Source organism: Oncorhynchus clarkii, chromosome 4 (genome assembly GCF_045791955.1).
Source record: "Oncorhynchus clarkii lewisi isolate Uvic-CL-2024 chromosome 4, UVic_Ocla_1.0, whole genome shotgun sequence".
Classification (NCBI taxonomy): Eukaryota; Metazoa; Chordata; class Actinopteri; order Salmoniformes; family Salmonidae; genus Oncorhynchus; species Oncorhynchus clarkii.
In genome coordinates this window covers 16,981,712-17,045,187 of record NC_092150.1, presented here as the reverse complement: position 1 = coordinate 17,045,187, position 63,476 = coordinate 16,981,712, and the positions used below count along the sequence as shown (strand labels likewise).

Sequence of the window (63,476 nt, the reverse complement as noted above, 5' to 3'; positions counted from 1 at the left end):
TCAGTAATACAGAGGTGGAGCAGAGGTACAGGACAGAGGGCAGGCTCAGGCAGAGTTCAATCCAGAGTAAGAGCAAAGGTACAGGACAGAGGGCAGGCTCAGGCAGAGTTCAGTAATCCAGAGTAAGAGCAAAGGTACAGGACAGAGGGCAGGCTCAGGCAGAGTTCAGTAATCCAGAGTAAGAGCAAAGGTACAGGACAGAGGGCACGCTCAAGCAGAGTTCAGTAATACAGAGGTGGAGCAGAGGTACAGGACAGAGGGCAGGCTCAGGCAGAGTTCAGTAATCCAGAGTAAGAGGAAAGGTACAGGACAGAGGGCAGGCTCAGGCAGAGTTCAGTAATCCAGAGGTGGAGAAGAGGTACAGGACGACAGGCAGTGTGGTCAGGCATGCAAGGGTCAAAAACCAGGAGGACGAGAAAAAGAGAGGCTGGTAAAAGACATGCGCTGACAGGACAAAGACAAACTGGCACAGACAGACATAAAACACAGGTATAAATACCCAGAGGATAAGTGGGGAAGATGGGCGACACCTGGAGGAGGAGGAGGGAGACAAGCACAAGGACAGGTGAAACAGATCAGGGCGTGACACCTTTTCCCTATATAGTGTGCTACTTTTGAGCAGGGCCCATAGGGCTCGGTTCAAAAGTAGCGCACTATAGACCTATAGGATGTAACCATGGATGTAACCATGTAACCATGCACTTCAAGGAGATCGATGCTTCAGAGTTCAGAGATATTTTTTTCAGATTCACCAAGAGCACAATGTGAAATTGCAGTTTAGAAATGATTACTTATTCATTTTATTTGGTGTTTTGTAACCGTGAAGTTAAAGAAGGTATTTTATAAATATATTTTATAACTTTTTGGTTGAGTACATTGCAGAGAAAAAGGAAATGGACATTTGGAACAGGACAAGTGTCCTTGTGTTAAGTGTCATAGCTTACTATTATTGAACACACCGGCATGGAAACTTAAGACTTCTTTATCATGTTCCAGTGTTATGAAAATGATCTATAGTGACATCTGTTTTAGAATATTCTTTGTAAAATATGATATAATGGTACATATGTTCCAAGAGGCGGCTGCGACAAATACAAGAATATTAACATCTCTATTTTTTTTATGTAGAAGCCATTACATTTATTTCCACAGGTGCTGCCCAGAATATATTTTTATGGTCGTTTGGCAGCCATGCTCGTCTGTCTGATGGTTAATTCATTGAGTTCTGACAGTCTGGGAACTCTAAAATCATACATTTGTAAATCAAAAACCCTAGTGGAGAGGAATATATATTTATTTGGAACTGCTGATATTGTTTTGAATGAAATTGCGTCAGGAGAAAAATATGACCATTAGTTATGTAAAGACTGGACCTCTTGGTTGACTTTGGGAAATGTTGAGATGAGATTATGGGACGTCTCCATACCTCTCCACAGTAGAGGGCAGTATTTACATTATATTTGTCCAAGAACATATTGTCTGAGAGTGCAAATAAGGCCGTCTTTGCATCATATCAGATACACATCTCTGACTGAGTCCGTGTTGCTATAAATGGATACTCCGATGACCATGTTTAGAGAGAGAAAAATACCACTAATGTTTTAAATGTATAAATCTATTGTAGAGATCAAAGTAAAAGGGGTCACTCTAATCAGATGCTGTTTGACATAAACTTCCCCTCTCTCTGTATAAATTACACCATACACAACACAGCTATAACAAGAGCCATTACAGTAAACCCAATGAGATGATTCAGTGAGGAGGCTGCAGGCTCCATCAGGTCATTTCCTGGTAACCTCTGGGAGTCTCGGTCTAGATTAGGACCAGAAGTGAGTTGAGGAGCTCTGGGCATAGTAGGTCTGTTCAGGGGTGTGCAACACTTGGATATAACAGTCGGCTATATATGTATTGTGTAGAACTATGATCACCTGTCAAGTAGAATTGAAGGTAGATTTCATTTCTAGCTGCAACATTGTGAATGTTGAATACACTCCCAGTGGACTGGTGGTGAGGCTCCTGAGGCAGATTGACACTGGTCCATCTAATGCTGCAGTTGGCTGGAGGATGAGGGACCCGGGGAGAGAAGTAGCCTATTATTGGCAAAGAGACATTACAGTAACATGTTTTCTATAATAAAGGTAGTAGGGAAATTTGAAATAGTTAATACATTTGAAATGTAATAGTGAATAAAAAAATGTAGAAATATAATATGTGTTAGTTGTATTTAAATAGGCAAAAACCACTCCTCCGTTTGACCTCAGCTACTTAATTGATTTGATTTAATACAATGTATCTCCACTAAGTGGCCATGTAATAACAATATATACTCTTGCATGCAGTGCTCAGTAGTATTATCCAACATAGCCTTCAGCAAAATGGTCTATTAATTAGATAATCTCTTCTGAGATTCTGTTACATTCCATTCTAAGAACCAGATGTAACAAAAATCTAATTCATTGTGCATGATGACATAATACTAAGTTGTTCCCAGGGACAGACAGGAACACTGAGCCAGATTCTGAATTCTGAATTCTGCAGAGCCAGATTCTCAATGTGTCTCACTGCCTGTCTTCCATCAATGTCATCAGAGAGGATGAATGCACTTATGCAACATTTATTTAGTGATAACATTGCATTGGACTACCTGTTCTTGTTTTTCCTTATGGATTTGTTGTTATAGCTGCTGACTCTGGACTGACTGACCCACAGTACATGGCACAGTTGTTATATTATTGATGAAAAAAATCTGCCAGTCAGAGTTTGCACTTGCAGGATTCATTTCATAAGTCTTCATTAAGGTTTCAGCAATATTAATAATTAAACGAATATATTAAACTTTGACTCTGTCTGAGTTGCCCTTAAAAACTGAACTCTAATGTTTAGGCTATAGTAAAATGACTGTAGCTTGCCAGAGAGAGGGCTATACTTCCACAGCCTCAGGGTGAAAAGCAGTCAAGTCAGTCAGCAGCAGTCGCTAACGGAGGGGAGAGGTAGGGAGCACAAAGAGAGGGACAGAGGGGAGGAGGACTGTAACTCCGCCTCCGGACTCGATCATCTCACATTCCTTATTCACAGCCCCTCACGTTAGAGAATAAAGAGAAAGAGAGACGAAGGGCACACGATTAAGGAGTGCAAAACGACCATGGCAATATTCAAAACGTCTGAGCTTGACATATCTGATCATAGCGCATCTCTAAAGTCGACTTGGGCATGGAGCACTCGCACCATACACAGAGTTCAGCAGCTGAATGACGTTGCACCTGAGGACAAAATGAGGGTGATCTTCATCCAGAACGCCGGTTTCGTCGCTGCTTTCTCGGGAGGCAATGACGCTGAAGGTTTCGCCTGTTAGTTTAGAGTTAGCAACGTTGGCAGCACTTTCACGGTAGATTATGTGAACGACCCAGAATAAACGAAAGACTGCGAGATAGATAATGCCAGTTACTATACGGATAACGAGAATGGAATAGCCCGATGTTTTAATTAACCTAAACATGTTTTCTTTTTGGATTGCTCAATTTTGAGCACCATTGTCCATACCCGAGGAGACATCAATCGAAAGTGGATTCAGCTTCTGACATGCATTGGTCTGTCGAATTCTGAATACATATTCAGAGGACGGTTGCCCTAGAATATACCTTTTATAGTTAGACATACATAATATACATTACATTATGTATCAGACGCGTCAAGATAGATGATGTCTCCGTTGTAATATTTAGCTTTTTTATTTAATCATATAATAATGACTCACTCTTATAAGGCGACAAATGGATGAATAGATGTGGAGTGAATTCTTTGATCAGAAAAAAATGAACAAAGGCAGTGATCATTAGACAATCGGAATAATGTATATGTTTATTAATATAATATTTACGCATTGTTCCTTGTAATTTATTGTATTTATTACGACTATTATTAGGCCTATAATAAAGTATTACTATAATATCAATATTTGTAAAATATAGCTTAGTTTGAGATCTTTATCTTCGGGAAGTTAGTTTTAATACTTCCCTAGAGAAGATGGATACAGCTTTTCTCTCGGCCCACCGAGGGCTGACCCGTCCTGAGTCCAAACAAACCCTCACCTCATCGGGTAAACCATCTGGCGGTGACCTGTCCCCTCCACCGCTACCTGTCGGTCATTCAATGGCAGAGACACCGGCAGCTGGCGATGGCAGCAGGAGAAATTCAGGCTTCAAGAAACACCACCACAAGCATAACCTGAAACATCGCTACGAATTGCTCGAGACTTTAGGAAGAGGGACCTATGGCAAAGTAAAGAAGGCAATTGAACGGCACTCAGGGAGAGAGGTGAGACACGTTACAACTCTCTTTATGGATAGGGGTAGGGGTTAAAAACGCTCTTTCCGCATAGGGGTTTGAAGCACCCTGTACATAACCTCTGTTCAGGTTCTTAGAATGCGGCTCATATAATTTAGGCCTACAGACTGCAGGCTACTGTTGAGGCCCAATCCGGAGTCATAGAAAACATAGCTACAACAAAGAGGCCCTAAATACCCAAATAGCTTCTTTGTTGCCCTCTAGGCTTGTGAGTCTTTTTCCCTCTCTGGGAATTCCCCCGTGCTCATAGGGCTCTAGAGGCCCTGGGAATCTCTGCAGCACGCGTGCTGTGCAGCACGCGTGCTGTCCCCAGCAGTGCCTCGCGACCGGATGCTTAAGTGCAGATGTTCAACTAGCTACTGATTTATTGATGCAGCTTAAATGAACCCAACCATGTGCACCATTGAAACCGGCCAACAGTCCTCCAAGATACTTCCCCCTACTCACGTTGAATGGGCTGGAATTGTGCAAGGTATTGCTGTAAGTTGAAGAGGTTCCTAGTTTGGCAAACTCAGACGTGAGACCTGGCCTAGAACAACAACTATGTTTCTTCATTTGACTGCATATTAAAATAATAGCGTCCTGAATGACCTGTCATTTTGACCAATGTCCCTTAACTGTTTGGTTTTTGTTTGTGTCTTGGTGCTGTTTTTATCAATATGTTCTTCATGTTTCTCTATGACTTTTTTTTGTCATTGAATGCTCGCCATCTGCCCTCATGCACCATACTTGGAGACCAGATTTTTTCTCGTGCTGCAGAATTTGACCCATGTGCCCCATTGGCAGAACGAGATGAACTTTCCATATGTGTGTTCAGATTCAGAATGCCAGTAGGAAAACTCAGTAGGCTCAACATGTCCAACGCTCCTGACACACACATGCATGCTTGGTGGGGGCACCATAAACCCATAGCTCAAATAGCTCCTTCAGATGGCCTGCCTGGCTGGTGACTGGTGCTTTATGGCAGCCAGTGCTTTATGACACATTTCTCCACTCATTAAACACACAGGGTGCTTGGATGTTTTGAAAATTAAGGGTGTGTTTGGGTCTGCTTGAGTAGCCTAATCACATCTTGTGAAATTTTTAAGGCTATTATGTTATATCCCTTAATAACCTCTGCAATACCACTTTGTATGTCATTGCCATCTCCACATGCCCTGACATCATTCTAGAAATGTATGGAGTGATGGTATTCCCTGATCCCCATGCAGTCCTCCTCTATCAGTGAGCCTGGCCTAGCTTAGTTCTCCAGCCCTTAATGGTTCCACTTCAAATGGCAGGCAGCAGAGCTGATCCTGGAACAGTGTGTAGCTAATAATAAATCAACCTGAACCATTTCCATTGAATGTGTCACAACATTATTAGCAGTACAAGTGGCCATGTGCCCTTTGTAAATCAACACTTGAGTGCATTCGGTTAAGCATCACCCAGACAGAGACAGAGAGAGAGAGTGTACAGACAGACTGTGGCCCCAGAGTGTGTGTGTCTGGCCTGGTGTTTAGAGAGCGCTGTAAAATATCTTTACATGGAAGGGACTGTCCCTGGCCTAAGGAGCCCCTGGTGTCCATATGATAGAGATTAAAACTGGGTGACAGACCGTTATGCAATCCCTCTGCTCTGGCTCTGCCTGTTTTACTTTCCCTGGTTGGCGTGCTGGCTTCTTTAACAGCTAGACAAAATGAGAAGAGCAGAAGGGGAAAGAGATTGAGAAGAGAGAGAGTGTGTGTGTGTGTGTGTGTGTGTGTGTGTGTGTGTGTGTGTGTGTGTGTGTGCGTGTGTGTGTGAGAGAGAAGCTTGGAAGGGACTGTCATTAAAGAGAGATTGATTAGATGTGTGGGTGCATGAGCATATATGTTAGTGAAAGTGACTGAGCCTGTAGACATAGGATCTGCAAACCCTTCTCTTGTGTGTGTTGGCTGCTTGGTTTGGATGGAAAGTCAGACTGTCTGTCCTCATACTGTATGTCTGGTCTGATTGGACTACTGTATGTCTGGTCTGATTGGACTACTGTATGTCTGGTCTGATTGGACTACTGTATGTCTGGTCTGATTGGACTACTGTATGTATTTTCTGATTGGACTACTGTATGTCTGGTCTGATTGGACTACTGTATATCTGGTCTGATTGGACTACTGTATGTATTTTCTGATTGGACTACTGTATGTCTTTTCTGATTGGACTACTGTATGTCTGGTCTGATTGGACTACTGTATGTCTTTTCTGATTGGACTACTGTATGTCTGGTCTGATTGGACTACTGTATGTCTGGTCTGATTGGACTACTGTATGTCTGGTCTGATTGGACTACTGTATGTCTTTTCTGATTGGACTACTGTATGTCTGGTCTGATTGGACTACTGTATGTCTTTTCTGATTGGACTACTGTATGTCTGGTCTGATTGGACTACTGTATGTCTGGTCTGATTGGACTACTGTATGTGGGCATGAGCTTGGATGTGCAAATGTAAATGTGTATGCAATTCTGACTCTTGCACGTGCCCATGTGCGTTTGTAATGCTGTAGATGTTGCCAGTACGGAGGGGTGTGTGTGCTTGTGTGTGTGTGTGTGTGTGTGTGTGTGTGTGTGTGTGTGCGCGCTTGCATGTATGGGTGTGCGCACGTTTGTACTGTGTGTTCGTGAAAAGGTTGTGGTGACAGCAGGGCCCAGAGGGAGCAGTGACACATGAAAGGCCATCCCCAGCAGGAAATGAGACTGGGATGGAAAGTTAATATCCTGTGGGGGTCCAAAGCAGAGGGAGGGGAGGAAGGAGGGAGGGAGAAAGGGGAAGAGGGAGGGTTTGGTGGGTGAGGTAGGGAGAGGTAGGGAGATAGGGGTGATGCAGGGAGAAAGGAGGAGGGAGTAGGGGAAGGATGGAGGGAGGGATGGTAGGGGTGGGCTTCACTTAAGGGGTTACAAAGTCACATTAATATGAGTTTAAAGCATTAGATTACATCACCCCAAACAGTGGATTCAGTGAGGATTAACTGGGAGGAGAAAAATACATAGATTCACTGTTATTGACTGTAGTCGTGCAGTTATCAGCATTCTTTCTTCTTCTCTCTGGCTCTGTGGTAAACATACTACACTGAGAGATGGCTCTGCTTTCGTAATCAGTCATAGGGTCCTCCCTGCTATTGTCAACTCCCCTAATACACACACACTATCTCTTTCTCCATCCACACACATGAACATGATCTTCAGAGAGAAAGGGGGAACTTGTGATGTATACCTCATCTATTTTAATGGTCTGAGAAAACACCGGCTGCTGTCAGGCTCTAGTGGAGCGGAGCGTGGCCTCTCACATCAAACACACTGCAGCATACAGCCTAGCAGGAGGAGTGTACCTGGCAGAGGCTGGCTGGGCCAGGCCGGCAGGGCAGCGATCTGTTTGACTGACAGTAATAGCCCACCACTTAAAGACAGGCGAAGGGCTGCACTATACTGTGACAGCCAGCTGGCAAATGGATGATTCACAGTAGAGCTGGGACGATAAACCGAAAATGATCGACACCAACCATGCTGATCACTTATCGCAGGCATTTTGCTGATAACGTTCATTACGATAAGTAGCCTATACTAGATAAATAGTTTAAAGGATAATACAAAATAAACTGTGGTGCACATTCATGTCATAAAATTATAGCGTAGCACCCCAAATTATCAAATTATCGGCATTTTCAACAGCATTTAAGAAACATATTACCTTCAACAGTGTTATCTTGTGATCAAGACATCAATGTTTTGTGATTATTAATGTCATAAAAATGTTAGCTAATGGATTAGCAATTAGCATGTCTGACATTTCAGTGGAAATACTACTACTATCAGCTTTTTTGATACGCGGTTTAGCAAAAGAAATACGTCCTGTATTATCGGCATACGTTTGGTCCCCAGTTATTTGCCACCTTACTATTTTGTTCAATTACAGTTATGTTGTTCAAAAAAGAGACACCAACCTCGTATCCAAAGTGTTTACTAGGTAGTTGACTAGTTGGCTAGCCTTCCTGTAAAAAGAAAATACTTGCCTGTCAACTTTTCATTGCGTAGCCCGGTGCGCCCTCCTGTAGACTATTATAAATGGTTTTCCACCAACACCTTCTTCAGTGTTGTAACCAAATAATGTCTCATTATTTAGTTTTACAGATTAATATTATGTTTTGAGAAAGTAGATAATAGTTTAATACTAAGATAAACATGAATATTAATAATTTAGGTACAAAGTTGGATATTAAATTACGTGGTCTGTCGGCAGTAAAATTTTACAATATACAGCGTGTCCCACAATGTGTATATATATTACTTTTTTGAAACAATCAAAATCTAACTTCATTTACATAAACTGCAATGAAAATCGGTGGTCAGCTAGCAAAATGTACCGTTATTTTCTAGGCCTTTTAAATGTTGAACTCGAGGTGATTTAATCTTCCAACCGCTGGAGAGAGTCTGAAGTTAGGGGGTGTCCGATGTTGGGGGAAAATGAGCTAGTTCTGTTTATCATTATCGTATCAATCCAGGCAATTTACCACTATATGGATTTTGTCCATATCGCCCAGCTCTAATCTACAGGCCCGCATGTTTAGTGACCCACTACAAAACAGGATCCCGGGGAATAAAAGGTGGATGGAGGGATGGATATCTGTCTGCTCTCTGTGTTGTTGGGATGCTGTCTCTCTAAGCTAATGAGTTTACAAACAGTCTAATTTGAGGGTCAAAGAGCAGGGTCTGTTGATACTGTACTCTACTGTACTATCAGCCATGAGAAAGTGCATCCCATCCACATATCTCTGTAGAAATTAAACCCCCCACACACACCACTGTACCCATGACTTTAGGGCAGGTGTGTCCAACTCATTCCATGGAGGGCTTGCGGGTTTGAGTTTTTTCCTTTTAATTATGACCTAGACAACCAGGTGAGGGGTTTTCCTTACTAATCAGTGACCTTATTACATCAATCAAGTACAAGGGTGGAGCGATAACCGCAGACACTCAGCACGCCGTGGAATGAGTTTGACATGTGCTTTAGGGTCATGTCAGACCTTTTATAGGAACTTAGACCACGTCCTCTTAATTTAAAAAAAAAGAATGCAAATGCGAAAAAAGTGACCTGCGGTGCAGACAGTGTGCTGCTTCACATGGAGACAAACTGTGGGCTTACAGTCCTACTAGTTTAGGATTTGGCGTGACGTGAATACAGTACTATTGCTGTTGATGACCCCATGAGGTAATGGAAAACACAAAACAATGGAGGTACAACACTTACAATAAAGACCGGTGAATAATTAACAGACTAAAGACGACCACTCGGCATGTGAAAACTAAACAGGGCCTTTACTTGTTAATACGTCTTTTTTAATTCTATGTAATCAAGTCATGCTCTGGATGAGGACTTTTTCCGGCCTGGGTTATTTTTATTAAGGTACACCGTAATTAGCTTGGAACAGTGACTGTATGTGGTTTCTACTCCTGCCTTGCCCTGGAGTAGACCTGGCCTTCACTGTAATGGACCTTTCTCTTAGTAAGGAAAGTGTTTGTCCTCCCTAGCTAACAGAGGCAGTCTAAATTAATATACAGTACAAGTATACAGTAGTAAGAATAATCCATGGGGCTCAAACCTGAATGTTTCGTATTAGTGAATTCTAGGGCTGTCTGCGACTAAAACAAATATTGGTTGACCAAGAGTCGTATGTTCTTTCGACCAATCCACTGGTTGAAATTTTAAAACGTATATTTTTCCATATATAGACACACCTTATGTGTTTTAATAAAATCAACTATATGTAGGCTACTGAGCTTGTCTGATGCTTTGAGCATAGTGTGATTAAATAATTAAGACACACAAATGACTCAAGAAAGCCTAGCCAGAAGAAAGAAACGTATTCTCTAAACTCTTCCTCCTGCTGCTGCTGGCCTTTGCAGATTCTGCCATTACGCTCCCGAAGTTGTCAGTAATAGTGGTCGGCAACCTTTTCCATTTTCAAATTTATCTAAATCTAAATGAAAATTATACAAATCTAAAAGTAACTTATATTGCCATTGCCAACAATGTAAAAATAGCCTACATAAAGCCAACAAATAGGTACATTGCAGCCTGTAGTTAAAAAATATCACATTGGCTACGCATGGCTTGTCTGCAAGGAACTTGAAACATTGTATGAACTATCAACTTGGTCCAGACTGAAACTTGCAACATTGTATAAAGTATTCTGGGCCCTCAAATTTTCCTGTGCCAGTGAGCTCCGGACAGATATACGAAGTAATCAGGTAGACCTATTTTATGTCGTTTCCACCAGATCAGAGCATGACATTTTTTTCCCCTTTCATGCTGAGTGGTTATCGAAAGGGAGAGAGCTGGAAAGATTTTTCAAATAGGCTACATTGAGGAACTATTGTCATTCTGAAATGATGTAAAAACAGACTTTGTTTACTTGCTGTTTGAGGTGAAGAAGAAATGACTGAGAATCTCCACCGCTCATTAGTGGTGTTGAGTTAGGACAATCAAAAATACTATCAGATCCCCAAATGGGCACAATTTATAAGACTACAATTGTGCACAGGCCAGATAGCCTAGGCCTACTTCTAGGCGTAATCAGTTGCACATCCTTACTGAACAATTCTTAATTGGAATGAAATAAACCATCACTTTTTTCTCACAAGTGTAGCCCGGGTTGTGCGCTCTGCAAACAAGATGTCCACTTCGACAATGACAACGGTAAGACTGTAATAATAATAGATTGAATGCATTAACGCAAATTACGGTAAACAAACAATGTAGATTAGAAATGATGGTAATTACCTACCGGTAGATGTACTATTGGTGATACTGTTGTGTTATCCCCGTGTCCTCCACAATGGATTAGTCCACAAAATTTGGCCTGTGGACTAAATGGGGTCAGCCCTAGTGGAGTTTATATTATATGATGATATTAATATTATTAGCTCTCTGATGTAGATGTAGGCCTACACACTGTACGATGTGTGTAAGTGTTTGTGAGAGGTATGGTATAAATCAACACCATCTGTTTGCCAGAATCACTCGTAGTGTCTTCATGGACAAGTTAAGAAGGTTCAGCTCGCTCATCAATCCAATTCCCCTGCTGGGACACACACATACATTGCCAGGAGTTGCAGTTGCCATGGAAACCCACAGCACAGAAACCCCCTATTCTTCTTGATGTGCTACCTGATATATCCATAAGACTGGGGTCAGGTTAGGGGGAGTTGCCCCCGCCCCGCCCCGCTCCACACACACACACACACACACACACACACACACACACACACACACACACACACACACACATCACAGACTTGAGAGACCAAGCTGTCTGATAATACCAGGGTGAACACACTACAAAGGAGTCCTCCATTACTGCACCACGTGCCAAGTTGTTTTTCCTCAGAGAGCACCTTCATTTTCTCCTCTAAAGAGACAGTAAATTACACAGCAAGAGCCTGTAATGACTGAGTCTCGGTGTCTCTCAGTCAATTGACCCCCGCCTGTCTGTGTGGACTGGATAAATGGGAGAATAGAGGTCAGAGGTCACAGTGGGCAGGTCACTATAGGGCTCTGGGGAGGAGGGTTATGTGGTTGAGGAGGTTCAGGGGGTATTCATTTAGATTATGTTATGTAAGACATTTTGCAATGGTCAACAGAGTGTCTTCATTCCCTGGCTGTCCAAACGTGTTTGCTGATGTGCGATCACTGTGATTCGTTGTCTGTGATTTGTTGTGTGGGTGTGTTGACTCACCTGAGTTGTTTCATCATCACAATCAGTTTGGAGGTGTTGCTGATTTTGATTGACTTACCCCACTAGTCATTTTGTCATACTTGTATCCATGTGATTGTTAGTCCACTTTAACTGACCAGAACACGTGTCTGTCCTCTCTGTCCTTAGGTGGCTATCAAGTCCATCCGGAAGGAGAAGATCAAGGATGATCAGGATATGGTTCACATCCGCAGGGAGATAGAGATCATGTCATCCCTAAAACACCCCCACATCATCTCTATTAATGAAGGTGGGTCTCTGTCCACACACGCGCACACACACACACACACACACACACACACACACACACACACACACACACACACACACACACACACACACACACACACACCAATTCACTCTCTCTTGCCTCGTCCCGCTGTAGGACTGTCATGTTATGACAAGCGGATATCATAATAAGATCGGACCTCAGCTTTTGGATGTTACTTATCTTTTCTTCTTTGTCTGAGCCCAGTCAGAGAGTGGATCCATTGTGTGTGTGTGTCTGTGTGTGTTTGTGTGTGGCTGCACGTGTGCGTTTCTGGATGTCTTTCATAGAGTGTATGTGTGTGTGTGTGTGTGTCAGGGGGGTGTCCGTGAGGTTTGCCTCTCTCTCCCACATGAGAGGCCTCTTCTTATGTCTTCCCTGGTCTTGATCTCAGGGCCAGACATATGCTGGTACTTAGAGAGATCTCCAGCTGGGAGCCAGACTGAGGCTGAGGGCAGTAGAGGGAGAGAGAGGAGACTAACTCTACCCTGCTAACCTTAAATCTGACTCCACAGTTATGGACAGGGAGAGAGGAGGCTAACCCTGAGTCTAACTCCACAGATATGCACAGGGAGGAGAGGGGGAGAGAGAGGGAGAGAGAGAGGAGGCTAACCCCACCCCACTAACCCTGAGCCAGACTCCACAGATATGCACAGGGAGGAGAGGGGGAGAGAGAGGGAGAGAGAGAGGAGGCTAACCCCACCCCACTAACCCTGAGCCAGACTCCACAGATATGCACAGGGAGGAGAGGGGGAGAGAGAGAGGAGGCTAACCCCACCCCACTAACCCTGAGCCAGACTCCATAGATATGGACAGGGAGGAGAGGCCCTTAGCTCACGCTAAAGCCTCCTCCGCATATAGTATATCTGTCCCACTAGACCAGTGGTTCCCAAACTGTTCCCAAACTGTAATTATTATTATTATTTTATATATGTTTTCAGGAACTCAGTCCGGCTTTCAACATACTCTTGAAAGTAGTGATAGTAGAATGCACAAGGTGCAATTTCTAAATTGGGTAGTGCATCATCAGTTCCTCTTGTCATGTCAGTCATTGCAGACCTTAGAGAGCTATTTATAACTTGTCAGAAATGTCCAGATCAACTAGCCCATGTCAGCTAGCGTTTTTTCGCTAGGTTTTTTAACCCATAGATTTTGTTTTAATGTTTGAGTCACTCAAATATCACATGAATACACATTAGCATTAGACATTGCAAAATGTATAGAATTGCAAGAAACATCTGCCAACAAGAGGGGTGTGAACAGTTTGTGTCATGAACAGTTTGTGTCATGAACAGTGCTTGTGCCCATAGAAAAAGACGTTGCGCGCACGAGCAATGAGGGCACGATATTTTCCCCAATATTGGAAGGGGGACCTGAGTCAAAAATGTAGGAAACCCTGCACTAGACAACCCTCCAAAAGTCAAAGGCTTCACTCATATTGTGTGTTGCATATCTGCTCTTTTGGTTCGACCCCACATCTCAGTTTGAGAGGGGAAGTGTGATTTACAGAGGATGTTGATGGAGGTGGGTTACCTTACAATTTCCATCACCAGTTTGACCCACAAATGAACCTCCATCTCAAAGGGCAGTTGAACCTAAAGCACATAGATGCGGTAAATCAGATCTAGTGTCTGTTTTTATATCCCACGTCATCAGAACTGTTGATCTAACAACACTACTTAAACAGGCTGACTTATGACACTGCTTCGATTGGGTTCAAAGTCTGTCAATCTTTATTGACCCAACAAACAGTCAAACAGTGCTATTTGTCATGGCAACTTGCCGGTCTTCAGTGAGTGATGTGGTTGATATGGTTCAACTTAGTTTGTACAGTGCCTTGCGAAAGTATTCGGCCCCCTTGAACTTTGTGACCTTTTGCCACATTTCAGGCTTCAAACATAAAGATATAAAACTGTTTTTTTTTGTGAAGAATCAACAACAAGTGGTACACAATCATGAAGTGGAACAACATTTATTGGATATTTCAAACTTTTTTAACAAATCAAATACTGAAAAATTGGGTGTGCAAAATGATTCAGCCCCTTTACTTTCAGTGCAGCAAACTCTCTCCAGAAGTTCAGTGAGGATCTCTGAATGATCCAATGTTGACCTAAATGACTAATGATGATAAATACAATCCACCTGTGTGTAATCAATAAATGCACCTGCACTGTGATAGTCTCAGAGGTCCGTTAAAAGTGCAGAGAGCATCATGAAGAACAAGGAACACACCAGGCAGGTCCGAGATACTGTTGTGAAGAAGTTTAAAGCCGGATTTGGATACAAAAAGATTTCCCAAGCTTTAAACATCCCAAGGAGCACTGTGCAAGCGATAATATTGAAATGGAAGGAGTATCAGACCACTGCAAATCTACCAAGACCTGGCCGTCCCTCTAAACTTTCAGCTCATACAAGGAGAAGACTGATCAGAGATGCAGCCAAGAGGCCCATGATCACTCTGGATGAACTGCAGAGATCTACAGCTGAGGTGGGAGACTCTGTCCATAGGACAACAATCAGTCGTATATTGCACAAATCTGGCCTTTATGGAAGAGTGGCAAGAAGAAAGCCATTTCTTAAAGATATCCATAAAAAGTGTTGTTTAAAGTTTGCCACAAGCCACCTGGGAGACACACCAAACATGTGGAAGAAGGTGCTCTGGTCAGATGAAACCAAAATTTTACTTTTTGGCAACAATGCAAAACGTTATGTTTGGCGTAAAAGCAACACAGCTCATCACCCTGAACACACCATCCCCACTGTCAAACATGGTGGTGGCAGCATCATGGTTTGGGCCTGCTTTTCTTCAGCAGGGACAGGGAAGATGGTTAAAATTGATGGGGAGATGGATGGAGCCAAAATACAGGACCATTCTGGAAGAAAACCTGATGGTCTGCAAAAGACCTGAGACTGGGACGGAGATTTGTCTTCCAACAAGACAATGATCCAAAACATAAAGCATCTACAATGGAATGGTTCAAAAATAAACATATCCAGGTGTTAGAATGGCCAAGTCAAAGTCCAGGCCTGAATCCAATCGAGAATCTGTGGAAAGAACTGAAAACTGCTGTTCACAAATGCTCTCCATCCAACCTCACTGAGCTCGAGCTGTTTTGCAAGGAGGAATGGGAAAAAATGTCAGTCTCTCGGTGTGCAAAACTGATAGAGACATACCCCAAGCGACTTACAGCTGTAATCGCAGCAAAAGGTGGCACTACAAAGTATTAACTTAAGGGGGCTGAATAATTTTGCACGCCCAATTTTTCAGTTTTTGATTTGTTAAAAAAGTTTGAAATATCCAATAAATGTCGTTCCACTTCATGATTGTGTCCCACTTGTTGTTGATTCTTCACAAAAAAATACAGTTTTATATCTTTATGTTTGAAGCCTGAAATGTGGCAAAAGGTCGCAAAGTTCAAGGGGGCCGAATACTTTCGCAAGGCACTGTATGTGTCTGAAAGGCTGATTAGGAGAACACTCCTATAAACTAGCCTATAAGGAGTTGGGATGTTGCTCCCTTTTACATACTAGCCTATAAGGAGTTGGGGTGCTGCGCCTTCTTATAAACTAGCCTATAAGGAGTTGGGGTGCTGTTCCCTCTTATAAACTAGCCTATAAGGAGTTGGGGTGCTGTTCCTTCTTATAAACTGGCCTTTAAGGAGTTGGGGTTCTGCTCCCTCTTATAAACTAGCCTATAAGGAGTTGGGGTGCTGCTCCCTTTTACATACTAGCCTATAAGGAGTTGGGATGCTGCTCCCTTTTACATACTAGCCTATAAGGAGTTGGGGTGCTGCTTCCTCTTATAACTAGCCTATAAGGAGTTGGGGTGCTGCTCCCTTTTACATACTAGCCTATAAGGAGTTGGGGTGCTGCGCCTTCTTATAAACTAGCCTTTAAGGAGTTGGGGTGCTGCCCCCTCCTATGCGTTAAGTGCAGCCAGCCCTCTGTCTGCTACCAACCATTGCTGGTCGATTTTTTTGCAGAGGTTGCCTGATTTCTGGTGTTTCTCTTTAACCAGTGGTTACTGTTGTGGGCTGGCCCCTGCCCAGAAAGTGTTGCAAATGTATAGGCCCATACAGTATGTGTATCCGGCAACACCCGTGTCAACAGATAACTGCTTGTGTGGAACAAAGCTGAACCAGATGTGCAACGCTGAGATTTTCTTGCTCTGCATCCATTCTGCATCGATCAGCAGACCTGTGAGCATTTAAAGCACATTTGCTTTCACTTCCAGCACAATTCAAAACCTCATAACTGGATTTTAAATGAACATTTTCCAGAGAGGTCTTCCTGAAAGTCAATTTGGTTCATTCAGTTTAAATGGTATTCACGTCATCTATTTGTGTAGTGTATTGTGTAATGCTATTTGCCCCCAGCACACTTATAGGCTGTAAAACAAGCCTGGCATGACAGGGATAAGGACCCCCCTCTGGTTTAGAGAAGACAAGACTTTGAGAAAGGATAGATTTTAGAGGGGGTACCCTTCCTCCCACTCATTTTCTGGTTTGAATGGAAAAAGCACTGCATTATGAGTGCTGTCACTATCCCTCCATGTAAACTATAAGACAAAACACTAATGGGGGAATTCTGACCTGAATTAAGCACTCGTAGTTAGAATGTAATTCCTTTTTTAATGCACTTTTCTCTCTACACGTATTCTGAACTTGAACTTAAGCATGTAAGTGGAAAAAGCGTCTACTTAATTTTTCCCCATATAAATAACACCATTCTCCATGCACTGTAATTTACAACATGATAAGAGGTAAATTAGTAATCTGTTTGGATAAGGGAATTGTACATATATATGACACTTGTTTATATCTATTTTACCTTATCACTGGAGACAAATGTGAAACTAGGCATAGGGCAGTAAACTGAAGCATATCAACATATCAACTTTCCCACATTAAGGTTTATGAAATGCTGTGCCATTATGCCGAATTAAAATTGTAAGTCCTTTTAACTTGCAAGGATGGGCACTCTCGAATGTCTTAATTATAGGTTACCCCAACTTACTCAGTTTCCTATTTTTATCATGTTAAATAAACTCAGCAAAAAATAAACACCCTTTTTCAGGACCCTGTCTTTCAAAGATAATTTGTCAAAATTATCCAAATAACTTCTCAAATCTTCATTGTAAAGGGTTTAAACACTGTTTCCCGGATTACACCCGGAACGCACAATCCATTCATCAGTGCTCAGACTGTCTGCAATAGGCTGAGAGAGGCTGGACTGAGGGCTTGTAGGCCTGTTGTAAGGCAGGTCCTCACCAGACATCACCGGCAACAACGTCGCTTATGGGCACAAACCCACCGTCGCTGGACCAGAAAGGACTGGCAAAAAGTGCTCTTCGCTGATGATTTGCGGTTTTGTCTCACCAGGGGTGATGGTCGGATTCGCGTTTATCGTCGAAGGAATGAGCGTTACACCGAGGCCTGTACTCTGGAGTGGGATTTATTTGGAGGTGGAAGGTCCGTCATGGTCTGGGGCGGTGTGTCACAGCATCATCAAGCTGAGCTTGTTGTCATTGCAGGCAATCTCAATGCTGTGCGTTACGGGGAAGACATCCTCCTCCCTGATGTGGTACCCTTCCTGCAGGCTCATCCTGACATGACCCTTCAGCATGACAATGTCACCAGCCATACTGCTCGTTCTGTGCGTGATTTCCTGCAAGACAGGAATGTCAGTGTTCTGCCATGGCCAGCGAAGAGCCCGGATCTCAATCCCATTGAGCACGTCTGGGACCTGTTGGATAGGAGGGTGAGGGCTAGGGCCATCCCCCCAGAAATGTCTAGGAACTTGTAGGTGCCTTGGTGGAAGAGTGGGGCTTACAGGCGGTAGGCAATTAAGGTCACAGTTATTAAAACTTAGGACACTAAAGAGGCCTTTCTACTGACTCTGAAAGCATCAAAAGAAAGATGCCCGGGGTCCCTGCTCATCTGCGTGAACGTGCCTTAGGCATGCTGCAAGGAGGCATGAGGACTGCAGATGTGGCCAGGGCAATAAATTGCAATATCCATACTGTGAGATGCCTAAGACAGCGCTACAGGGAGACAGGACGGACAGCTGATTGTCCTCGCAGTGGCGAGTCCCTGCTCATCTGCGTGAACGTGCCTTAGGCATGCTGCAAGGAGGCGCTGTCTTAGGCGTCTCACAGTACTTAATGCAGCTGGTGGTTACTTTTGATTTTGACCCTCCCTTTGTTCAGGGACACATTATTCAATTTCTGTTAGTCACATGTCTGTGTAACTTGTTCACTTTATGTCTCAGTTGTTGAATCTTGTTATGTTCATACAAATATTTACACATGTTAAGTTTGCTGAAAATAAACGCAGTTGACATTGAGAGGACGTTTATTAGCCACTATCAGTATCGACTGCCAGTAGACCTAATAACCACACATATTCAACTGACAATTTACTGTTAGTTCCTATAGTTGGTATTGCCTAAATTATCTTTCCATTTAATTATATTGTTTAGTTTACCTTCATTTGCTTTCTCTCTAAACGCTGTCATGGTTGTTGCTGAGGATTATTAGTAACAGTTCATCATATTTTTTTGAAGATGTAGGTGTAAAGGACGTCACACTGCTTGCTTTGTGAGTACCTCTTCCTCCCGATTCGGCCCATACCTGACACAAACTCGGGATCTCTGCCTTGCTAGCACACATGACCGCCCTCCTGAAGCGTCTTACCAGTCGACGCCACCCGAAAAGCTAGCTATTCGCTGGTGCAAGTGGTGACATTTTGTGCTGAGGCGTAAGCTTCACACATCTCCATGTGCTACATAAGCTAATTCAATCATTATGGGGCAGACCAAGCCGTAATAGTTTGAACCCGACGCACGGCGCAATACTTGACCATTTCATCACACAGTTTCATGCTTAGTGCGATCAATAGTATAGCCTACTGTTGTACACTATTCTTTCTATTATAATTCTATGTACACTAATCTTCCAACATTAACATGGGTTGAAGAACTGAATGTGGCAGTTTTCAGAATGATTCAAATCACTGTTTTCTTTCTGTCTAGTGTAAATGCTCTCCAAACCTGTTTTTTTTATCATTAATAAACACTTTCCTAACCCTAAATAATCTACAAGATCAGAGTATTTTTTATCTACAAATTGGTTCTGAAACAGAGACAAATATGGATCTATTTAGATGGTTTCTTTCATTGATTCCTAATATTCTCAACGTTCTCTCCATATACAGTGGCTGACAAAAGTATTCACCCCATTGGCATTTTTCCTATTTTGTTGCCTTACAACCTGGAATTAAAATAGATTTTGGGGGGGTTTGTATCATTTGATTTACACAACATGCTTACCACTTTGAAGATGCAAAATATGTTTTATTGTGAAACAAACAAGAAATAACACAAAAAACAGAAAACTTGAGCGTTCAGAACTATTCACCCCCCCCCCCCCAAAGTCAATATTTTGTAGAGCCACCTTTAGCAGCAATTACAGCTGGGGCATGTCTCTATAAGCTTGGGACATCTAGCCACTGGGATTTTTTGCCCATTCTTCAAGGCAAAACTGCTCCAGCTCCTTCAAGTTGGACGGGTTCCGCTGGTGTACAGCAATCTTTAAGTCATACTACAGATTCTCAATTGGAGAATCAACATATCAACATATCATATCAACATATCAACTTTCCCACAGTAAGGTTTATGAAATGCTGTGCCATTATGCCGAATTAAAATTGTAAATCCTTTTAACTTGCAAGGATTGGCACTCTCGAATGTCTTAATTATAGGTTACCCCAACTTACTCAGTTTCCTATTTTTATCATGTTAAATAAACTCAGCAAAAAATAAACACCCTTTTTCAGGACCCTGTCTTTCAAAGATAATTTGTCAAAATTATCCAAATAACTTCTCAAATCTTCATTGTAAAGGGTTTAAACACTGTTTCCCATGCTTGTTCAATGAACCATGAACAATTAATGAACATGCACCTGTGGAATGGTCGTTAAGATACTAACAGCTTACAGACGGTAGGCAATTAAGGTCACAGTTATTAAAACTTAGGACACTAAAGAGGCCTTTCTTCTGACTCTGAAAAACACCAAAAGAAAGATGCCCAGGGTCCTTGATCATCTGCGTGAACGTGCCTTAGGCATGCTGCAAGGAGGCATGAGGACTGCAGATGTGGCCAGGGCAATAAATTGCAATGTCCGTAATGTTAGACGCCAAAGACAGCGCTACAGGGAGACATGACGGACAGCTGATTGCCCTCGCAGTGGCAGACCACGTGTAACAACACCTGCACAGGATCAGTGCATCCGAACATCACACCTGTGGGACAAGTACAGGATGGCAACAACAACTGCCCGGATTACACCCGGAACGCACAATCCATCCATCAGTGCTCAGACTGTCTGCAATAGGCTGAGAGAGGCTGGACTGAGGGCTTGTAGGCCTGTTGTAAGGCAGGTCCTCACCAGACATCACCGGCAACAACGTCGCTTATGGGCACAAACCCACCGTCGCTGGACCAGAAAGGACTGGCAAAAAGTGCTCTTCGCTGATGATTTGCGGTTTTGTCTCACCAGGGGTGATGGTCGGATTCGCGTTTATCGTCGAAGGAGTGAGCTTTACACCGAGGCCTGTACTCTGGAGCGGGATCGATTTGGAGGTGGAAGGTCCGTCATGGTCTGGGGCGGTGTGTCACAGCATCATCAAGCTGAGCTTGTTGTCATTGCAGGCAATCTCAATGCTGTGCGTTACAGGGAAGACATCCTCCTCCCTGATGTGGTACCCTTCATGCAGGCTCATCCTGACATGACCCTTCAGCATGACAATGTCACCAGCCATACTGCTCGTTCTGTGCGTGATTTCCTGCAAGACAGGAATGTCAGTGTTCTGCCATGGCCAGCGAAGAGCCCGGATCTCAATCCCATTGAGCACGTCTGGGACCTGTTGGATAGGAGGGTGAGGGCTAGGGCCATCCCCCCAGAAATGTCTAGGAACTTGCAGGTGCCTTGGTGGAAGAGTGGGGCTTACAGGCGGTAGGCAATTAAGGTCACAGTTATTAAAACTTAGGACACTAAAGAGGCCTTTCTACTGACTCTGAAAGCATCAAAAGAAAGATGCCCGGGGTCCCTGCTCATCTGCATGAACGTGCCTTAGGCATGCTGCAAGGAGGCATGAGGACTGCAGATGTGGCCAGGGCAATAAATTGCAATATCCATACTGTGAGATGCCTAAGACAGCGCTACAGGGAGACAGGACGGACAGCTGATTGTCCTCGCAGTGGCGAGTCCCTGCTCATCTGCGTGAACGTGCCTTAGGCATGCTGCAAGGAGGCGCTGTCTTAGGCGTCTCACAGTACTTAATGCAGCTGGTGGTTACTTTTGATTTTGACCCTCCCTTTGTTCAGGGACACATTATTCAATTTCTGTTAGTCACATGTCTGTGTAACTTGTTCACTTTATGTCTCAGTTGTTGAACCTTGTTATGTTCATACAAATATTTACACATGTTAAGTTTGCTGAAAATAAACGCAGTTGACATTGAGAGGACGTTTATTAGCCACTATCAGTATCGACTGCCAGTAGACCTAATAACCACACATATTCAACTGACAATTTACTGTTAGTTCCTATAGTTGGTATTGCCTAAATTATCTTTCCATTTAATTATATTGTTTAGTTTACCTTCATTTGCTTTCTCTCTAAACGCTGTCATGGTTGTTGCTGAGGATTATTAGTAACAGTTCATCATATTTTTTTGAAGATGTAGGTGTAAAGGACGTCACACTGCTTGCTTTGTGAGTACCTCTTCCTCCCGATTCGGCCCATACCTGACACAAACTCGGGATCTCTGCCTTGCTAGCACACATGACCGCCCTCCTGAAGCGTCTTACCAGTCGACGCCACCCGAAAAGCTAGCTATTCGCTGGTGCAAGTGGTGACATTTTGTGCTGAGGCGTAAGCTTCACACATCTCCATGTGCTACATAAGCTAATTCAATCATTATGGAGCAGACCAAGCCGTAATAGTTTGAACCCGACGCATGGCGCAATACTTGACCATTTCATCACACAGTTTCATGCTTAGTGCGATCAATAGTATAGCCTACTCTTGTACACTATTCTTTCTATTATAATTCTATGTACACTAATCTTCCAACATTAACATGGGTTGAAGAACTGAATGTGGCAGTTTTCAGAATGATTCAAATCACTGTTTTCTTTCTGTCTAGTGTAAATGCTCTCCAAACCTGTTTTTTTTTTATCATTAATAAACACTTTCCTAACCGTAAATAATCTACAAGATCAGAGTATTTTTTATCTACAAATTGGTTCTGAAACAGAGACAAATATGGATCTATTTAGATGGTTTCTTTCATTGATTCCTAATATTCTCAACGTTCTCTCCATATACAGTGGCTGACAAAAGTATTCACCCCATTGGCATTTTTCCTATTTTGTTGCCTTACAACCTGGAATTAAAATAGATTTTGGGGGGGTTTGTATCATTTGATTTACACAACATGCTTACCACTTTGAAGATGCAAAATATGTTTTATTGTGAAACAAACAAGAAATAACACAAAAAACAGAAAACTTGAGCGTTCAGAACTATTCACCCCCCCCCCCCAAAGTCAATATTTTGTAGAGCCACCTTTAGCAGCAATTACAGCTGGGGCATGTCTCTATAAGCTTGGGACATCTAGCCACTGGGATTTTTTGCCCATTCTTCAAGGCAAAACTGCTCCAGCTCCTTCAAGTTGGACGGGTTCCGCTGGTGTACAGCAATCTTTAAGTCATACTACAGATTCTCAATTGGATTGAGGTCTGGGATTTGACTAGGCCATTCCAAGACATTTAAATGTTTCCCATTAAACCACTTGAGTGTTGCTTTAGCAGTATGCTTAGGGTCATTGTCCTGCTGGAAGGTGAACCTCTGTCCCAGTCTCAAATCTCTTTTTGGAGTTATTTTTTAAATTTCACTTCACCAATTTGGACTATTTTGTGTATGTCCATTACATGGAATCCAAATTAAAAATCAATTTAAATTTCAGGTTGTAATGCAACAAAATAGGAAAAACGTCAAGGGGGATGAATACTTTTGCAAGGCACTGTATTCTAGTGAGTCTGACAAAATTCAAACTAAAATGTACACCGTATTTAAAGGGATGTCTTAAGATAAATGGACTGAAAACCCTATTGAATGAAAACTCCACAAGAAAATCTGTTGGCCAGCAAGTGGGGGGGGTTTCAGCAGTTTAATGCAATTTATTCAGTGCGTGCAAGGTAGCCACACCTGCATTACGCAACTGAATCAGGTAAGTACTGATAAGTGCGTAGGAAAGGCGTAAAAATGGCTCCTAAATGTTTATGTTAAAGACCTCAATTCAGACATTAACACACTATCAGGGTGTTTTTTTAGCTTTTATGTTAAAATATAGTAATTTTTTTTTTTTTTTTACATAAAAGCTGCTTCTTAATAACTTCATTGTCCTCTATCTAACTCTGCTAAGACAGTGATTAGCAACCCCCTCCCCATGTTAACAGCTCAGAGGCCTAGCCTAGTGGACCCAGCGGATAGCAGAGCAGGGCATTGGGACAATGGGTGCTAATTAGTGTGATCTGAGGCCTGCTGGCCCATTGAACAAAGACCGAAAGAGTGATGGACAGAGAGGGCACCCCATTATGTAAGCCAGGTAATTACCCCAGTGAATCATGGGGGAGGGTGGCACGAGGGGCAGGGGTCAGAGATAACGAGTGCCCACACTGGGCTCTCAAACGGACCCCCACCACGGATCGCCGGAAGGGTCGTCCTGGGTCACGGCTCCGTCGGCCAATCAGAACCAACCCCCAGGTCGGCTGGCCCGGTTCCCGTGCTGCCTGCCCTGCCCAGCGGAGCAGTCACAATCAGGGAGGGTTGCCATCAATCAACATCAACATGTTTCTACCACAGGATTATTCTCTGAAAGGGAGGGGAGGGTGGGAGGAGAGGAGAGGGGATGGGTGGGCCTGTGGAGGTGCTCACTCATGGGTGCAGAGAGTTGGCCTTCACCCCTGGAGCCCCTGTAGTGTGGGAAAATACACTGACAATAAGAAGAACATGGCCAATGGTTGTGTCATCATCCCCTCTCTCTCCGCCTGACTAACAGTTCTCATTTCCCCCATATGATGCACTGCTGATGGGTCAGCAACATGCCCTGGCAGTAGGCGAAATGATACATTGGAGGCTAGATAGATAGTGGAACAGTACAGGACAGGTTGTCCTGTGTCTAGTCTATAAGGCGTTCCTATCTCTTACCCAAGTAATGCACGCGTAAATGGAACTTAATTCAATTTGTATGTACTTTTCTCTCTATGCGTACTCTGACCTTGAACTTAGGCATGAAGTAATAAATGTTTCAGCCAGCTATTATTTTAGGGTGGAGATAACAGAAAGGAAGGTGGGGCAGAGGTGTGTCTACAGATAGGCCGTATTCTGACCTTAACTTAATTCCCTCGTAATTCCACCACCTTAATGCACGATGAAACAATGAATAAGGTCCAACGAATGGTCGGTTCCAAGTGAAACAGAAACTACTTTCTTTGTTCCGATAGAAATAACACCATTCTCCATGCACTGTAATTTACAAGTTAATAAGAGCTATTGATAGGAGCTAGCTAAATGAGTAAGACGTTTGGATTTGGGAATTGTAAATATAAATGACAATTGTTTGAATTATTTTACCTTATGATCGCTGGAGACAAATGTGAAACCAGTCATATGGCAGCAAACTGAAGCATATCAACATACAGTGCCTTGCAAAAGTATTCATCCCCCTTGACGTTTTCCCTATTTTGCTGCATTACAACTTGTAATTTAAATGAGACTGGTGAAAGTTAGTGACATGATGAGATGTTGATTTACTGTCCAGTTCAGGATGACACTATGGACCTTCTGTTAACCATGCTTTTCTCTTCTCTTCTGTTCCCTCACTCTCTCCCTCCCTCTCTCCCTCTCGCTCTCTCTTTGCCTTCTCCTCTCCAAGGGGTTTGGTACTACAACACCCCCCCCCCCCCACCCCCTCCCTCCCAGTTGTGTTGCTAAGACTCAAGCCAGACACATGAGGTGGGATTGGTGATGTAATGTAATCATAGAAGCAGTGCAGAGAGAGTGTGAATACAGCCAGTTGGCTCTGAAACTGGGAGGGGTACTCTTCTCATTTATTCAACATGATACTGTCCACTGAAACTATGAAGTTAGTTGTTTCTCTTCCTGAATGGTTTATGATGAAACCTCTGCTGTGAAACAAATGGTTGCTAACTGTTTGTCCACACTAATTGTTTGTCCATCCTAACTGTGTGTCCATTCTCCTCCAGTGTTTGAGAACAAGGACAAGATCGTGATCGTGATGGAGTATGCCAGTAAGGGTGAGCTGTATGACTATATCAGTGAGCGCCGGCGCCTGAGCGAGAGAGAGACGCGACACTTCTTCAGGCAGATAGTCTCTGCCGTGCACCACTGTCACAAGGTAAAATTCTCCAGAGAAACGTGCACACGTGCACGAAAAACACACCCACACATTTCTGCTAATCAGATGCAGCGCAAAATATCGTAACCGTATGACTATAACTGTATATATTCTTCACATAGAGAAGAAGTCTGCAGTATGAGCTATGCTTTTAGTGGCCTCTTGGTGTTAAGGAGGACTGTAAGGGACTTAACACAAACCAGTGTTGTCCATCGTGCACACAGTCCCTGCTCATCTGTTGTCATGACTCCATATCCCTGGATCCCCTCATAGCTCCCCCAGGACACCCCCCCCTCCCTCCATAACATGGATCCTAGCCCACCCCTCTCTTCTCCCTCATTAAACCATGGTCTCCCAGGGATGGGGGATGTTTGGGTGGGCTCCCCACTAGTCATCATCTCTACAGCTGGGATGGGATGATGTCATCGTCCCAGCATAAGGGGGAGCACCAGACACACAGCCAGCGCGTAGGGATGAGCCTCTAGGGGCAACCGCACTGAGGGGTGGAGTACCATGGTGTAGGGTAGTGGGGTGATATAGTGTGGTTGACTGACATAGGAAGCAGGTGTACTGTGAGAGTGCTGATTAGACCCACCTCATTTTATAACCTCCATTTATAAGCATGTGAACATGTGTTCCCTATCACATCCTAACCAATTGGAGACGCACAGTACAGTGTAGGCCCGGCGGTTACAGCTGTAGTGAAGTCACCCCATCACTTCCAGACCTGAAATGGCTGCTTGTGTTTCCTGTTGCTGTGTGTATACCACATGTTAATGCATGCATTGAAAGTGCCACTAAACAACATAGTTGCTTTTTTTGTGAGAAGATACAGTACCAGTCAAACGTTTGGACACACCTACTCATTCAAGGGTTTTTCTTAATTTTTAACAATTTTATACATTGTAGAATAACAGTGAAGACATCAGAACTATGAAATAACACATATGGAATGATGTAGTAACTAAAAAAGTGTTAAATAAATCAAAATAGATTTTATATTTTAGATTCTTCAATGTAGCCACTTTTTGCATTGATGACAGCTTTGCACACTCTTGGCATTCTCTCAACCAGCTTCATGAGGAATTATTTTCCAACAGTCTTGAATGAGTTCCCACATGTGCTGAACACTTGTTGGCTGCTTTTCCTTCACTGTGCAGTCCAACTCATCCCAATCCATCTCATTTGGGTTGAGGTCGGGTGATTGTGGAGGCCAGGTCATCTGATGCAGCACTCCGTCACTCTCCTTGGTCAAATAGCCCTTACACAGCCTGGAGCTGTGTTTTGGGTCATTGTCCTGTTGAAAAAGTGTCCAGTGTCATCAGCAAAGCACCCCCACACTATCACACCTCCTCCTCCATGCTTCATGGTGGGAGCCACACATGCGGAGATCATACTTTCACAAAGACACTGCGGTTGGAACCAAAAATCTCAAATGTGGACTCATCAGACCAAAAGACCGATTTTCACCGGTCTAATGTCCATTGCTTTTTTTCTTGGCCCAATCAAGTCTCTTCTTATTGGTGTCCTTTAGTGTTTTTTTGCAGCAATTCGACCATGAAGGCCTGATTCACGCAGTCTCCTCTGAACAGTTGATGTTGAGATGTCTGCTACTTGAACTCTGTGAAGCATTTATTCGGGCTGCAATCTGAGGTGCAGTTAATTCAATTGAACTCATCCTCTTATCCTCTGCAGCAGAGGTAACTCTTGGTCTTCCTTTCCTGTGGCAGTCCTCATGAGAGCCAATTTCATCATAGTGCATGGTGGTTTTTGCGACTGCACTTGAAGAAACGTTAAAAGTTCTTGACATTTTCTGGATTGACTGACCTTGATGTCTTAAAATAAGGATGTACTGTCATTTCTCTTTGCTTATTTGAACTGTTCTTGCTTGGTCTTTTAGCAAATACGGCTATCTTCTGTATACCACACCTACCTTAACACAACTGATTGGCTCAAACGCATTAAGAAGGAAAGAAATTACACAAATTAACTTTGAACCAGGCACCCCTGTTCATTGAAATGCATTCCAAGTGACTACCTCATGAAGTTGGTTGAGAGAATGCCAAGAGTGTGCAAAGCTGGCATAAAGGCAAAGGATGGCTACTTTGAATAATCTCATATAAAATATATTTTGATTTGTTTAACACTTTTATGGTTACATGATTCCATTCCATGTTTTATTTCATAGTTCTGATGTCTTCACTATTATTCTACAATGTAGAAAATAGTCAAAATTGAGAAAAACCCTTGAATGAGTAGGTATGTCCAAACTTTTGACTGGCACTAAATTATCCTGGTCCATCATTATAGGCTCTTGTTTATGTGAGTTGAGTTAGAGGGAAAATCTCTACAGATGTCAACACGCAGACGATAGAGGGCCAGGCAGGGCAATTAAACCTACTAGACCAATTGGCCCACTCTAACTATATCCCCTGAGAACAACACTGGAGTTTGGTCTCACCTCACCGCCATCAAGCGAACGAACGAATAGCGAATGAACGCTCCCCTACTGTACAGCCCGGCAATCATCGGTCTGGTGATTTTTCTTCTAGAGCCAACGGATGGACTGTTTGTCTTTTACAGAATGGGGTGGTGCACAGGGATTTGAAACTGGAAAATGTGCTACTGGATGAAAACTGTAACATTAAGGTAAGAAATAGTCACTTTTATTCAACTCTACAGACTCTTGTTCATACATTGTAACCTTTGAATCTGTAATTGTGAAACAGTCTGTTACTTTGAGTGCTATTTAGATATGGAGGCACTACTAGACAACTTTATTTTTTAGAATCTGTAACCATGTTAATGCCATGATACTTTTAATGACATTTGTTATGATGTTTTACCAAACCTCGATGTGTCCCTGTCTCCCGCCAGATTGCTGACTTTGGACTGTCCAACCTCTACCACAAGGACAAACTGCTGCAGACTTTCTGTGGCAGCCCACTCTATGCATCACCGGAGATAGTCAATGGAAGACCTTACTGCGGTCCAGAGGTAGGCACTAGGCAGGCACCACAGAGGTCAGGGGCCACAGACAGACACAATGAGACCGACTGGTTTTCTTTTGTCCCTGGGAGAAGTTATTAATAATCCCCAGGACCTGGCACTGTTGGTTGGGAGTCCCAAAGCAGATATAGAGAGGGAGGGAGAGAGATAGAGAAGGTTGGTGGTAGAGGGAGGGAGAGAGATAGAGAAGGTTGGTGGTAGAGGGAGGGAGAGAGATAGAGAAGGTTGGTGGTAAAGGGAGGGAGTGAGATAGACAAGGTTGGTGGTAGAGGGAGGGAGTGAGATAGACAAGGTTGGTGGTAGAGGGAGGGAGAGAGATAGAGAAGGTTGGTGGTAGAGGGAGGGAGAGAGATAGAGAAGGTTGGTGGTAAAGGGAGGGAGTGAGATAGACAAGGTTGGTGGTAGAGGGAGGGAGTGAGATAGACAAGGTTGGTGGTAAAGGGAGGGAGAGAGATAGAGAAGGTTGGTGGTAGAGGGAGGGAGAGAGATAGAGAAGGTTGGTGGTAGAGGGAGGGAGAGAGATAGAGAAGGTTGGTGGTAGAGGGAGGGAGAGAGATAGAGAAGGTTGGTGGTAGAGGGAGGGAGAGAGATAGACAAGGTTGGTGGTAGAGGGAGGGAGTGAGATAGACAAGGTTGGTGGTAGAGGGAGGGAGTGAGATAGACAAGGTTGGTGGTAGAGGGAGGGAGTGGAGGGAATGGAGGAGGTGTAACAGCATTGTTTCTGTCCTTCTACTCGCCCCAATCTGGGCTTGAACCAGAGACCCTCTGCATACATCGACAACAGTCACCTTCGAAGCATCGTTACCTATCGCTCCACAAAAGCCTTGCAGAGCAAGGGAAACAACTACTTCCAGGTCTCAGAGCGAGTGATGTCACCGATTGAAACGCTCCTAACTAGCTAGCAATTTCACACCGGTTATAGAGGCATGAGGTATCCTCTTTGATGGGATTCTCCCTATTCAGTTACTACTCCCAACAACTCTCACGTCCTTAGTGGAAGGCCACAGATGGTGGCTTGGCTCCCTTTTGAAGACTATAGTGCTGTTGTTGCTCATAGTATCCTGGCGCCGAAGATCATGGCTGACATTTTACATTCTCCAAACCGATTGTGCTATTTTTTATTTTTTTTACGTATTTTTTAAATTATTGTGTACATAATGTTGCTGCTACCATTTCTTATGACCGAAAATAACTTTTAACCAGATCCACGCCTTTTGAGTGAAGAAAAAAGGCCAGAAAAGGGGCCGCAGATCGGGCAGCCTTCTGAGAACCCGGAGGCTAGCGAGTAAACTCCCACTGCCATCCTTTCTTCTTGCTAACTTGCAATCATTGGAAAATAAAATTCATGACCTACAATGAAGATTATTCTACCAACGGGACATTAAAAACTGTAACATCTAACATCTTATGTTTCACCGAGATGTGGCTGAACGGAGATACAGACAATATAGAGCTAGTGGGATTTTCCATGCACTGGCAGAACAGAGACGCTACCTCTGGTGGGGTGAGGGTGTGTGTCTATTTGTCAATTACAGCTAGTGCGCGATGTCTAATATTAAAGAAGTCTCGAGGTATTGCTCACCTGAGGTAGAGTACCTTATGATAAGCTGTAGACCACACTATCAACAAAGAGAGTTCTCATCTGTATTATTCGTAGCCGTCTATTTACCACCACAGAACGAAGCTGGCACTAAGACCGCTCTCAACCAACTCTATAAGGCCATAAGCAAAGAAAATGCTCTCCCAGAAGTGGTGCTCCTGGTGGCCAGGGACTTTAATGCAAATTTTTACCAGCATGTCACATGTGCAACCAGAGGGGAAAAAAATCCTAGACCACCTTTACTCCACACACAGAGATGCATACAAAGCTCTCCCCCGCACTCCATTTGGCAAATCTGACCACAATTCTATCCTCCTGATTCCTGCTTACAAGCAAAAACTAAAGCAGGAAGTACCAGCTCAATACGGAAGTGGCCAGATGACGGGAATGCTACACTAAAGGACTGTTTTGCTAGCACAGACTGGAATATGTTCCGGGATTCATCCAGTGGCATTGAGGAGTACACCACCTCAGTCATCGGCTTCATCAATAAGTGCATCGATGATGTTGTCCCCACAGTGACTGTACGTAAATATCCAAACCAGAAGCCATGGATTACAGGCAACATCCGCATCGAGCTAAATGCTTGAGCTGCCGTTTTCAAGGAGCGGGAGACTAATCCAAACGCTTATAAGAAATCCCGCTATGCCCTCAGACGAACCATCTAACAAGCAAAACGTCAATACAGGATTAAGATGGATTCCTATTACACCGGCTCTGATGCTCGTCGGATGTGGCAGGGCTTGAAAACTGTTACGGAAAGGGAAACTCAGACGCAAGCTTCCCAGTGACGCCAGCCTACCAGACAAGTTAAATGCCTTTTATGCTCGCTTCGAGGCATGCACGAGACCACCAGCTGTCCTTGATGACTGTGTGATAACGCTCTCGGTAGCCGATGTGAGCAAAACCTTTAAACAGGTCAACATTCACATTCACAGCTGGGCCAGACGGATTACCAGGACGTGTTCTCAAAGCATGCACGGACCAACTGTCAAGTGTCTTCACTGACATTTTCAACCTCTCCCTGACCGAGTCTGTAATACCTACATGTTTCAAGCAGACCACCATAGTCCTTGTGCCCAAGGAAGTGAAGTTAACCTGCCTAAATGATTACTGCCCCGTGGCGCTCACGTCAGTAGCCATGAAGTGCTTTGAAAGGCTGGTCATGGCTCACATCAACAGCATCCTCCCGGACACCCTAGACTCACTCCAATTTGCATACTGCCCCAACAGATCCACAGATGACGCCATCTCAATTGCACTCCACACTGCCCTTTCTCACCTGGACAAAAGGAACACCTATGACTACAGCTCAGCGTTCAACACCATAGTGCCCACGAAGCTCATCACTAAGCTAAGGACTGGGACTAAACACCTCCCTCTGCAACTGGATCCTGGACTTCCTGAAGGGCCGCACCCAGGTGGTAAGAGTAGGCAACACCACATCTGCCACGCTGATCCTTAACACTGGGACCCTCAAGGGGTGTGTACTTAGTACCCTCCTGTATTCCCTGTTCACCCACGACTGCGTGGCCAAAAACGACTCCAACACCATCATTAAGTTTGCTGACAACACAACAGTGGTAGGCCTGATCACCGACAAATATGAGACGGCCTATAGGGAGGAGGTCAGAGAACTGTCAGTGTGGTGCTAGGACAACAACATCTCCCTCAATGTGAGCAAGACAAACGAGCTGATCGTGGACTACAGGAAAAGGCCCCCATTAACATTGACGGGGCTGTAGTGGGGCGGGTTGAGAATTTCAAGTTCCTTGGTGTCCACATCACCAACAAACTATCATAGTCCAAACATACCAAGACAGTCGTGAAGAGGGCATGGGCCCCCAGATTCTCAAATGGTTTTACAGCTGCACCATCGAGAGCATCCTGACCGGTTGCATCACCGCCTGGTATGGCAACTGCTCGGCATCTGACCATATGGCGCTACAGAGGGTAGTGCGAACGGCCCAGTACATCACTGGGGCCAAGCTTCCTGCCATCCAGGACCTATATAATAGGCGGTGTCAGAGGAAAGCACATAAATAAAATGGTCAGAGATTCCAGTCAGCCAAGTTATAGACTGTTTTCTCTGCTACCGCATGGGAAGCGGTACCGGAGCACCAAGTCTAGGACCAAAAGGCAGCTTTTACGCCAAAGCCATGATGCCATAAGACTGCTGAACATTTTATAAAATCGCTACAGGACAATTTACATTGACCCTCCCATCTCTTTTGTGCACTGCTGCTACTCGCTGTTTGTTTGTTATCTATGCATTGTCACTTCACCCGCAACTACATGTACAGATAACCTCAACTAGCCTGTACCCCCGCACACTGACTCGGTTCTGGTGCCCCCTGTATATAGCCTCGTTATTGGTATTGTTATTGTGTTACTTTTTATTACTACTTTTTTATTTTAGTCTACTGTTGGTTAAGTGCTTGTAAGTAAGCATTTCACAGTAAAGTCTACACTTGTTGTATTCGGTGCATGTGACAAATGAAGTTTGATTTGAATAGAATATGAATGAGTTACACAGACAGGCTCAGCAACTTCACTTCCAAGGATGGGTGGGATTGAGAAATTGTTTGGTTAAGAAAAAGGGAGAGAGAATGTGACAAAACATCACCAAAACTATTTATTGACTAATTTGAAAGTAATTCTTTAGGGCGTTTTCCAAATTGCAAGAAAACTTGTGCATTATAAAGCAAAGTAAAAGTCGTATTTTAAGACTGAAATGTCCAACGATTCAATTTAGTATAATTCACTGTCATTTTCTTCAGTGTGCTAAAAAAAACAACTGTAATGAAAATTACAGAATCCAGTTGGGGAAAATACGCAAATTACAGCTAACACTGGAAACAAAAACAGAACACAACAATGGCATTCACCCCGTCTCGCCCTCCCTGCAGCCCTGCCAGTCGACCAATCACAGAGGAGCGCTCTCAGTCATTGAACCAATGACAGAGCGGCTCCAGTGTGAGACATTCCAAGCATGGGCCCTAAAGGAAGTCCAGTCTGCCCAATCGCAGACCCCAGTCCCAGAACTCAGTCCCAGACATGGGCTGGCTATATTCCACTGACCATCGACAAGCAGCCACATTCCTCCAGAAGTCCTCCTCTTCCAAAGCCTGACGTCTGGCTAATCAGTGACCGGCATTGTGTCTCCTGAGATCTGTCAGGGCCTCACAGCTCTGCCACCTCTGCTGAATTCATTACACCCCTCTCCACATCTCTGTCCCCCTCCTGCCCCCTCCATTCCCCAGACACTGGTCTTGCATAACCCATTTACTGAGACAGTCACATTGCATTAGATTAGTGGTCACAAAGCGCAGGTTGACACATAGAGAAAGACAGAGGGAGAAATAGAGTTCTATGTTCATGGAAACAAACTGACACACTCCAGACTCTGGTTCTATGGCTGAGAGGATGGAAGTGGAAATCAGGGCTTAGAGCACAGCCCATTATCAGCCTGAAAACGTCATCCTGGCACATTTTTGCAAAAAGGTCAAATGTCACAGCAGCTGACGTTTTTCTTAATACATTGCAGTCAAGGGGAAAATATGTGTCACAGGGTTGATGTTTTTCTCAATACATAGCCATCAAAGGGAAAAGATGAGCTTTAACCAATTTTATCTTATGTCAATAAATTGCAGTCAATGGGAAAAAATGAGTGTCACAGGGTTGAGACCTAAGTGAATAAATTGCTTTCAATGGGGGAAGACCTTCAACACAATATGGAGATATAAGGAAGGCATCACAGGCATGACACCTCCCTCGTTCTGTTAAGGCTGTGTAAGGCAGGCGAAGTCAGGTGCAGGAGAGCAGAGTAGAGTAAACAGGCACACTTTTATTCCAGTCAAAAAATAGTCACAACATGACATCTAAGTGCCCAAAAAACACGGAACATGAATACAAAAGCTTGCGCGTGAACATACACCATTCACAATAAACAATTACACACAAAGACATGGAAGGGAACAGAGGACTAAGTACATGCAGTGTGATTATGGAATGAAAACCAGGTGTGTATGAAACAAGACAAAACAAATGGATATATGAGAAATAGAGCGGCGATGGCTCTCTCCCTCCCTCTCTCTCTTCTCTCTTTCTCCCTTCTTCACCTTCTCTTACTCTCCCCCTTCTCCCCCTCCATTCTATGTCCCTACCCCCCTCTATACTATTTATCTTACTCCTCTCTCTACCTCCTTTTTCTCCTACCTCCATCTCTCTCAACTTTCCCACCTCCACAGACAGGATATTGATGATATGCATCAAGGTTATTGGCACATACTAAGTCTATACATTGCAGTCAAGGCAAAAACATTGGTGATAAAGCTACAATGGGTAAATTGGTGAAAGACACGGGCAGACGGACGGACAGACAGACCTATAAACATGCCCACATCCCAGCTCAACCCTAGCCATAACCCTAACCCTATTAATAGCCCTCCACTTCTTGGCTCTTGGAGTTAGGGTTGAGCTGGGAGTTGATATGAAGCTAGGGTTAGGGCCTCAACCCTTGACATAATCCAAACCTGAATCCAATTAACAATGATTTAATTTGCCCCTCCCTCCACTACATTGCAGAAAGTATACTAGACCTATCTACTTCCGGCGCCGACAGAGATGGCCGCCTCGCTTCGCGTTCCTAGGAAACTATGCAGTTTTTTGTTTTTTTACGTGTTATTTCTTACATTAGTACCCCAGGTCATCTTAGGTTTCATTACATACAGTCGAGAAGAACTACTGAATATAAGATCAGCATCAACTCACCATCAGTACGACCAAGAATATGTTTTTCGCGACGCGGATCCTGTGTTCTGCCTTACAAACAGGACAACGGAGTGGATCCTATGCAGCGACCCAAAAAAACGACTCCGAAAGAGAGGGAAACGAGGCGGTCTTCTGGTCAGACTCCGGAGACGGGCACAGCGCGCACCACTCCCTAGCATTCTTCTTGCCAATGTCCAGTCTCTTGACAACAAGGTTGATGAAATCCGAGCAAGGGTAGCATTCCAGAGGGACATCAGAGACTGTAACGTTCTTTGCTTCACGGAAACGTGGCTTACTGGAGAGACGCAATCCGAAGCGGTGCAGCCAACAGGTTTCTCCACGCATCGCGCAGACAGGAAAAAACATCTTTCTGGTAAAAAGAGGGGCGGGGGCGTATGCCTTATGACTAACGTGACATGGTGCGATGAAAGAAACATACAGGAACTCAAATCCTTCTGTTCACCTGATTTTAGAATTCCTCACAATCAAATGTAGACCGCATTATCTACCAAGAGAATTCTCTTCGATTATAATCACAGCCGTATATATCCCCCCCCAAGCAGACACATCGATGGCTCTGAACGAACTTTATTTAACTCTCTGCAAACTGGAAACAATTTATCCGGAGGCTGCATTCATTGTAGCTGGGGATTTTAACAAGGCTAATCTGAAAACAAGACTCCCCAAATTTTATCAGCATATCGATTGCGCAACCAGGGGAGGAAAGACCTTGGACCATTGTTACTCTAACTTCCGCGACGCATATAAGGCCCTGCCCCGCCCCCCTTTCGGAAAAGCTGACCACGACTCCATTTTGTTGATCCCTGCCTACAGACAGAAACTAAAACAAGAGGCTCCCACGCTGAGGTCTGTCCAACGCTGGTCCGACCAAGCTGACTCCACACTCCAAGACTGCTTCCATCACGTGGACTGGGAGATGTTTCGTATTGCGTCAGATAACAACATTGACGAATACGCTGATTCGGTGTGCGAGTTCATTAGAACGTGCGTTGAAGATGTCGTTCCCATAGCAACGATTAAAACATTCCCTAACCAGAAACCGTGGATTGATGGCAGCATTCGTGTGAAACTGAAAGCGCGAACCACTGCTTTTAATCAGGGCAAGGTGTCTGGTAACATGACCGAATACAAACAGTGCAGCTATTCCCTCCGCAAGGCTATCAAACAAGCTAAGCGCCAGTACAGAGACAAAGTAGAATCTCAATTCAACGGCTCAGACACAAGAGGCATGTGGCAGGGTCTACAGTCAATCACGGACTACAGGAAGAAACCCAGCCCAGTCACGGACCAGGATGTCTTGCTCCCAGGCAGACTAAATAACTTTTTTGCCCGCTTTGAGGACAATACAGTGCCACTGACACGGCCTGCAACGAAAACATGCGGTCTCTCCTTCACTGCAGCCGAGGTGAGTAAGACATTTAAACGTGTTAACCCTCGCAAGGCTGCAGGCCCAGATGGCATCCCCAGCCGCGCCCTCAGAGCATGCGCAGACCAGCTGGCCGGTGTGTTTACGGACATATTCAATCAATCCCTATACCAGTCTGCTGTTCCCACATGCTTCAAGAGGGCCACCATTGTTCCTGTTCCCAAGAAAGCTAAGGTAACTGAGCTAAATGACTACCGCCCCGTAGCACTCACATCCGTCATCATGAAGTGCTTTGAGAGACTAGTCAAGGACCATATCACCTCCACCCTACCTGACACCCTAGACCCACTCCAATTTGCTTACCGCCCAAATAGGTCCACAGACGATGCAATCTCAACCACACTGCACACTGCCCTAACCCATCTGGACAAGAGGAATACCTATGTGAGAATGCTGTTCATCGACTACAGCTCGGCATTCAACACCATAGTACCCTCCAAGCTCGTCATCAAGCTCGAGACCCTGGGTCTCGACCCCGCCCTGTGCAACTGGGTACTGGACTTCCTGACGGGCCGCCCCCCAGGTGGTGAGGGTAGGCAACAACATCTCCTCCCCGCTGATCCTCAACACTGGGGCCCCACAAGGTTGCGTTCTGAGCCCTCTCCTGTACTCCCTGTTCACCCACGACTGCGTGGCCACGCACGCCTCCAACTCAATCATCAAGTTTGCGGACGACACAACAGTGGTAGGCTTGATTACCAACAACGATGAGACGGCCTACAGGGAGGAGGTGAGGGCCCTCGGAGTGTGGTGTCAGGAAAACAACCTCACACTCAACGTCAACAAAACTAAGGAGATGATTGTGGACTTCAGGAAACAGCAGAGGGAACACCCCCCTATCCACATCGATGGAACAGTAGTGGAGAGGGTAGCAAGTTTTAAGTTCCTCGGCATACACATCACAGACAAACTGAATTGGTCCACTCACACAGACAGCATCGTGAAGAAGGCGCAGCAGCGCCTCTTCAACCTCAGGAGGCTGAAGAAATTCGGCTTGTCACCAAAAGCACTCACAAACTTCTACAGATGCACAATCGAGAGCATCCTGGCGGGCTGTATCACCGCCTGGTATGGCAACTGCACCGCCCTCAACCGTAAGGCTCTCCAGAGGGTAGTGAGGTCTGCACAACGCATCACCGGGGGCAAACTACCTGCCCTCCAGGACACCTACACCACCCGATGTCACAGGAAGGCCATAAAGATCATCAAGGACATCAACCACCCGAGCCACTGCCTGTTCACCCCGCTATCATCCAGAAGGCGAGGTCAGTACAGGTGCATCAAAGCTGGGACCGAGAGACTGAAAAACAGCTTCTATCTCAAGGCCATCAGACTGTTAAACAGCCACCACTAACACTGAGTGGCTGCTGCCAACACACTGACACTGACTCAACTCCAGCCACTTTAATAATGGGAATTGATGGGAAATGATGTAAATATATCACTAGCCACTTTAAACAATGCTACCTTATATAAATGTTACTTACCCTACATTATTCATCTCATACGCATACGTATATACTGTACTCTATATCATCGACGGTATCCTTATGTAATACATGTATCACTAGCCACTTTATACTATACTATGCCACTTTGTTTACATACTCATCTCATTTGTACATACTGTACCCGATACCATCTACTGTATCTTGCCTATGCTGCTCTGTACCATCACTCATTCATATATCCTTATGTACATATTCTTTATCCCCTTACACTGTGTACAAGACAGTAGTTTTGGAATTGTTAGTTAGATTACTTGTTATTACTGCATTGTCGGAACTAGAAGCACAAGCATTTCGCTACACTCGCATTAACATCTGCTAACCATGTGTATGTGACAAATAAAATTTGATTTGATTTGATTTGAAAGGTAGGCCTTGAAGCCTGACCTAAAGTTAGTGTGCTTTTGAGTGACATCAACAGAACAAACTAAATGTATGGAATCGTTCAACAGACACTTTAGATGAACCCAAACCTACATCTGACTATGAGAAATGAACTCTTCACAGTAAAAACTTGGTCCCACAGAGAACAAGGCCTTTCTTCCATAGAAAAGCATTACCTACAGCCCTCTATTAACCACGCCCCTGTTGACTGGGATTGACTGTGATTGATCTAGCTATCCATCCTTGCACTGTCACTCCCTGACCTTAGAGAGACTTAGAGAGACTTTTTATTTCTCTCTTTATTTCTCTATTTGTTTAGGTCAGGGTGTGATTTGAGTGGGCATTCTAGTTTTTCTATTTCTTTGTTGGGCGTGTATGGTTCCCAATCAGAGTCTATCGTTGTCTCTGATTGGGGATCATACTTAGGCAGCCTTTTTTCCACCTTTAGTTTCTGCACCTTTAGTTTCTGCACTACATGTAGCTTTACATTCGTTTTTTTGTTGTATTTTGACGTTTTTTCAGTGTCCTTTATTTATTTATTTTTTATTTTTTTTACCCCTTTTTCTCCCCAATTTCGTGGTATCCAATTGTTAGTAGCTACTATTTTGTCTCATCGCTACAACTCCCGTACGGGCTCGGGAGAGACGAAGGTTGAAAGTCGTGCGTCCTCCGATACACAACCCAACCAAGCCGCACTGCTTCTTAACACAGCGCACATCCAACCCGGAAGCCAGCCGCACCAATGCGCCGGAGGAAACACCGTGCACCTGGCCACCTTGGTTAGCGCACACTGCGCCCAGCCCGCCACAGGAGTCGCTGGTGCGCGATGAGACAAAGACACCCCTACCGACCAAGCCCTCCCTAACCCGGGCGATGCTAGGCCAATTGTGCGTCGCCCCACGGACCTCCCGGTCGCGGCCGGTTACGACAGAGCCTGGGCACGAACCCAGACTCTGATGGCACAGCTGGCGCTGCAGTACAGCGCCCTTAACCACTGCGCCACCCGGGAGGCCCCTTTCGGTATCATTTAAATAAAAGTAAAATGTACTCCTACCACGCTGCTCCTTGGTCTAATCCATCTCTAAACGATCGTGACATGCACACAACCTTGTAGGGATGCCCTTGGTTGAGGTTCAGTTTCTTGTGGAAACAGGAAGAGTCTTAATTAAAGGGATACTTGGCAGAGACATAAAATTGTATCCACGAGTTCATCGGACTCTCATTGTCAAGATCCTGAAATAACCCTTTAATCCTCAACATGGTCCTTCATTCTCTCGCTGCAGTTACACAAATACATTGTCTTCCATCCTCTCTGTAGAGCGGTCAATTGTTAACATAAAGACTTGAAACTCAAGGCATCGTTAAAGAGTCTCTCCGTACATTGAATTTCAGCTTCCTGCTATTACAGGAAGTTACTTAATTGGGGGTCATTGGGGCCGTTTCGAAGGGTTAAAAAGGTTTAATCTTCCCTAATGTTACATATTTGTGACCGGGGAGCAGTCATGACCCGGCATATGAAATTTGAAGTCTATTGACCCAAGAGCATTTTTTTAAACCTCCATTGGACACAATCGTCTTGTTATTAATTCTTAATTGAATTTTGAAGAGGATATTGGTCAATTTTTAAAAACTTTTTAAAATGTCTGTCTGCCTGCCTTTCTGTCTCTGTCTGCCTGTGTCTGTCAGCCTGTCTGTATGTCAACCTGCCTGTCGGCCTTCCTGCCTGCCAGCCTGCCTGCCTGTCTGTCTGTCTGTCTGTCTGTCTGTCTGTCTGTCTGTCTGTCTGTCTGTCTGTCTGTCTGTCTGTTTGTCTGTCTGTCTGTCTGTCTGTCTGTCTGTCTGTCTACTTGCCTGTTTGCCTGCCTGTGTCCTGTCTCTCAGCCTATCTGAGTGAATGGAGAGGGGGGTGGGAGAGAGAAGAGAGGGAATGAGGGAGGGGGAGAGAGGGGAGAGAGAGAGTCAACAGACATATAGAGGTGGGGGAGAGAGAATTGGGGGAGTGAGGGAGGGAGGGAGGGGGAGAAAGGGGAGAGAGTAGAGAGAGAGTCAACAGACAGACAGAGGTGGGTGAGAGGAGGGAGATAGAAGAGGGAAAGGGAGAGAGAGAGAGAGATGAGAGGAAAGAGAGGCAGGGTAAGGAGGGAGAGAGAATGGGGGGAGGAGGGAGAGAGAAGGTGAGAGTGAGGGAAGGGGTGAAGGAAGGAGAGAGAGGAGGGGGAGGGAGGGAGGGAAAGTAGGTGGGAGTGGGAATGGAGGGGGAGGAGGGAGGGAGAGAGAGAGGGAAGGAGAGAGAGACTCATCTTTTCAAATTGACTGCAATGTGTTGAGAAAAATATCAGATTACCGTAACCTTTTGTCTTTTTGCAAAAATGTGCCAAAATGAAGATTTCCTATGATATTATGTTGTAGAGCAATATGGTACACTCTTAGAAAGAAAAAGGTGCTATCTAGAACCTTAAAAGTTTCTTCGGCTTTCCACATAGGAGAACCCTTTGAAGAACCTTTTTTGGTTGCAGGTAGAACCCTTTTTGGTTGCAGGTAGAACCCTTTCTAGAGTGTATAGCTGTGCAGTGCTTACACTGTTTCAGCTGTCGCTACAACATATGTCGTTCCAGTTCAGATACAGTACGCTCCTTGTTAATGTTTTAATGATCTGTTGCTAACCCAGTAATGGCATTGAGCCTCATTTACCAGTTACTGGGAATTGGAAAAGGGAAATGAGAGATTCCAATTTTTTTCAACTGCGTCTCCAGTGACGGATTTTACTGACTGATCTCTCACATTCAGTCTATCTGATCGTGATCCTGATCTGTGTAGTTACCTGTGTGTGTGTGTTTTGTTGTTATAGGTGGACAGCTGGGCTCTGGGGGTGCTCCTATACACCCTGGTCTATGGGACCATGCCGTTCGATGGAGGAGACCACAAGAACCTCATCCGCCAGATCAGCAACGGAGAGTACAGAGAGCCCACCCAGTCCTCAGGTACAGATCAATACCCTCTACCTACAGTTTGAGACAGGGATACCCAATTACATTCCTCTGTGGGCCGAAGTTTCCTTGGTCGGGGGGTCACAACATTGTTATAAATCATTTGTACACTGCAAATTGAGTGCAAGAATCCCAAACAGAATCATTTCAAACCTTGATTCCATTGGGATCACATATGCCTCTCTATTTATGCGTGGGAATACTTGGGAACAGAATCCCTCAATTAAAATCACTTTGAGCTGATTTTCTGGTGATTTTACAGTCTTTTATGTCCAACAACTATTATTTTTTTTGAAGATTTTGGCAGGACGCCTTTTGGGAAACCCTGGTCTAAGATCTAGTTTCCCTCTACACACTAAATATAATGATTATTAGATAATAAATGCTCTGCAGCAAAAAACAACAGTGAAGTGTAACCCAGCTCCTACATACCCCCTGTTGTGCTCAAATCCAGAATGTTAAACTATGCTCCCCTCCTGTTTCCCCTCCCAGATGCCCGTGGTCTGATCCGTTGGATGTTGATGGTGAACCCAGAGCGGCGGGCAACGGTGGAAGACATCGCCAACCACTGGTGGGTCAACTGGGGCTGGAAGAGCAGCGTGTGCGACTGCGAGACCCAGCGGGACAATGGCACCTCCTCTCCCATGCTTGCCCGCTTCATTGACTGGCAGAACCGCACAGAGCCCTGGCCGGGCAAACCCACCGCCCTGCTGCCCCTGGTCCTCCGCCAGCGCCCCAAGAAGTCCAAGAAAGAGAACGAGGTGGGAGATGGGCCCCACGGTGGAGGGGAGGGGGAGAAGCCCGGGCTGAAGAGGCCCAAGGGGATCCTGAAGACCCGGCTGATGGAGAAGCAGCATTCGCCCAGCCTGGAGGAGGTGGAGCTGGGGAGTGGTGGAGCGATGATGGGCCTCAGGCCAGCCGAGGGAGAACCAGGCTGCTCTAGCCCCGACAGAGAGGAGGAAGAGGAAGAGCCCGCCCTGGCAGGGGGCTCGCCGGCCAAGATGGTGCCCACCCTTCCCAGGAAGGGCATCCTGAAGAACAACCAACAACGGGAATCAGGGTACTACTCCTCCCCGGAGCGCAGTGAGTCCTCCGAGCTGCTAGTGGGTGCCACCATGTCCCTGGTTGCTGCCTGCAGCTCCCCGCCCAGGAGAGTGGTGGGGAGGAAGGGCATCTTGAAGCGCAACGGGAAGTATTCCACCTACAGCGGCCCTCCCTCAGCTGGTGCTCTCGGGGACCCCTCCCAGGGCGACTCTGGCCTGTCCCGTAGCCAGAGCCGTCCATCCAGCATGGTGTTGGAGGATGGCGTCGTATCCCCCAGGCTGTCCCCCGACTGGCCCCCCACCGCCCCCCACCGCCCCAACATCAGGGCTTGTGTGTCAGCCGAAAACCTGCTGCAGCTGGCCAGTTTCAAGGGCTTCCAGGCAGCCCCTCTGCTCCACGGGTCAAAGTTCAGCCGGACCCCCAGACTGCGGGGGTCCCCGGGGGACAACGGCAGCTTCTCCCTGCTGGGGGACCTGGACGACATGACTCAGGTGTACCAGCAAGCCCTGGACATCAGCAGCAACCTCACCTAGCCGAGGAGGGGATAGAGGAGGCAGCCAGGTGGCCAGGCTGAGGCTGTAACATCTGTCTCTGTTGGTGTGTGTGTGTCTGTGTGTATGTGTGTACATGTATGTGTATGTCATTGACGACCAGTGACCCGTATGTTGCTGAGATAGCCTACCTAAACCTTTTGGAAGGTTATAGTTTTCTCACTGGGGTTCAAATCCTTGTTGGAAACTATATTATACACACACTCATACATACAATACATGACTATTATGCACTTCTCAGGCCAAAGGACATTCAGTTAGCAGGGTTTTCAAACGACGTGAGTGGAGTGAATAAACAACTGGCATGAGAGAATGCCGCCCAGCCTTCCTCCTCCATCCGCCCGTAGACTTTGCTGTGTTCAAATGTTTACATGTTCAGCAAAAGGCAAGTTAGAATCACATACGCAGCAACCAGAAACTGGTTGGCTCTCAAAGCGAACCATGAATTGAGTTTGAGTTTACAAAAGCACCTTAAAACTCACACAGAGCACATGTTTTTGTGATCTTTTACTTCATGTAAAAAACAAACCAGGGTCTTGCTCCATAATAACTGACGATGTTAACTATTTATTAATATTTGCATAGATTTAGTATGAATACAAAACTGGTGGGTTCTGGCAGTACTGGAATAGTCCAAAGCTCAATGTCTCCAACCCTTTGTGTGGATTGTGGAACTGACATATATAATTGTTATGTTACCCAAGGAAGTGAAACATGTATACATGATATATTAATATGGCTGCATATGTAAAAAATGTGGCTATGTATATCACCATAAAAGCGTATGTCCTATATATGAGCATATGATATTAGGGAATATGTAGGAAGTGCCTTTTAGGATCTAAATTAAATTATGTAAGTAATTTCCTGAAAGTGGAGCAGGATGGATGCAGGCCAACCTGTCACCATTTGTGCTGTTTTGATTCTTATACATGTGAATGTGGTGAGAGAGAGAGAGACCCAGGACCTTAACGGAACACACTGTGGTCTATTGCGTTACATAGTCACAGGTCAGGGGTCACACAATGGCCTATAGCCTTACACAGCCACATGTCAGGGGTCACACAATGGCCTATAGCCTTACACAGTCACAGGTCAGGGGTCACACAGACATTAAACAGCAGTTGAGATGAAACAGTCCCGTCTCCATCCCAAAATACACACTGTCAGGAATAAGAACCAAGCCCAGAAGGATGACAGAGTCTTAAACAATTAGACTTTTCGTGCAGTGCTTTCTTGCTTGATGTGTCAGCAGTTTGATGATTTGGTTAAACACAAGGCCTGGTCAGGCCAGCTCGAGGGGTCTGGAGCTGCTCACCTTAGAAGGTAGATGGCCCAGACACCCTCTCATAGTCCCGGAATGTTCCTGGCAAATAAACAGCCATGTCTGTGGTTGTTTTGTCTGTATGCCTGTAGTGCAGTGCTGGAGTTGCCTCTGCTGAGGCCTTCTCACTCAATTGGCATAACTTGGCTACAAGTCCTACCAGCTGGAAATGGCAGAGAAACCCTACAAGTCGTGTACACAATGCTCAGGTTGTTATCTGTGGATATTGTTATAGCCTAGTTTAATTTGTTTAAACCATCCCCCTCCAACTCCACAAAGGGCTTAGTAGAAGGATTTGTTTCAGTGCTCTGATGACACTGCACATTCCACAGACAATGGCTGGAGACGTGTTGGTGCGGGAGATGTTATCCGCATCGGTCAGGTGGGTTCTGTGGTCTGTGCTGTCAGGTTTCCAGCTGTGTGTACAGGGCCATTTTGTCAAAAAAGCACCATTAGCCAGCTATTGTTTTTATTAGAGGGAGGTATAGTGTAGTAGAGAGAAACATAATAATGGTAGAGAGAGGTAGAGAGTAGTAGAGATTTTAGAGGGAAACAAGTGTTTGAGTGAAAGAATGTTCTTAGTGAAGGTGAGATTTGAGAAGCCTTTCCTGTCGGAAAGGGTGAAAGAGTTGAGTTGCTGAGTTGAAGGAAACAGAGATGTAGACTAGAGAAAGTAACAGAGAAAGTGAGTTCTGAGTAGAAAGGATGGAAATGGAAAGTATTGTATTTAATTTTTTACCAAATATGAGAAGAAGCTTCATTGATGCAGGGGGTGAAATGGATTGGGTACTGTATGTGCCCCTGGAACCTTTATGATAGCTGGGAAACCCCATCTGAAAATGAATTCATTTTTGCAACAATAATAGCCTGACAGGCTTTTATTATGCTGTCACTTTTTTGTTAAGAGATTGTTTTAGGCCAAAAGCTAGAGGCTGGCAAAGCAACTTGTGTCATAGGCTGAGTGTGTTCTATGGAGTGTGTTTAGAATGGCCTTTTAAACTGGGATGGAGAGGGAGATCTGTGACTGATACATTGATTATACTGTATCATCAGAATATGTGTATGGAAAACCATAGCAACCCCCAAGCAACAGAATTAACATGTTGAATGATTTCAAAGGTCCGCTAGTGCAAAGTTCTGGTTATTGATTGAAACGACAGACCCGTTCTGTATTATATTGCATTTTATTGCCCTTTGTATTGCCTTTTATTGTCAACTGGATTTACAGTGATGAAATTATACTATGTTAGTATTTTGTTTTATTACGCTTCTGTTTTTGATTCTCCAAAATATAGAAACTTTATATTGCTTTATGTTATGGCAGAAAGTATTTCTTCCCTGAGTTTGGCCGTAAGAGATCAGGGGTCTGATCTGATGTCAGTGAGATCTCAGTGTTTCCCCTGTTTTTGGTACACCTGAGGGGTCAGAGCAGCTGACCTGAGTTCAGTCATGTTGCAGAGTGTTTACCTGTGAACTTACATCAAATCAAGAGTCAACTTACTAATACAGCCTGGTGGCCCAACCCCAGAGAACAGGGCATTTAAACCTACCCCCTCCCAAAGAAAGAGGTGCCCATTGACACCACCCAAAGGGGAAATCCATGGGTTGTTATTATGATAGTAATCTTTCTAACATGCTAACACATATTAAGCAACACAGAGATAAACACGTACATGTATGTGCCATCACATTGACAACCCCTTGTTTGATCCCAAAGAAGTAGTCAGAGTCCATCTGTACCAAAGCAAGGAGATCCGAAACGAAGGAATGACATCAGGAGAAAACAATGGAGAAAATCTGATTAAACTCTCTATCTGCCAAACTGGAAATAACTGGTGCATATACATTAGTTAGTAGCAGAAAGTCTAAGCATAGGAAAACTTGACTGGATATTGTTATTAAGACAGTAATAATAGTATTATTATGTTATTTAAGTATTATTTTTGTTGGCTATTGCCACGGTTATGATTTTGTTCTGGTATCAGTTGATGAACCTGGACTGCTAAGGTGGTTTAAGTTTAGTGGCGTTGCTATCTTTTATGATCATGTTTCATTTTATGAGAATGAGAATTATTATCAAGGTGTTTTTTATACTTGTATTTATTGGTGATTAAGCCATTTTCATTTGACGTATAAAGCTACTATGTTCATGATTTGGCCTGCTTGTGGGTGTGTTGACTGCATAAATGGAGAGATATCATTGTTTCAATGCGTATAGCATTGAGGGAGTGAAGATGACATTTCATTGTGAAAGCGTTGGTCAATATATCATGGTCAAGTATACCAATCAGATTTCATTATATATGACTAAGTCTTAAGAAATGTTCTTGGAAGGAACCAAATGTCATTGATCCCTCTACTTCAAACCATGCTTCTGTAGTACTGGACCAAGTCAAATAAATGGATCACGTTAAAGAAGTTGTTTCCTGTCTGACTTTGTGTATTCAGTGTTGTTCAGTTTCTATCTTTCTTGCTTTTATTGGCATTTAACTCCTACTGTAATCTACTTTTGAGAATTGGAAAAATATCTCAGAGAAACTTCAGAGACAGGAAATTGAGTAAGCGTGTCTGTCTGTCTTGGGGAGAAAGAATAGTCTGTTTTTGAGAGCAGAACAGAGACAAGTGGTTGGTAGTCAAGAGAGAACATTGCTGCTGTTAGGCTAATTTGATCCACATTTACTTTTAGGGGGAGTGGCTGGCTGGCTGGCTGATCTGGCCATAGGTAAGGAGTCTTTGGGGCTTCGGTGTTGATATGTGAGATGGCACACTTGCCTCATGTTGTCCAGACCAGACAGGGCAAAAGGCCCAGGAAGAGAAACTTGGTTTATCTACACTGATCTAGGAACCCCTAACCAAATCTCATTCTAGGTAGATAGCTAACTTTATTTCTAAACAGGGTATAATCTGTCACGTGAGATTATATCTACAGAAAGAGGTACTGTAGTTATTCCTCTCACATAGTTGAATTTATGTTTCGTGCCTCATATACTGTATGTAGCCTTCGGTGCCCAGAAAACAGTGTAAGAAAGTAAAACATTCATTAAACACCACTATGAATCAGTCTTTTTAATAAGTTTCTAGTTGTGGAGATTCCCGGTTTACCTAATATGTGTTTGGGAAAGCCTCAGAGGGAAAATAAGAGGTGAATGAACAAGAGCAGAGTGAGCAGTTGAGGGGAAGACGGCTCATGATAATGGCTGAAACGGAGCAAATGGAATGGCATCAAACACATGGAAACCATTTGATACCATTCCACTCATTCCGCTCAGCCATAAACACAAGCCCGTCCTCCCCAATTAAGGTTCCACCAACCTCCTGTGGCTTAGAGCCATCTTTACCTCAGTGCACTGAGAGCAATTTTCAGCCAATGGTTTCCGAAATGAACGGCAGGTCAGAACAGAGATAGGAAGTTACAAAACACTGTAGCTAGGTACTTAGAGTACAAAGGCATAATACAGCATTGTGTAATACATTGGATGTCTGTCATCTATGTAAGAGAATGCAGGCAGTCAGTGATGGCATGGATTAAAACGGCAATTTTCAAATCAGGACTGCACACAGTAACTACACCCTTGACATGATATTGACCTGAGTTTCAAAGGGATTTTTTCCCTTCTGGATTCTTCAGAAAAATCAGGTTAACTTTTTCACCCTCAAATAAAATGCAGCTGGCAAACTTTCTGAACTACTCCCCTTGCTGTTTAGGTAAGCCTGTGAGTATCCAGACTCAAACCCCCATCCGGTCCTTTACTTTGACCCTGAGTCTGCCTTGGAGAGATGGAAGTTGGCACACTAACTACACATTAGGGGCTTGATCCTACTTCAGCTTGCCTTGGAGGGTCCACTCTAAAGAGGCCACTGCTTTTCCCACTCTATTTAACTGAAATGTAAAGGACAAAAGACATCCCATAGAGAGTATTTTAGAATATAAAGAATCTATAACGTTTAATTAATACTTCAGTTAAGTTTACCAGTCTTTTGCTGAAGAAAAAGGGTTTTGAATGAGGTCAAGTGAGGAGCATTTCTACCTATAGAGCAAAAACAGCAGTTGAGATCTGGCATATCCAGATATGCCATTTGCCGCGTTTGGCTGCTGTTGCAGGCAGCTGGCAGGAACATTGAGGGTTTAGGCTGGGTGTTGTAAACGGAGCTGCCCGTTCATGGCAGGAAAAATAAACACAGTGCAGGGCCTAGAGCAGGCCTGGGTACAGGGAAGCGTGTGTTCCTCAGATGGCTGACACATATTGTTTTAAAAGGAGCTAGGGGCTGTGAGTGAAGGCCACTGTACATACATGCCGGTCACATTCAGATCTCCCCGGCATTCCTTTTCCTCTGAGCTGCTGTGATAACATTGTGAATGGAGGTGGAATAAGCCTCAATCCCTTTTCCATTCCCTCTGCTCTCCTCCTATCCTCTCTCATCTTTTGTTCCCCCTATCCTGCACTCGTCCCGCTCCCTCCCTGGCTCTCCTGGCCAGAGGACTATTTTTAGTGACGGCGCTGCTATTCTGGAATTTGATGCTGACTGGCTGCTGCTGGATGTCTGGGCGGCGATCTCTTCAGGAACGTCTGGCCTGCTCTCAAACCACTACAGAGCCGCAGCGCAGGGCGGACGGCCCGGGGCTCTGATTACAGACCCTGCTCTGCTCGCCTTCTCTTTCCTCTCCACCAGCGCAGAGCTACAGACCCAGAATAAAATAAAAGGAGAAGTGCATATGTGTCTATTTTTCTGTCTCTGGATCCAGTGTTTGTATGTTTTTGAGGAAACTCATGCTTGTATGATTTCATGTTGTTTATGATTGACTTCCGAAAAGGATGTGCTGCATGTGTGTGTGTGTGTGTGTGCATGTGTATGTACCCATGCGTGTGAGTGTGTGTGTGCGTGTGTGTGCGCGTGTGTGCGTGCGTGTGTGTGTGCCGTGTGTGTGTGGTCCATGAAAGAAAATAAGCAGCACTAATGTGACATTCTTCCTGTCTTGGATCAGCTTTTCAGTTTCAAAGAAAATTGTTTGCAGTGGAAGTAAAGACATCCAGCCCACCTGTTGTTCAGGATCGCTTAGATCCGCTGTAGCTTGTCTCTGTGCAGAGAGACACACTGTATGTCACTCAGCTACATCAGTGGACCAAATCTCTTCCACACGGCTAGTAAACCATAGAGGAACATGCTCTACAATGCTGGGGAACTCTGCAAGAACAGTCAATGTAGAGCAGCATTGACTAATTGATTGACCAAACAGAACTTTTGTGTACAGTATGTCAGTTGTTTGAAGGGAACTTCGCAAGAAACATAAATATACAGCAGTCGATTGAAGTCAATTGGTTGAATTGTCAAATAGTGCAAATTCAACGTGAAATCAAACAAATATGTCACCATGTCTTTGGATTTAGGTTAAAAGTTGGGTGAAAAATTGACAAAATTCCCTGATTACCTTTTTCAAATACAATACGCTTTCCACATTGATTCAACATAATCATACAGAACGATTTGGTTGAAATGACGTGGAAACCATGCTGATTCAACCAGTTTTTGCCCAGTGGGGAGTTTCAACATGACAGATAACAGTTTTGTAGAATCTCTCTCCTTCAGGCCAAATGAAAAGCCTAGGACATACCTCTCACACATGCTTAATACCATCGACCAGCCCTTCAGAATGTCCCCGAAAGTTCATCCGGTTTGAGAAGGGAAGGGATTCCTCCCAAGGGCAAGGGGTTTGGGCATGACCAGTAGCTTGACTGACAGCCAAGCTCATAAAGCAGTGCTACCTGGAGCCTTTCAGTTCTTCTGGAGATGACAATGGAATAGCACAGCAGCAAATAACTATTTAATTGGAATAGCAGTGTCAATTAAATACTGTGCATTGTAAGCCTATGCATGCTCAAGCTGATGAGAAAAAGAAAGCGTTTATTTTCTCAATCCCATCCATGTTCCTCTTAACATAGTGTGTGCATACAGTAAGAGAGCATGAAATGTGAACAGTCTGCTCTGTTAGCATGTAGCCTTCAATGTGTGTCCCAGTGGGCCTGGCTCCCAGTGCAGAAGAGGATGTGGGTTAGCTTCAGTATGCAGCTAGGCCGTGGAGATCGGCCGGCCCGGGCCAGAAGGGAGGAAGCCTGTCAGACAGACGCTGCTGTGGCCGATCCTGCCGGCTGGATGGGCCAGTTAGGTAACTAAACAGCCCTGCCATCTGCCTCTCCTCTCCTTTCCCATCCCCTCATCTCATTTCCTTTCCCTTTCTGTCCTTTCTCCCCTCCCCTCACCTCCTCTAATCTCCTCTCCTTTCCTCTCCTTTCATCTCTCCTCTCCTTTCCTTTCCCCTCCTCTCCTCTCCTTTCCTCTCTCCCCTCGTCTCCTCTCCTTTCCTATCTCCCCTAGTCTCCTCCCCTTTCCTCTCTCCTCACCTTTCCTCTCCTCTCTCCTATCCTCCCCTCCCTAGGGTGTGAAGAACAGAGGGAAGGCTGAGAAAGGGAAAGGAGTCTTGACCAGGGCCCAGAGATGTGCGGCCGGCCTGCCTGCAGCTCTGCACCTCTGGGACCCAGTCCTAGCCACAGGGTTTTAGCTGTGCTGGTTTTAGCTCATCCTTCAAATTGGCTTTTGTTTTGGGACCTTTCCCTTCCCCCCACCACCATCCTCTAGCTCACTCCTGCCTCCCAATAAAATGCAGCAGAATGGGCTAGATGGGCTAGATGCATCCCCCAGCTGGCTAGCATTCCTCTGGTTTCCACTTGTGTCTGCCTCTCCTTTTTTCTGGGTCTGTGTTTCTGTGATTAAAGTCTATTTTCCCCTCTTTCCATTCACTGACATTTTCCTTTCTGACACGCAATTTTTCAGCTGAAGTTTAAGTCTCAAAACTGGAGAAGGAAACTCCACTCACGATACTAGGCCTGAAATACAGGATAACAACAAAGGATAGACCTGCAACACTTCTGCTTGGGAATGTGCTCATTAGAAGGTAGAGGAGATCAGAAACAAGTCTAAAAGTGCCAGCTTTGTTAATGTTGTAGTTATCATAATAGAGATTCCATAGCACAATTTACGTTGATTTATAGGATTTTAGTCATACCAAGATGGGGTATGTGATAATGTACAGTACTGTACTGTCATATCCTCCATCCTCCATCCCTGACGCTCTTTCTCACGCTTTGCCATCTTGTTCCTGAAAAAATGGCTGTTGTTACATGCCCTTATCAAGACAGACTGCACATCTTCAAACTGTCATGATGATGATTGATGTGACCAGTCCAGGGGTGTGGCCTGCTAAGCAGGGGATGGAACCGGTACAGGGAACAGTACCGAAAACTGGAAAATAACAACATTTCCGAGGAACAAAAACAGAACCGAAAACGGAAGTGATCTAATCTGTTCCAGAAAAGAACTGGATTTTAAAAGCATGGGAACCGGTTAATAAAGTTATTTTACATTCCAGTCATTTTTTTCTAGTCCCACAAAATCACAACAAAGCACCTATGCAAAACCCTCCCTCTGTCACTCAGAAACTTCTAGTGTCTGCCTGCCAGCTGAAAATCTTTGCCAGTGTGTGTGTGCGTGTGTTGGCTGCCTGCACCTACCTCCTCCGAATCATAGGCTACTGTGCTGATTCAGAGGATAGGGAGTTTAATTAGAGAAGAATGGATACATTTATTCAATGCAATTAAGTATATTATAGTTATCATGTTTCACATTGGATATATTAACTACGAAAAAGTAAGACATGTTTTTAATCCTGCTTATTAGAGCTCTGGTCCAGCGTTATGCCAACTGTAGCAAGTTCAAAGGACATTCAACGTTTTGATATAATCAGCACTTTATTTTGCTGGTCAGAACAATGTAATGGAACAGAAAAACAAGTGGTTCTGTTCAGTTCCAACCCCTGCTGCTAAGTGTAGATGATTTGCTTGTTAGATGCTAAGAAACTCAGGTTTAGTTTAGCCTGCTAGCCACGTCAACAGACCTGTCCACTCCAAGACAACTGTCTGCTCTAAATACAATACAACTGTATTAATCCCCAAGTGGCTATTAGTTCGGGGCTGACAGGGTGCTTCAAACAGGACAAACACTCACTGAGAGTATAACAAATGTATATTAACACTTATTAAGGCATCAGTTAAAGGTGCATAGTGCAATTTAAGAAACTAAAACTTCATGTTAGCCACAATTTCTAATTAATTGCAGGGATAAACTATCTCTAGAATAGTCCCTAGGTCTTCCTCAATGGTCCTGTTAACCAAGCGGATGGCCTCGGGCACAAACAAGGCCCTGCGCCTATTAGTGGGGCACTTGAGACAGCGCAGGCGGGGTCCAACGGGGAGCAGTTGAAACTTCGGGTTGAAGACGTGGGTGCAGGCCTCCAGGATGTCATAGGTCTTCCTCCTGGCCTGCGAGGTCAGAATTCTGAGAGTCATACACCGGTGATCTTAGAAGAGGTAAGGGAATAAACAGAATGGGAATAAACAGAAAGGGAATAAACCAGTAACTAATATTGATTTAAAGACACTGAATGAGTTCAGTTTCCTGAGGAAGTATTGTCTCTGGTGAGCTTTTTTGATAATGGAATCTGTGTATGTTTTTCAAACATCATGGTGTCATCAAAGATGGTACCAAGATATTTATACCGGTCGGAAATGTCAACCTCCTCACCATGGATGATCACCTGGTCCATCTTGGGGGCTTCCTCCTGAAGTTGACAACCATTTCCTTCGTCTTGGAAACATTCAACTCCAGCAGCGCACTGTCACACCAGTCAATGAATTCCTAGAGGGCTGGGCCGTGGTCCTGCTCAGACCCTGAGAGGAGTGAGAGGAGGACTGTGTCACTGGCAAACTTCACAAGATTTCAGTGGGTGTCGGCACTCTGACAGTCATTGATGTAGAGAATAAACAGAAGGGGTGACAGTAGACACCCTTGTGGTGAACCTGTGCAAGTGAGTAGGGTGTCTGACATGGCATCAATTGCATAGACTCTCTAAGGCCTATGAGTTCAAAAACTGAAGCAGGATTGAAAATCTACACAGACCAAAACACATGATTGTCTACCAAGATCCCTTTCTAGCCTACATGCTGTAATGCTGATAGCTGGCTTGCAGAATCTGTTGAACTAGCGGCTCCAGGTTGCTTGACACCAGGGTGGTCTATGGGTGTCTACAGAACAAGGGGGAAAAGAGTGAGTATGTGGGGCCTGACATCCCCTATCCAGTTACAGCCCACCAAAGACACAGTGGTTCACATAAAACAACATGAGACACAAGGTAATGAAGTGCTAACAACTGAGGTAATCCCTCTCTCTCTCTCTCTATCTCTCTCTCTCTCTCTCTCTCTCTTTCTCTCTCTCTCTTTCTTTCTCTCTCTCTCTCTCTCTCTCTCTTTCCCTCTCCCTCTCCCTCTCCCTCTCTCTTTCTCTCAGAGCAGAGACCCTTCTCCTCATCGTCCTCCTCCCTCCCCCTCTCTGTCACATTCTGACCTTAGTTCCTTTGTTTTGTCTTTGTTTTAGTATGGTCAGGGCGTGAGTTGGGTGGGCAGCCTATGTGTGTTTTTCTATGTTGCGGTTTTGAGTTCAGCCCAGTATGGTTCTCAACCAGAGGCAGGTGTCGTTAGTTGTCTCTGATTGAGAATCATACTTAGGTAGCCTGGGTTTCACTTTTGAGTTGTGGGTGTTTGTTTCCGTGTGAGTGTTTGTTGCCACACGGTACTGTTTCGGTTTTCGTTCATGTTCACGTGTATTGTTTTGTATTTCATAGTGTTCAGTTATTGTCTTAAAATAAACGTTATGGACACTTACCACGCTGCGCATTGGTCCTCCGATCTTTCTCGCTACTCCTCCTCAGAAGAGGAGGAGGAATCCCGTTACACTCTCTCCTTTTGCACTAGGGTTCATGCCTTAATGCTCTCAGTCACGACCGTATGTCAACGTCAGATTATATAAGATCCCTTCAGAGAAATCCAGAGCAGGCGTGTGGGAATTGAGGGATCTTTGTGGCTTTATGGTTGTTCTGATGATGGTGGATTTAAGCAACACTCAGGGTGACCTATCCATACATCCTGGTTTAATTTGTAGGATGTAGTGTCTCAGACAGATACTGTATCTACCCCTCTTAATGGCTGCCATGATAGGGTGGAGGGTTTCAAACAAAAGCATCCACTCGGCAACTTCAGGTGAGTCCCGTTTGATGCTCACTTAAGGTGACAGCTGGAAACAGAGATGCTTTGCTCTTTGGGCACAGATACTATCTTCCCCTTCCCTGGCAGCCACAAGCATGGGGAATGTATTCTCCTAATGCCGAGAGTGAGTCGCCCATGAAAGATTCCCTTTATGACTGGAAGGTTTCTCTCTCTTTTTGTTTCTCCTCCCTTTTTTCTTCTTTTAAATAGCAGTGAAATGTTGAAGGAAAACAAATGAAAAGATAGCCCTTTGAAAATGTATCTGTCCCAGAAGCCCCCTCCCCCCTCTCAATCTTCCATCTCTCCCCCCATTCTGACCCCCTCATTTCAAATGTGCGGACTTGACAAAAACTATACTTCTCCCTTTTGCATGCAACACTCCAAACCTGTCTGGGGGTTGGTTGATTGGTTGAAGGGTAGAGGTAAGAGTAGAGTGAATGATGACCCATAAAAGGGGGGGGGGTGTATTGGAGTGGTCTGGATAGGAAATAAAGTCCGGAGTGGGGGGAGAGAACAAAGGGGGAATATGATGAAGGGATAAAGAGAGGGATAGAGAGCAGGAAAGACAGGGGGAAAAAAGAGAGAGAGGGGGAAAGGAGTCTTTGTTCTGGACAGCTGAAGAATATTAGAGGGTTCAGATGGTTTGAGTGCCAGGGGCTACGGGTGGAAGAGAGTCAGAGGGTGTGGAACAGAGCAACAAATGAGAGGGGTGCACGGCACGCCCCTGTGGTTTGAGGAGAGTGAGAGGAGGAAGACAATGGTAAACCCTGGAGAACAGAGAGAGAGAGAGGGGGAGAGAGAGAAAGAGGGAGTGAGAGAGAGAGAGATAGAGAGAGAGACTACCCACTGGGCACACACTGGTTGAATCAATGTTGTTTCCACGTCATTTCAATTACATTACGTTGAACTAACGTGAACTAGACGTTGAATTGACGTCTGTGCCCAGTGGGTCTGCTTTACATTCACATTAAAGGGGATATTCATATAATTTCCCAGTTGTTGAAGTGTTGCTTTTCTTCAAACCACTGTCTTTAAAACTAAAATCTCTCATCATCACTCTGGCAACGACTGCCATGTCTTGGTTCTCTTTCTGACTGCAGTAAAATAATTATACTTAGGTATTCAGGATCTGACAAACATCAAAGACAGTAATGCACACCTCCTACATGTCCCCTTCTCAAAAACAAAGATATTTCATAGGGTAATGATACACTACACTCAACTATGTGTTGAGCAGGGTGGGAAAGATTAGTGCGTTGATAGACATTCCTAACAACTGATGTCAACACAGTATTAGGAGTATACACTGAGTATACAAAACATTAAGAACATCGGCTCTTTCCATGAAATACACTACATATACAAAACTATGTACACACCCCTTAAAATTAGTGGATTTGGCTATTTCAGCCACACCCTTTGCTGACAGGTGTATAAAATCGAGTACACCGCCATGCAATCTCCATTGACAAACATTGGCAGTAGAATGGCCTTACCAAAGAGCTCAGTGACTTTCAACGTGGCACCATCACATGATGCCACCTTTCCAACAAGTCAGGTCATCAAATTTATGCCCTTCTAGAACTGCCCTGGTCAGCTGTAAGTGCTGTTATTGTGAAGTGGAAATGTCCAGGAGCTTCAACGGCTCAGCTGCGAAGTAATAGGCCACACAAGCTCACAGAATGTGACCACTGAGTGCTGAAGCGTGTAGGGCGTAATAATGGTCTGTCCCTGTCCACTCACTACCGAGTTCCAAACTGTCTCTGGAAGCAACATCAGCACAAGAACTGTTTGTCGGGAGCTTCATGAAATAGGTTTCCATGGCAGAGCAGCCGCACACAAGCCTAAGATCACCATGTGCAATGCCAAGCGTTGGCTGGAGTGGTGTAAAGCTTGTCACCATTGTACTCTGGAGCAGTGGAAACATGTTCTCGCGTGAGGAATCACGCTCCACGATCTCGCAGTCTGACAGACAAATCTGGGTTTGACCAGACTGGCCAGATTAATCCAGGTGAAAGCTATGATCTCTTATTGATGTCACTTGTTAAATCCACTTCAATCAGTGTACAATGAAGGGGAGGAGACAGGTTAAAGAAAAAAGGTGAATAATGGGAAGGTGTTCCTAATATTTGGTATACTCGGTGTATTCTCAATATGCCCTTATTAACCTTCTGTACAACGTGAGGCATGGGCTGTTGGGTTGGAGCAGGGTGTTATCCCTCTCCCTCTCTCTTCCTCTCTCTCCTTCTGCCACTGCCTGTGAACTGGGTCTCTCTCTCTCCTGCTCTCTCTTCCTCTCTCTTCCTCTCTCTCCTTCTGCCACTGCCTGTGAACTGGGTCTCTCTCTCTCTCTCCCTCTGCTTTTCTCTCTCTCTCTCTCCCTCTCTCTCTCCATTTCCTCTCTCTTTCCCAACCGTCTCTCTCTTTCCTCCTCTCTCTCTCCTTCTCCTTCTCCCTCTCCACCTCCCCATCCCTCTCTCTCTCTCTCTCTCTCTCTCTCTCTCTCTCTCTCTCACACTCCTTCTCCCAACCCTCTTTCTCCCTCCCTGGTCTCAAGAGGCAATAACACATCTCCTGACAGGACATTGCTCAGTCTGTGCCCAGAGAGACAGAAAAGCCTCTGAAGATATATTTTGACCTGAGATGCCACAGATGGATGGCTGGTAGACTGGCCGACCGCCCTGGCCGACTGACCAGTATTGAACTCAACATTCCTAACATTCTGGCCCCAGTCAGTGAGGTGAAGTCCCATAGGCCTTCTGTGGACAGATGTCCCCTTACACCCTGAGAGAGAGAGAGAGAGAGAGAGAGAGAGAGAGAGAGAGAGAGAGAGAGAGAGAGAGAGAGAGAGAGAGACCCAGTTCACAGGCAGAACGTGGGAGAGTGAGCAGGGGAACAAACAACTGTTTTTAGGCTACTGTGGTCTGCAGGATTGTGCTTTAAGATATCTCCAACCCGCTCAGAGGTGGTCTTCTAGCCCCCCTAACTCTACCCTTCCAGGTAGCTCTTCCATGTATTCAGAGGCCATGGGTCCCAGCTGGGAGTTTTTCCTCAGACAGGTCATATATCCTGTAAATACTCATGGCCTCTGAATACATGGAAGAGATACAGCCTATTTTGCTGAGGCCCTGAGTTTTTCCTGATCAGGTTTTTCCTGATCATGACACATGCACAGCTTCTACCAGTTTGACATATGTTCCTTATAAAATCGATGTAAAATATAATAGAATAGGCCATGTAGCAGACGCTTTTATCCAAAGCGGCTTACAGTAGTGAGTACATACTTTCATAATGTCTCATAGAGGGAGGCCAGAGTATGGCTGGAGGAGTCTGACCACGCAGTCCCAGGTGCAGATATTTAGGACAGCGTAGTTTCTGTAATTTCCAGCTTAAAGCTGTTTGATCTGGAATTGCCTCTGATATAAAGCAGCTGCATAAACAGGAAGGCCAATTTGGGTGCATGTGATGTCAAACGCAAGCACCAGTCTGTCCGGAGGTTTCCTCTGAAACATTTGTGCCTCAGAAAATGTCATCAACAGTTTAGAGTGAGATCTTTTTTTATCTACTGGTACAGTACTTTCCCCTGTAGAGAGAGAGAGAGAGAGAGAGAGAGAGAGAGAGAGAGAGAGAGAGAGAGAGAGAGAGAGAGAGAGAGCAAACAAGCAAAAGAGTGGGCGAGAGTGACAAAGAGCGAGAGCGAGAGCAAGAGAGAGAAAGAAGGATAAATAGGGGGAGAGAGGGGGAGAAAGAGAGAGAAAGAAGGAAAAAGAGTGGGAGAGAGAGAGAAAGAAGGAAAAAGAGTGGGAGAGAGAGAGAGAGAAAGAAGGATAAATAGGGGGAGAGAGGGAGAGAAAGAGAGAGAAAGAAGTAAAAAAAGTGGGAGAGAGAGAGAGAAAGAAGGAAAAAGAGTGGAAGAGAGAGAGAGAGAAAGAAGGAAAAAGAGTGGGAGAGAGAGAGAGAGAAAGAAGGAAAAAGAGGGGGAGAGAGAGAGAGGCAGAGAGAGATAAAGGGAAAAATAGGGGGGAGAGAAAGAGAGAGACAGAGAAAGAAAGAGGTGGGAGAAAAAGAGAGAGAGAGACCTTTAATTAAGAGAATTCTTGGTCCTCCCTTCTATTAACCTGTCTTGTGGTCTTTATTGATAAAACTCTGGTAGTGCAGCAAGTCCATCCATCCAACCAAACACTGGCCTTGTTTCCCTTGAGTAAACAGCACAATAATTGGTACCCTCCGCATTGACTCACTACAAAGGGATTTCTCTGGCGCTGTCACTTTGTTTGACTTCCATTCCAGGCTGCACACATGACTTGTCTTTTCAGTCAGGCCAGACCCACGGCTCGAGGTCTATTGGTCACTTCCCGTAGCAGAGAGAGAGAGAGAGAGGTGAAGCTGAAAGGTTAAAGAGGAGTCCACTGACCCACATAACAAACAGCCAGGGCCATTCATGCCTACTCCCTCATTTCTGAGCCCTGACTCACAACATTCAAATAACCAGACCCACACCAGCTTAGGTCTCAGTCTCTCAATCCAGCCTCCCCAATCTCTATATCTGCAGTACAAACACTCTTATCAACCACCCCCGTCCCCACTCCCCCCAAGCTCAAAAATAAATAAAAAAGTGCTGTGAAAGAGAGAGCGGTCAACATAACTCTTTCTTCCAAGAATGCAGCAGAAGTTTATATCACCATTGGATAAGGAGAGAGAGAGTGATGCATCTTGGGTGAGCTCAGATGAGCAATTATCCTTTTCAACACACAGAAAGGCTCTATTCTGGGAACGTGCCTCTCACCGACCCATATTTATACTCCAAACCGCCCGGGGAGGAGGCTACAGCAATATTTGGACTAAATGGGTAAATGTCGACCGTCACAATGTCATGCCATTGGAATGTGTTATTTTTTACTGTGTACTAATTTTAGCTTGGGTTATTTTTATTGGTCCAAGTTGAACATTTTACATTGGAAATGAAAGGTGTGCCTTTAAACGTTTTACCTGGAGATCAGTTTTCAATTGTTATTAACTTGGAATGCTTAGAATATTTAGTATTTAGTTTACGGTTGTAACAGCTTGTTATTTACCAAGATATGGTGACATCACAGTGTCATAGGGGCGGCAGGTGGCCTTGTGGTTAGAGCATTGGACTAGTAACCGAAAGGTTGCAAAAGAAAGAAAGATCGAATCCACAAACTGACCAGGTTAAAATCTGTATTTCTGTCCCTGTTCCTAGGCTGTCATTGAAAATAAAAATTTGTTCTTACCTAGTAAAATAAAAAATGTAAATAGCTCTTTACGCACACAATAAAGACATTTACATATAAGCTGTCATGATGGAAAACAAGCTGTAACCACAGCAACAAATACAGGCTCACAAAAGGAGGCCTCAGAAAACTTAACATGGTTAAATGTTTTGGGTTGGTGAAGGGCCCACCCCCATCTACTGTACCAACCATACAACATCTGGAGACAAGTCACAACACTGCAGGGTTTTAATTTAAAATGTACCAAACTCTTCCAACTGGTCGTCACTGTAGTGGGGTAATATTTATCATATAGCCTAAGCATATACAGTGCCTTCAGAAAGTGTTCACACCCCTTGAATTCTTCCACGTGTTACGAAGTGGGATTAGAATGGATTTAATTGTCATTTTTGTCAACGATCTATACAAAAGACTTTGTAATGTCAATGTGGACATTTTGTAAAAACATTTGTACAAAAATTATGAAAAATTAATACTAATATACACTACATGACCAAAAGTATGTGAACACATGCTCGTCAAACATCTAATTCCAAAATATGGAGTTGGTCCCCCCTTTGCTGTTCCACTCTTCTGGGAAGGCTTTCCACTAGATGTGAAACATTGCTGCGGGGATTTGCTTCCATTCAGCCACAAGAGCATTAGTGAGGTCGGGCACTGATGTTGGGCGATTAGGTCTGGCTTGCAGTCGGCGTTCCAATTCAATCCCAAATGTGTTCGATGGGGTTGAGGTCAGGGCTCTGTGTAGGCCAGTCAAGTTTTTCCGCACCGATCTCGACAAACCATTTCTGTATGGACCTCGCTTTGTGCATGGGGGCATTGTCATGCTGAAACAAGAATGGGCCTTCCCCAAACTGTTGCCACAAAGTTGGAAGCACAGAATCATCTAGAATGTCATTGTATGCTGTTAAGATTTCCCTTCGATGGAACTAAGGGGCCTAGCCCGAATCATGAAAAACAGCCCCATACCATGATTCCTTCTCCACCAAACTTAAAGTTGGCACTGTGCATTCGGGAAGGTAGCATTCTCCTGGCATCCGCCAAACCCAGATTCGTCCGTTTTACTGCCAGATGGTGAGGGATGATTCATCACTCCAGAGAACATGTTTCCACTGCTCTGAAGTCCAATGGTGGTGAGCTTTACACCTCTCCAGCCGACACTTGGAATTGTGCATGGTGATCTTAGGCTATTGTGCGGCTGCTCGGCCATGGAAACCCATTTCATGAAGCTCCTGAGGAGCAGTTCTTGTGCTGATGTTTCTTTCCAGAGGCAGTTTGGTACTTGGTAGTGAGTGTTGCAACCGAGAACAGACTATTTTTACGCGCTACGCTCTTCAGCAATTGGCGGTCCCGTTCTGTGAGCTTGTGTGGCCTACCACTTCGCGGCTGAGCCGCTGTTGCTTCTTTCTTGATCTTTCCACTTCACAATAAATGCACTTACAGTTGACAGGGCTTACATTTTACGAAATGACTTGATGGAAAGGTGATTCCTATGATAATGCCACATTAAAAGTCACTGAGCTCTTTGGTAAAGCCATTCTACTGGCAATGTTTGTCTATGGAGATTGCATGGTTGTGTGCTCAATTTTATACATCTGTCAGCAAAGTGTGTGGCTGAAATAGCCAAATACACTCATTTCAATGGGTGTGCACATGCTTTGTTGTTACGGCTGTCGTCGGAATGAGACCAAGGTGCAGCGTGGAAGGCGTCCATTTTGAATTTATTAAATGAAAAAACCCCAAAAACAAGAAAGATAAACCACACGTAAAGTAATGTAGCGCTAAACCAGCAACTAACAAAAACAAGATCCCACAACAGAGAGTGGGAAAAAAGGCTGCATAAGTATGATCCCAATCAGAGACAACGATAGACAGCTGCCTCTGATTGGGAACCATACTAGGCCAAAAACAAAGAAATAGACAACATAGAATGCCCACCCCAAATCACACCCTGACCTAACAGGGCGTGACATTTGTATATACAGTATAGTGTATCTTGATTATATAAGTATTCAACCTTTGGCAGCGATTACATTGAGATTGAGTCTTTCTGGGTAAGTCTCTAAGAGCTTTGCACACCTGGATTGTATAATATTTGCACGTTATTCTTTAAAAAATTCTTCAAGTTCTGTCAAATTGGTTGTTGAACAATAAAATTTTTGAAAAAGTCAAGGGGTGTGAATACTTTATGAAGGCATTGTACTATATACACATACCTCACATGTGACCCGCAATAAGACTAAGCAATTAATGGACAATCTATTTAAAAGTATATCTGATTTCATTTAACATTCTAGTAAAACCATGTGCAATCAGGTATTGTGAGTTCAAGGAATGGTCATGAGAAGTGAATACCAAACCAAGTGTAATTGAATAACTTTGTAAAATGAATGGATTCACATACAAGTTACAAGGCAATACTGACGATAACAAAACATAATTCTAGGCATCTTCACTGATTGTCTCTGAAACTCACTCAGATAATACCTTTGATGATACAGTGGTAGCAATACATGGTTATTACATCTACAGAAAAGCCAATTGGGGCAGTGTTGCAGTCTATATTCAGAACCACATTCCTGTAAAGCTTAGAGAGGATCTCATTTTACACGCTGTTGAAATAGTATGGCTACAGGTTAATCTGCCTCACCTAAAGTCACTCTTGTGGCAAGCTGCTATAAACCACCAAGTGCTAACAGTCAGTATCTGGATAATATGTGTGAAATGCTTAAACTTCAGTGCGGATATTGACATTAATGATTATAGTCTGCTGCTGGAAAAATTTATGTGTTATCCTCTCTTGGGTAGGGGGCAGTATTTTCACCTCCGGATGAAAAGCGTGCCCAAAGTAAACTGCCTGTTACTCAGGCCCAGAAGCTAGGATATGCATATAATTGATAGATTTGGATAGCGAACATTCTATAGTTTCTCAAACTGTTACAATAATGTCTGTGAGTATATCAGAACTGATATGGCAGGCAAAACCCCGAGGACAAACCATCCAGGGTTTTTTGAGGTCATAGTATTTTCCAATAATTTTCTATGGGATACCCTTATTATTAGGAACCTGGTTGCAGTTCCTATGGCTTCCACTAGATGTCAACAGTCTTTAGAAATTGTTCAATGTTTTTCTTTTGAGAAATTAAGAATTAGTCACTCCAGGTGGACTCTACTATTTTGGTGCTTCATGTTGTTTTTATCCACTTCACAATGGGCGGGCAGACAGCTCCTGGTCAGATCTGTCAGGGGACTGGCTAGGGAGACAAAGTGGGGAATAAATCTCAGGTAGTAACTAGTCAACCCCACAAACGTGTGTACCTGCTTCCGATGGGGTCGGAGAACCTGGGCCATCAACCTCTGGAAGATGGCCAGGGCCCCGTGCATTCCAAAGGGCAGCTTCTTGTAATGGAACAGACTATCCGGGGTGGCGAAATCAGTTTTCCCCGTGCTTCGGGAGCTAAGGGCACCTGCCAGAAACCCTTTGTCAGGTCGAGCATGCTGATATATCAGGCCGTTGGATTAATTCATAAATTCGGGGCTTGGGGTAGGCATCGAACTTTAAGATTGAATAAACCTTCC

The 63,476-nt window shown here is 44.5% G+C and overlaps 1 protein-coding gene across 1 annotated transcript; it reads left to right on the top strand.

Annotated features, from left to right (window-relative positions):
* Window positions 1-3,081: 3,081 nt before the first annotated feature.
* LOC139406515 (NUAK family SNF1-like kinase 1) lies at window positions 3,082-46,909 on the top strand. The gene is made up of 7 exons (XM_071149179.1): window positions 3,082-4,314; window positions 12,241-12,361; window positions 25,713-25,864; window positions 28,448-28,513; window positions 28,742-28,861; window positions 41,434-41,566; window positions 42,065-46,909. Exons 1-7 carry the CDS (start codon window positions 4,024-4,026, stop codon window positions 43,147-43,149), a joined length of 1,968 nt encoding a protein of 655 aa, XP_071005280.1. The 5' UTR covers window positions 3,082-4,023; the 3' UTR covers window positions 43,150-46,909.
* Window positions 46,910-63,476: the final 16,567 nt, after the last annotated feature.

What these genes read in the sequence shown, in the direction of transcription:
- LOC139406515 (XM_071149179.1), top strand. Translation starts at nt 4,024, where the DNA reads ATGGATACAGCTTTTCTCTCGGCCCACCGAGGGCTGACCCGTCCTGAG. An exon ending in GACCTTACTGCGGTCCAGAG is followed by an intron (nt 28,862 to 41,433) that starts GTAGGCACTAGG and finishes TTGTTGTTATAG; the next exon opens with GTGGACAGCTGGGCTCTGGG. An exon ending in AGAGCCCACCCAGTCCTCAG is followed by an intron (nt 41,567 to 42,064) that starts GTACAGATCAAT and finishes TTCCCCTCCCAG; the next exon opens with ATGCCCGTGGTCTGATCCGT.